Source organism: Hibiscus syriacus, unplaced genomic scaffold (assembly GCF_006381635.1).
Source record: "Hibiscus syriacus cultivar Baekdansim isolate YM2019G1 unplaced genomic scaffold, ASM638163v2 tig00111582_pilon, whole genome shotgun sequence".
NCBI lineage: Eukaryota > Viridiplantae > Streptophyta > Magnoliopsida > Malvales > Malvaceae > Hibiscus > Hibiscus syriacus.
The window spans coordinates 6,839,361-6,911,449 of NW_024063126.1; positions in this window are offsets into that span (position 1 = coordinate 6,839,361).

The following is a 72,089-nucleotide window of genomic DNA, read 5'->3' on the forward strand; positions in this document are numbered from 1 at the left end:
ACATTCTTTCATTTAACTTCTTAAAACATCTAACATCTTCCAAGAATAATCAATTCTAAGAATCACACCACTTTTCCTAATGTGTTATTAATCCAATCCAATGCTTCTAATCTCTTATTTACCTATTTGGCAAGTCAAATCTACCGGTAAACATCCATAAACACTCCTATTTTAACATATCACTCAAAAACCCATTTTCTTCAATCTCTAATATCTAATCCATAACTTAGTTTTAATCCCCTTAAATCCTTCCTTAAGCTTCTAGCATACTCAAAGCTTCAATAACCAACCAAAAATGAAAGAATAAACTAGCAATTTGAAATCTTACCTTTGAGCTTTGGGGAGAGCTTTTCCACGGCAAGAAAAAGAAGAAAATAGAGATATAGCTTGTATCTCATTTTCCCCTTTTTCTATTTTAAATACCTTATTAAAATAATTATTAAATTTATTTCCCCTTTAAAGGAATAAAATGCCCTCTCTATTCATCTTTGGTTGCAATCTAGTTTAAAACACTATTTCAATCATCTACCCATCTTTTATCATTTAATCACTTAAATCCTCCATTTTTAAATTTTTTCAATAAAGTCCTAATTTCGACATTTGGGGCATTACAATAATAACCTTTATCCATCACAGAATGAGTGGATCAACATTTTTAGAAGAGTTCATAATGAAAAGAACTCACCCCAAGGAAAAAGTTCGTAATGAGAAGAACTTATTTAATTCATTTCGAGTCCATCGCAAAAGGAGGTGGGTCAACATTTCCAGAAGAGTTCTTAATGAGAAGAACTCGTCCCGAAGAGAAAGTTCATAATGAGAATAACTTATCCCTTTCAAATCCATTGCAGAATGAGGTGGGTCGATGTTTCCAGAAGTGTTCATAATGAGAATAACTCGCCCCAAAGGAGAAAGTTCATAATGAGAAGAACTTATCCCTTTCAGATCCATCGCAGAAAGAGGTGGATCGACATTCCTGAAGAGTTCATATTGAGAAGAACTCGTCCTAAGAAGAGTGAAGAGTTTATAATGAGAAGAATTTGGAGATCGAAACCTGGTGACGGTCCGGTCGGATAAAAGTAGGTGATTTGTCTTTGCTCTATTCTTGTTCCACAATAACAGGCAAAGAGGGGCAGCTGTAATAACCATATTTTTTTACCCGATCTTATTAGTATTATTTAAATAACATTATTACCTATTATTAGTACTATTATTAATATAATATAAGTATTGTTTTACTATTATATTATTATTGCTATTAACTTTATTATTATGTAATATTACTATTATTACTATTATATTATTATTACTTACTATTAATATTATTACTGTCATTGATATATTACATATTGTTACCATACTGTTATTAGTTATCATTTATTATTATTAATTATTGTTACTATTATTATTAACATTATAATATTATTACCATTATCACAACCACTAACGTGTGCTACTATTATTATTGTTAATATTATTAATATCTTACCATTATTATATTATCATTACTATTATGCTACTATTACATTAATATTATTTAAATAAAACAAGTTTATATTATGTCCAAGCAATATATATATATATATATATATATATATATATATTACAGTTAATTTTTTGGAGCAGACCGGCCCATTGGAAGGAGCCCAAAAGCAGCTAGGTTTTTCCTATTTTGCTTATCCGCCGTTGCACATCTCCACCGTTATTTTTGTTTACTTATTTAACATAACTCTGAGCATTTAATCCTTATTAAACTAGTCAAAGTTACTATTTTATTGATTTATTCTTACATTCAAATTACATTTTAATTTCTTCCTTTATTTTAGTTTCATTTTTTCATTTATATATAATTACCTAATAAATTTACTTTCCATCCATCTTAAAATTATGTTAGCATTTACCTTCATTTCCTTTAATATTAGCCCGTTAAAAATTATTCTTCATATTTTCGTTTACATCTACTTCATTGCAATAGGTAAACATTAATTGCATATTATATATATATATATTGTGTGTTTATATTGTACATATACGTTTATATTAATTGCATAGGATTAAAGGTTATTTCCTTATGTTTACGTGTATATGCATATATATATATATATATATATATATATATATATATATATATATATATATATATATATGCATTTAAACTTTCTATTATTTTATTATAATATATAACATTAAATGTGGTGATTAAGTATATATGTTTCTACTATATTTGCGTTATATTTTATATTTATTAAATATATCCTATATCATTTACTTATATTATGTATATATTATATGTCTTTATTTATTTATATACATCGAACACATTTTCTTATTTTATAATAATACTTTACATTGAGAATATATTATAATATAATTATTTATTTTTAGCTTTTAGTATTTTTTTAATTTAATCCCTAACTTCTTAATTATTCAATTCACACTTGGTCTTTAAATTTAGGAGAGTTTTTAATTTGGTCCTCACTTTTTCTCAAGATTCCATTTTGATTATTCAAATCAAAAAATTGGTTAAAATTAATTAGGTTTTTAGAGCCTCTATTTTTGGTTTAATTTCATAATTAATCTTTTAATTTAGGAGAACTTTTGATTTGGTCCTCACTTATGCTCAAGGTTCCATTTCTACCATTCGACTAAATAATTCATTAAAAATGATTTGGATTAATATTTAGAGCCTCCATTTTTTAGGTTTAATTCCTTAGGTTCATTAATTTCCATAATTTGATACTTTAAGTTAAAGGGAAGCCCTTAATTAACTCAATTAATATAATTAGGTTCAATTACCGATTGTTTGATTGCATTTTGATTCCAAAATAATGCAATGTTCATTTATTAGGGGGTTAGTAGTGTATCTCCTGCTTTTGCCTGTGGGTGACAGCTATTGATTCTCGAAATAAATCAACATCATTTTAAAAACCTCACATCATGATTTCTAAATCATTAAGGCAATGTTTGTTTATTGTGATTGATAATGAAACTTATGCTTTTGCTTGGGGGTGGTCGTTGTTAGTCTTGGTAAATCGACATCATTTTTCAAAATATGCATACATAGTGAATTTTAAATTAAATAAAATTTCAAACTCAAAATTTCCAATTTTAAAATATAGGGTAATCCACTTGGTACCAATTTTGGATGTTGTGGGGTACTAATCCTTCCCCACACATAACTGACTCCCGAACCTAATTTCTGATTTTGTAGACCAAAGCTTGGTGTTTTCAGTAAAATAAAATGTTTTATTAAAACTACCTAATTTTAGTTGTTCCAATCTCATGTTAAAAATGATTGGTGGTGACTCCCATCTTTTCATAAAAAAATTTTATTTTCCAAAACATCAGACCGGTCTTACCACCGAAAATCGGTTACGACAATAGGCAATAAAGAACATATGCACAAACATTTAAAAAAATTAAGGTCAAGGAGAAGAAAAATAAAACATTTAAAACACAATTTGATCAAAAACAAACATTATAATGAATGACAATTTTATAAAATCATTTAACCAAAAGAAATGTTCATCATAAACTTTTCAACATATATGAGATGGCAAACAACAAATAATCATTCAAGCTCAACACTCAAGCATGCATAAAAATCAACAGGCAACCAATATACAAAATCAAAAAGCTTTAAGGTTAGAGATTACCCATCCTACTTTTGTGTGACTAGAGCATTTGAAACCATTAACCTTTATCATCATTGCTCCAACACACCTACAAGAGACATTCATTTGGATTTTGGTACCCAGATTGCTTTGGGTCCTAGAGGGTTAATATTAATGTCTCTAGTTCCCAAGGGAACCCATACTTGTTTAATTTTAAAAGATTTTGTTTTCTTTATATGACAAGTATGTATATTGTGATCATGAAAATGGCAATGTGAGCATTTTGTCATTTTTAACATGGATGAATTGTTTTTAGAAATGATTTCTTTTGTTAAGCATTTAAGCTTAACTTTCAAATCAAGATTTTATTTTTCCATATCTTTAATTTTGATTTTTGAAAGCTCAAAATCATTTTTCAAAATTTCATTTTTTTTTCCAAAATCTAATTTTACTTTTAAAAGAGAATCATTTTCAACTTTGAATTTTGAAATCAATTTCTTATGAATTTATGGTTTCAAATTCCAAAAACAATTAATCATAGGCAACTTGTAACTTATTAAAGGAATAAGAATTTAATTCACTAGAGTTAGAAGTTACCATTGAATCTTCTTCGATGGCCATGAGACATAGGTTGGTTATTTCATCTTCGTTATTGGAGTCATAGACATCACTCCAAGCTGCCATAAACACCTTCTTCTTACTCGATCCCCTCTTCTTTTGGAGGGGACAATCATACTTGACATGCCTCGTTCTTTGACATTCGAAGCACACCGGGGACCCTTCATTTGTTAGATTCATGTTTCATTTCCTTGAAAGTCATGAACCTTTTGAATCTTTTGAAGAGCTTGGCCATATTTTCTTCTTCATCCACATCTTCACTTGAGTCTTGATTACTCTCATTGGTGAACTTGAAGGCAATACCTACCTCATTCTTTTTATTTTTCTTTTCTTCATATTCTTCATATTCTTTTTCTTCCTCCTTTACCATTAACTCATGAGTGAAAAGAGAACCAATAAGCTCATCAAGAGTGGGAGACTTTAGGTTTTCAGCTTTGATTATCGATGTATTCTTCGATTTCCAACACTTTGGAAGATAATAAATCATCTTCCTCACAAGCTTTTCATTACGGATGACTTCTCCAAATCCCTTGAGACCGTTGACAATCACGGAAAAATCTATTCGTCATAGCTTTGATGTCTTTATCCGGTTTCATCTTGAAATTCTCATAGCTATGGTTGAGAAGACCGATTTTGGTTTCCCTCACTTAATTGGTTCCTTCATGAGTGACTTGGAGCTTATCCTATATCTCCTTGGCATTTAAACAAGATGAGACTCTTGCATATTCATCCGAGCCTAATGCACAAAATAGAATGTGCATTGCATTTGCATTGAGTTGGAACTTCTTGTTCTCTCCATCACTCCAATCATCCATCTCATTGGTTGGAGTATAGTAACCCTTTATGATAGAGTTCCAAGCTCCTAGATCGTTGGCTTGAACAAAGAGCATCATCTTATTCTTCCAATAGGCATAATTTGCACCATTGAAATAAGGTGGCTTGCTGACCGATTGAGAGTCTTCAATGTAGTAGGAGTCGGAGGTTGAAGCCATTATCTTGGTTTTGTCGAAAAAATGATAGAGCTTCTTCAAGGATCATCTCAAGGGTGTTAAACATTCTAATAAGTCAAGCTCTGATATTAATTGTTAGGATAATAAAAGCTCAAATGATCAACCAAAAAAGTTCTAAGAGGAGGTGAATTGGCTTTTTGAAAATTTTGGGAATGGAGTAAAATGAGATAGACAATTTGCACAAGGATTTATAGTGGTTCGACTTCTAAACCAAGTCTACATCCACTACCTTAGTTCCACACTAAGGATTTTCTAACAAATTCACTAATTTGTTCGTTCTTTTTCTAGGCTCAAGAGTAACATTTACAAATCTCTATCTTTTCAAATGCTAAGATAGAACCACTCTCCTTTTTACAAAAGGATAAAGATGTAAACAAGGAAAACCTTACAGGGTAGATGTTTACAAGAATTAAACTCACAATAAAACAAATAAAGATTTGCAATGAGCTCAAACACTTATGTACAAGAGAAAAAGGGAAACTAAAGAGTGAAAGAGATTTTCTCTTGATCTCTATTGCTTGGATAGGTGTTGTAATCTTCTTCAAGTATCCTCAACTTATTTTTATATGTTGGATTGAGTTTATGGTTGTTTCTAACCGTTGGGGATAGATTTTCTGCAAATATAAAATTGCCAAGAACAGGGAGTATCGGTACTACCTTTGTTATATTTAAATAAACTACCCGTTAAAGACCGTTGGGCACGACTATTATCGATACTACTATGTAAGGTAGTATCGGTACCCTTTGAGTATTAGTACCAATTTTGCATTATGGAATTTGAATAATTTAGAAAACATGTAGTATTCATACTACCAAGAGAGTATCGATACTTCTCTTATCTTCGGTATCGGTACAACATTAATAGTATCGATATTGTTCATGTAGTATCAACATTGTAAGAATAGTATTGGTACTACTCACCCATAAAATTGTTTTGTGTTTAAATTATAGTTTTAATGGACTTTAAATTATTTTTGAAAACTTTGAACAAATTCAATTAAGTCCAAAAACATTTTCCCCTAAAATTGTAATATCAAAATATAGGTTCAACAGAAACCTCGAGCAAAAGCGAGGACCAAATTAAAATTCCCCTAAATTAAAAGAGTAAAGCAATAGGAATCTAAATCTAAAGACCAAATATAAAGATAACGTAATTTAAATTGATAATTTAGAGCATAAATTAAAATAAAAGAAATTTGGAGGGCAAAATTATAAATAATAGAAATTAATCAATCGAAAAAATTAGAGGTTAATTTCAATTTTTACCCAGATTATAAATAATGTTAATCATACCCGGAGACGGATCATTGCGAAGTCATATATTAATCCGAATAAATTTTAGAAATTAGAAGTTAGAGGTTAGTAAATTATTACGTTAGCAGTTAATAAACGGTAATCGCGAAGTCGTGGATTCAACTCTGCGTTTCGACTGCTTCGATTTCTGTATTAATAAATGGGGTCCCTCGAAAAAAATTAACATTAGGGGAGGTCTGAGACAGGACTGTCCTCTCTCCCCGCTCCTTTTTAATCTGGCGGGTGAGGCATTAAGCGGGATATTTATCAGAGCTCCTGTAGAGGGGCTGATTAATGGCGTTCAAGTTGGAGCTAACGGATTGCGCATTTCTCACCTTCAATTCGCGGATGACCTTATCCTCCTCCATGAAGCGAGGGACGAATACGTTCGTAATTCTAAATGGATTCTTAGGCTCTTTGATTTAATGTCCGGGCTAAATCTTAACGTTAAGAAAACGCTGCTGTTTGGATGAATGTGGAAGAGTGCTTAGTACAAGATTGGGCTGGTGCAATCAATTGTTCGATTGGTCGGCTTCCAACATATTATTTGGGCCTTCCCCTCGGTTTTCAGCGCAATTCCCAGGCACTTTGGAAACCAGTCCTTGATATATTTCAGTCATCTAGAGGGATGGAAAGGCAAAATGTTTTCCATGGTGGGAGGATTGCTCTGGTCAAAGCGGTTCTTTCGGGCCTTCCTGTTTACTACCTATCGTTATTCCAGATGCCTTGTTCCGTGGCAAATTCCCTTAACAAACTGGTAGCAAGCTTCCTGTGGTGGTTCAGTAAGTGGCAGGCCTATCCATTGGATAAAGTGGGATCAAATCTGCAAACCCAAGTGCTACGGTGGTATTTGCTTTTTTGACTTAAAGCTGAGAAATAGAGCTCTGGTGAATAAGTGGTCTTGGAGATTCTGCAGAGAACCGAACAAACTGTGGCGAAAGGTTATTGCTGAAAAATACGGTTATGATCAATCTGCTTTACTTCCGGCCCAGCTCCATGGGAGGAAGAAATCGTGGGTGTGAAACAATATTATTAGTCCCTTATAATGTCCTGGCGATCCGTTGATGGAGAATTTCAGATTTGTTTTGGGTGATGGGCGCTCTATTATTTTTGGACCAACTATTGGAGTGAAGTGAAATCTCTGAAAACGGAATCCCCCCGTGTGTTTGCAGTGGCAGCTAAGTTGGAAAAGTGGGCCAAGTTTGGTTCTAAAATTTCCGGTGTGTAGCTGTGGAACATAGTGCTTAGGAGACCGTTATTTGATTGGGAAATCCCGGAGTGGGATAGGTTTATGGACACGATCAATAATGTTCCTCCTTACTCATCTCCATTGGATTCAATTAATTGGATTGGGGCTGGCAATGGTATTTACTATCCAAAGATTTATTGCGAGCTGGTCTCTTCTGGTGAATCGACGAGAAGCAAGTTATGGAAGTTCGTTTGGGCAAATCTTGCCCCGCTCAAAGTGGAGGTTTTTGTCTGGAAATTAGTGCACGGGAGAGTTCCAACGAACGTGGAGTTGGTGAAGCGGGGGGTTAATTTCCCTGACTCTCAGCTGTGTGCTGTTCAATTCTTTCCCTGAATCTGTTTCACATTTGTTTTGTCATTGCAATGTCTCGTGGTACATTTGGTCTCGTCGGTGGCAGGTTTGGAACATGTAGCTAGTCATTCCAGGGGACTTTGGCTCTTTTCTTGATCTATGGTCTCATGTTCCCCTTAGTAGTAATTAGACCAGACCGGTGTGGAAAATGGCCCTTTTCGGTTTCGTATGGACAGTTTGGTTGTGTAGAAATGAATGCCTCTTCAATGGTAAACGGTTCTCCCCCGTGCAGATCTTCGATCTAGCTGGGCTTCGAACAGGGGTTTGCTCTAAATTCAAGTGGCCAACGTTTAGCTGTCCCGTTTCTGACTTCGTTCGCTGCCCACAATTGGTCCGCGTTTAATAGTGTTCTTGGCACGATATTGTGTGGTGCGATGTTATCTGTTTTTTTCCCATACAAGTGGGTCGTTTTGGCGGTCCTTCTTCGTGTTTATCCCTCTTCTACTGAATATGCTACCTTGGATGATGCTCGTGCTCTTTCCCCTGCTGCTGATCTTGCTGCCAGCTGTTTTTTTTTTAACTTTGGTCGGCTGGTTTGGCTGTCGTTATTTTGTTTATTATTTTGTTGTAGTTTTGCTGCTTGTGTTCTCATTTAGCTGTAGAGCCGCTGTTAGTTGGTTTTCCCTTCTTGGGCAGCGTATTTCGTAGCCGTTGCTGAGCTAACGCTGATGCAGTTCTTGGCTTCTGGCTTTATGTTCTTTTCCAACGACCTAGTGTCATCCTTGTTGTTGGCCTAGTTGGGTCGTCTCCCCTCCCTTCACTACTGTAGAATGGGGACAATGTTGACGTGTGGGGGTTGTGGTCCCTTTATCGTGTATGTACTGTCCCTGACAAAAGTATGGGTACTCTTCTTCCCCCATCATTTAGGTGTAGGATTTTTTTTAACGACGCTTATTTTCTTGTCCAATGTTGTATGTGGCCAGGCTTATAACATACAATATCCACTTTTTTAAAAATAAATTAAAATTTTACTCAAATCATAATAATACGGATTATATCCAGAACGGATCACTACAAGAACATAAATTAATTTGAACATTTAGAGCAATAATAACTTAAAAACAGGATAAAATAAAAATAAAAATAAAATAAAATAGAGTGCCAAACTCGAATAAAAAAGAAAAAAAATAATGACCAATTTAAAATAGTATGAAAATACATCAAATTCGAATATAATATATAAAAAAAGAACAACAGACGACCGAAATGTAAATTAACAAGAAATTTAAGGGGACTAAAAGGTGATTTACCCTAAACACCAACATATAGTCCACATTTTTTTTGTCCATTTGAAACCCTAGCGTAAAAGAAAAAAGACTCTACCTTTCCCTTTCTCGATCGAATCCTCTCATGGGTCCAACCGCCGTAAATCAGTGTCGTTTCTCGCTCCGGCCACCATTCATGGTGGTCGAGCTCCATAAAATGAACACAAGCCAACCCCAAAGTTCCTCTTTTCTCTATTCTAGACCCAAAACCGAGCCCCCTGAAACCACATGCAAGTTAAAACGGCCATGGATCCGACTCCTCGACTATGTCGCGTACAACCCAACTTCGACAACGTTATGACTCCGATGAGAAACTGAATACAATAAGGTAAACTCACCACTCCTCTCTTACACACTATTTTTTTATTTTTTTAGCAAGGAACAAAAATTGCTGCCAAAAAGAATACCTTTTGAAAGGCTTTTGTTATATTGCTTCTTGAATGGGTTTCGAATAAAAGAAATGGAGAGCTTTTACACTGCCTTTCGAGAGAGAGAGAAAACTGAAATGGGAACCCCATTTTACATCCTTTTTATTGGGTTTTGTGATACCCTTTTTTGATTTGTGTTGTTGGTTTTCTTGCATGTGTCGATCTGGTGCTGACGGGGAACAATCGTGGCATGAGGGACCACCGGTTGTGTTGTCGTGGAGGCGCTGGGAGCTTCACACATGGACTGGGACCACTGAGTGATACTGAAAATGAGACGGGGGCGGGTTTTGCTCCCCGTCCCTGCCCCGTTTTTCGTCGGGCCCGTCGGGATTTTTTTTTGTCATGTCCCCGAAACCGATCTGATCCTGAGAATTTAAATCCAACCCGAATCTGAGAAAAACTGTTTTCATAAAATATTATATATATAATTAATATAAAAGTATAAATATTATATATATAATTAATATAATTAATATAAAATATTATATATATATATAATCGGAGAGGGGCGGGAATACCTTGCCCTGAACCCGAAAAATCCCCAAAATTTATCTCGATACCCGACCCGACTTAAATTTAACCGGGTTTTAAATTTTTTTGTCGGGTTCGGATCGTTCTGCCATTCCTATCGACAGAGACGACGACTGGGAAGCAGGGGAACCCTAGAGTTTCTCACAAGTGTTGATATGTTTCGGAACCGATTTAATTTGGGGTTTAGTTGTATGATGGATTGGGCTACGTGTAATGGTTTGATATTTGAGTATGGTAATTGTAAATGAACTTTACAAATAATTTGAGGAATTCATTCTATTTTATTCGAAATGAATAACAGAATGAAAGGCATTGGACCCCAAATATTAACGAATCCAACTAATTAACTTGCCCAAGTTATGAAGTCCATCCAATCTTTTTAGGTATTCAAATTGAACCCAAATTATTCTAATCCAATCTGCCCAAACAAATGTGAATTGACCTTCACTCAATCCTTTCAACCGCGATTGAAGTTTAGGGATAAAACTAAATTATTACAAATTAAAAAATTATTCACTCAAAATTTTGAAGAATATTCTTTTGTAATAAATAACTAAAAATATCGTAATTAAGTTATTTTGAACACTACTCCTTAATTATCTTAAATAACATTGTTTTAGTTTTAAAAAGAACAAAATACTCATGCATGTTTTTTTAAAAAAAAATTAAATAAATGAAACACAAAAGGATCATGTGTCAGTAACAATAATGATAATAAATAATATGTTAAGGGTTAAATTGGAAATAACAAAAATTAATTAGGTAGAAATATTATTAAATTATGATAAAAAAGGGAAAAATTAAAATTAAAAATTAAACAAAATAAATAAATAAAAATATTCTTACACGAGTTGAGTCCGCCCCAGGTCTAGTTGTGAATTTGCCCGGGTCAAACTCGACCTGGGTGGCCACCATAAAAATGGTTTCGATCAATTCTGGTTGTACCCGTGGCAGATGCACTAAGCTCCCATAGGGGTCAAGTGCATCTCATTATTTTAGAAATGTAGTTAAATTTAATTTAATGTGTTAAGGAAAAAAGAAAAAAATTACAATTTTTGCATACTCATTATTTTTAAGAAAAGAAAATTAAAATTTTGGATTTCATTCTTAAATTTCTAGATCCGCCACTGGTTGTACCAACCGCTGCTCATCGAAAACTTCCAAATTCTTCCTTTCAACCTACTGAATACTCTCCCTTCAAGAATTAAGATTTTTAGTGAAAATTTTCATCATAAAAAGTATGAATGTCATTTATAACGAAAATTATTTTTGTCACTTTTGAAATGAGTAATTGTGACTTATTTCTATTTGATCACTATTTAGATAATAATTGTGACAATTTTGAAGTTCATCACAAGTAATTTGTCACTAATAGTATTTTTTGTGACCAAAGCAAGTTGTCATTATCAATTAGTCACTAATAGAATGCTCAAATTGGCACCAACTTAATTTTTGCGGGAATAATTATAATAATGACAATATATTGAGTATCCACTATTATTATTCATAATTGTGACGAAAATATTTTTTCACTAGTCTTAGTTGGTGATTTGTAATAACAATATTTTTATCACTAGTCTTAGTTGGTGATTTACGACGACAACAATTTTTATCACTATTGAAGTGAATAGTTGTGTCATACTTCTATTTAGTCATTATTATTCATAATTGTGACAATAACATTTTTTCAATAGTAAGTTTACCATTTTATAATGGTAAACTTGTGACAGACTTAAATTATGTCACACATATCACTACAAGAATAAATATTTTTACTAACAAATTGATAATGACTTTTAGTAATTTTGTCACAAATATTAAACTTTTGGTAACAAAAATTTTGTATGACACTATTAATAAAAATAATTGTGATGTATTTTTATTTCGTCACTGTAATAGTAATAACTATGATGATTAATTTTTTCTCACAATTAAATTGTCACTATAAGTAAATAACTGTGACACAAATTTCACAGTTATAAAAATTTTAACACTATTAGAATACGCATATTGATGCCGATTATTTTCCTGGCGAGAAAATGATATTACAGTGATAACATATGAAGTGATCACTATTATTTGATATTTATTATGACAATAAAATTGTTTGTCACTTAAAGTTTTACTTTTTGTTGTGATAAATATTGACATCGATAATAATTAAAATTGTTGTTAAGATAAACAAGTCTGTAAAAAGGTAAAATTTTGTTATTAGTCTCTATATTATGTGTAAATTGTGGTTTTAGTTATTATGCTCTAATTTGATCAATTTTAGTTTGTATACATTTTAAAATTTTTAAATTTCAATAACAATCTAAATTGTACAATGACTATATTACTAGTAAAATTACCTTAACCTTTTAAATGTATCGTTTTATATTATTATAAATTTTATTTTTATTAACTACATAAATAATTGATGATACTACAAGCTTTGTCAGTGCCATTTAAACTTCGATGATGATTATTTTTTCCTTCAAAAAATGATTAGTTTTTATATGTAATTTATGATATTTATTGAGATTTATGTGAATTTTGTAAATACCAGTTAATTATTAGTACTTATTTTTTAATTTAGGACTTTCACCACAATGGGTTAATATATTATCAAATATTTTTATTTTGTTTTTTAAATATAATTTAAGGACATTTGGTAATATTTAATGTTTAAATCTTAATATTTATATGTTTATATTTTAAAATCAACGTAATTAATTTTTATATTTATCTTCTATGAATGTATTCCTCACGAGAAATCATATAAAATTTAATTAAATTATTATAACAATAAATAATATTATATATTAAAATAAATAAAATTAATTATATCAATAGTTTAACCTAAATATTATTGGTTTGTCAACAACAATTATTTCCTTCTTTGCATAGTGGTTAGGCATTGCACTATTTCCTTGAAGGTCCAAGTTTGATTATCTTAAAAGTCATCTATTGTATTAATTTATCAAAAAATAACATGTGAAATCAACAAACCACTTGGTCTAGTGGGATGAGCCACTGGATCCCTTAAGCAAATTGGGTTATCTGATATGAATTAGTCGATTAATTAAAAATCAAATACTCGTGGTTATACAAAAAAAAAAACATGTGGAGATGTTACTTCATCTATTGTTAACGAATAACTAACTGATGACAATGATTGCAATCCAAGTTCCTAAAGAATATGGATAAAACAAAAAATGTAATATCTACTATAATTGATTTCATAATGAATTTTTTAATTAATCAATTTAATTATAGTTGTGCTAAAATATTTGTAACTAATAAGGATAATCTTAGTGTCGAACATTTGGTTACTAAAAAACCTTAGTGTGACAACATTGATGGTCACGAAATATACTTTCAGTGTCAAACAAATTTATCACAATTTATATTGATAATAGTATCAAACATTAGCTCACTAAAAAATACTTAGTGTGATAATATTGATGGTCACAAAATATATTGTTAGTGTCAAATAAATTCATCACAATTTATCTTAGTGTCGAACATTTGGTTACTAAAAAAAATGAACCTTAGTGTGACAACATTGATGGTCACGAAATAGTGACTTTCAGTGTCAAACAAATTTATCACAATTTATATTGATAATAGTATCAAACATTAGCTCACTAAAAAATACTTAGTGTGATACTATTGATGGTCACAAAATATATTGTTAGTGTCAAATAAATTCATCACAATTTATGTTGATAATTGTGTCAAATAGATTGTTACAAAAAAATGAACATTTGTGACAATTTTTAGAATAATTATCACTGATATAATAGTGATGGAGTTATTAGTCACGACTTGAAAATTTTGTCACTATGCATTTTAGTGACTAAATTTAATGCTTTTAGTGACCATTTGCATTGTCACTAAAGGCGTATTTCCTTGTAGTATCTTATTCTTCCTTGAAAGGCCCAAAATCACATAAATCTTAAAAAAAGTTCTTGAAGTTTAGCCCTCCGATCTCTCGATTATGTTGGTCTATCGTCGTATTTTCAGGTATGCAGGGCCGTGGCTAGGTTGTTGGAGGCCCTGTGCAAATTCTTGTAAAGGGCCCTTAGATCTCGAACTTATTTTTCTGAAATAATAAATGATTAATTTCATTAACTTAAAAAACTAATAGATATACTCTATTTCGGGGTCCCTATGCAAATTTGAACTTGTTTTTCCCAAAAATAAATTTGCTTATTAACGAGATTCGAGTTTAAGATCAACAAAGTCATGGGCCCAATGATCTAACCACTGCTCTATATCTATTTTTCTGCTTCTTAATGGCAACAACTGATAGATATACTCTATTTTGGGGCCTCTGTTTTTTGAGGCCCAGTGCCGTCGCGCACTGTGCGCTTGCTCAACCACGCCCCTGAGGTATGTCACGTAAGGATCAGTGTAGGGTGGTGAAGGTAGTATAATGGTATGTGTTTATGGTCAAGAGATGGAATGTAAACTTGATTTTCTCGTTGAATGTAATAGGTGTTGGGCCTTAGGGTGGTGACCACTGGTCGTGACGATTGTAGGGTAAATTTGTGGAGATGAATGGCCAATAAAGGCTTGGGTATAGGCTAAACATGTTGAGGATTGCTTGCTCAAATGATGAATGGTTGTCGGGTTTAGGGTAGCAATTAGAGATAACTCAGGTTCAATGTGATCTACCTTTGTTGTGTCTGTGTTAGTACTTAGGTGTTTAGCCTCGAGCGTCCAACATGTACTCTCATTGAGTTCTGTGGTTAAATAAGGATTGAGGAATAGCAATTATGGCTTCATAGTGTTTGTTGATAATAGGGTGAGTAGACACCCATTTTTCGTCCAAATTTTAATGAGATCTCTCGTTTTTAAATATTAATCCTTATTTTATTTTATTTTCTTTCAATTTTAAATTTAGGTATAATATTAACATATATGTCTAGTAAATAAATTTAGTTTATTAACGAAAAACCTAAGGGTTTCTTCTCAGATCAGACATTGCCAGGAAGGTCAAGGGGCATTAATCCGTCCAGCCAAGCACCATCTAGCATCCAACGATTCATCCATACAACTGATACACACAAGGTGATGCCTTGGCTCCTCCGCACGTTGGGTTGATGTAATACCCAAAAATTGATTTAAATTTTTTTGGTGTCTGATGATCGATAATTCTTTTCGACATGTTATTTCAACATTTCAAATTTTGTGAATTTGATTAATTTTAATTTATATTATGGAAGAAAGAATAGTTGATTTTGAAAGAAGGTTTCAGGACTAAAATGTGATAAATGAAGAAACTGGTGACTTTAGTAAAAAGTTTAAACAAGAGAAAAGTATAGGGTAAACTACATGTTTAGTACCTAAACTATTATTTTTATTTCATTTTGGTATCTAAACTTTATTTTGTTTCAAAATCATATCTAACGTTTAGTTTAGGTTTCATTTTGCTACCTTGCCGATAAAAACTTAACGGTGATGTCGTCGTGTCACCATAAGATAATACCAAGTCATCATTGAAAAGAATAATAAAAGATGTCACGTTAGTTGTTCTATTAATTTTTTAACAGAGTGTACCAAATTGAAACATAAACTAAACATTAGGTATGGTTTTGAAAAAAATAACCAAAATGGAACAAAAGTATTAGTTTAAGAACTAAACATGTATTTTACCCAAAAGCTTAATGGCTAAAGATTAATTAAATCATGCAATAATTAACTTAAAAAAGATAAAAGATGGAAGGTTTTCTTTAGGATTTCACCATTTTCCAAAAATAACGAATTATGTCACTTTTTGCAAATTAGTCCAATTTTTGTTATTTAACTAAAGAAAATTAGCTTACCTTTGGGTGAAGGTTTCCTCAACCAGTTATAAGTTAAGCAAAGGTGTGGAATAAGCCAATTATGTCATCGTCTTCAACCTTTGAAAGCTCTTCAAACCCTAAATAAACTTAAACCCTATTTTCTCTTACTAAGGATTCAACCCTTTTCCCTCACCCAAATTAAAAACTAAACACATATTTGGAATCCTTGTGCTATAGAATTTCTAGTGGTAGTGTCAACTAAATGAATTAGATAAGTTAAATTTAAACCCTAAATAGGATCCAAATTAGAGTTTATGGCAAAATTGAAGGATTTTGCTTAAAGTTGTCATTTTAGATAATGGATTATTATTGATTAAGTGTTCTTATACCTTCTTAGAGCAAGTAGAATCAGTGGAGATCATCACTCCCATAGGAAAGTCAACGGTTTCCGGGATTGATTAAATTCAGTTAAACTGAGCAGCTTCGATTTAATTGGTCGACTTTACCATGTAAGTAATGTTCATACATATTATTGGCTCATTTAGAGTACAAGGGATGACAACCATTGTTATAGGTAAGTAATGTGATTTCATTGATTATGGCATGTATTGAAATTATTGCTGTGATATTGTGTATTGAAATGCTATAGAAAATCATTTACATATGTATATGATGTCCGGGATGTATTCCCAAAAAAATCGAGCCTATGTGGCCATATGTTCATCTTAAAGTTATTAGCTCAATCATGGTTATTAATAAGTTATGTTAATTGCTTAATGTTGCCCATTGTTATTTTGTCGATTTCGTGATATAGTTCACAAAGCTTGTATGAGTATCGTAAGACTGTCATAATGACCCTTAAGCCTGATGGGTTTTAAAACGAGTAAAAACGATAGTCTCTACCAATCATTTTTAAGGTGAAGTTGGACAATCTAAACTCGAGTTATTTTAATAAAACTTTTAAATTTTACTAACACAATAGAGTTTTAGTCTGCGAAATAAAAAAAGGTTTGGAAGTCGGTTTCGTATGGAAAAAATTAGCACTTTCGCAACGTTCAAAATTAATATCTTATTGATTATCCATTATTTTAAATTTGCAAATGAATGAGTTTGAGTTTTATTAATTTACTATTCATTATGTTTGTAATTTATTTTTAAAAAATGTTAACTTATTTCGGTATTGATCCTAAATTCTATTAAGGCTAATTTATTTTAATGAACATAAGAATATAACAATTTATTACGAATTAATAAAAAATTTAGCACAATAAATCTTTTAAGTGATCCGATAAATTGCACTTCGGAAAAGGTGAAGACAATTATGTTTCATACTGTTTATTATAATAAATTCTTCATGTTTCAAAATAAATTATAGAATTCTTATATTTTCTTATTATCTATATAATTAATCTAAAATTTTACTCAAAACATTAAGAAATAATATTCCGATAAAAATAGAAATTACCCTTAAATTATTCTTCTAGGGGACCAGCTTGTGTGAGTGCTATGAGGATTTTCTCCGATTTCATTTAGAATTGTGAGTGGGTAGATCTTCCGATGTCAGGCAATGCTTTCACTTGGTTTAGAGCTGGATTATATAGCTAAGCTAGTCGTCTTGACAGGTTTCTTATTTCGCCTGAGATCCTATTATGGTTCCCAAAAATGCAACAATTTTCTCACCCTCGGAATCTTTCGGATCACAATCATGTAATCATCAAAGTGGCCGGGGTTTCAAAACACAAGAGGTCGTTTAAGTGGTTTAATCACTGGGCGGATGATATTGGCTATTCGAATACTATCAAAGGGGTAGTCTCCAGATGTCATAACAAAGGTATGTCGGAGCTTCTAAAGGAGTTGAAAAGATCCGCTAAGAGTTGGGCTGAAGCAGCAGGTACGTGTGACAGTGTTTCTATTAAGTAGATTGAGTGTAAAATTGAAAGACTGTAAGCATCTCTTCTCTTGCAGAATGCCAACAGTGGTATTTCAGCTGAGATTAAAAAACTCAAAGCAACATTGTGGGGTATGTACAGAAGGGAAGAACGTGAATGGTTACAAAAATCCAGAGTTCGCTGGTTTCGTGATGGTGACAGGAATTCGAAATTCTTCCATTTGTCAGCTGTTAACCGTGGTCGAAGTAACACTATTCACTCCATCAGATGTGACAATGTTGTGCTGTCGGATGAGAAACTCATATCTAAAGCTTTTGAAAAGCATTTCCGGGGCTGCTATAATGAAGTGAAAACAGTGCTAGTGAAAAGAATTGGGGTTAGTTTTAAAAAGCTGGACGCTTCTACTAGGGATGGCATTGAAATCCCATTTTCAGAAGAAGTATGGTCAGTTATTAAGTTGGTAGATGGGCCTCGAGCGCCGGGGCCCGATGGATTTAATCTTTTATTTTACAAAAGATTTTGGTCATCTTTGAAAGGGGAGATCATGGTTTTTTTTTCTTCAAAGGGAAACTGAATCAGAAAGAGTTTAATCGCTCCTTCATCGCTTTGACTCCAAAGAAGGTGTTTCCAGAATCAATTGAGAACTTCAGACCGATTTTGTTCGTTAGCAGTATGTACAAGATTCTAGCTAAAGTCCTTGTGAGGAGGTTGGCTGGTTGCATCAGTGTGGTGGTGGGAGAAAACCAATTCGCTTTCACTACATGTATGCAAATTGTAGATTGCTCTCTTATAGCTAATGAAATAATTGATGATCTTAATCGTAGAAAGAGAAGAAATGTTGTTTTTAAGGAGGAATCCAGAAAAGCATATGACACAGTGGCCTGTGAATTTTTGGATTTCGTAATGAAGAAGATGGGGTTTGGGGTAAGGTGGAGAAGTTGGATTCGTTCTTGCGTTCCTTCTGCTTCAATTGCGGTATTGGTTAATGGTGTCCCGTCAAACTGGTTTAACATCAAACGTTGCCTTAGACAAGGATATCCGCTGTCGCCGTTCCTCTTTAATATCGTTGGTGAAGCACTGAGTAGATTGTTAGATAAAGCTATCAAAGTGGATCTATTTAAAGGTGTTCATATCGGTTCGAGTGATCTGTGCATCTCCCATATTCAGTTCGCGGATGACCTTGTTATTTTTTCGGAAGCAAATGAAGTTGTTGTTATCAACATGAAAAGAATTCTCCGCATTTTTGAGTTAGCGTCAGGTCTTAAGCTCAATTTGACGAAATCTAAGTTATATGGAATCAGTGTGGATGATAGTCATTTATTTGCTTGGGCTTCTAGTGTTGGTTGCGGGGTGGATCGTTTTCCATCGAAGTATCTTGGCCTGCCCTTATGGTCGCCCCGAAATTTAGGCGAGATTTGGAAGCTCGTGATTGAGAAAATTCAGAATAGGCTGAGTGGTTAGAAGGCCAGGTTGTTATCGTTTGGGGGTCGAATTACTTTAGCCAAGTCAGTTCTAGCCAATATGCCGGTTTATTTTCTTTCCATGTTTCAGATGCCTTCAGGGGTTGCATCTAAACTGAACAGGCTGGTCGCTAATTTCCTTTGGGGGTTCAGGTCAAGCAGGGCTATTCATTGGGTGAAATGGGAAATGGCATGCAAAATGAAGGAATTTGGCGATTTAGGGTTATGTGATTGAAGAATTAGAAATCGATCATTGCTCAACAAATGTATTTGGACGTATGGAAGCGAACACAATAGTATGCAGCGGAAATTCATTAATGCCAAGTATGGTTACGAAAGTAATTCTTTGGTTCTGAAAACTCTTCATCCGAGGAAATATTCATGGCGATATATTTAGCGAGAATTTACTGTGTGTGCTGGGAAATGAAAACCTTGTTGATTTTTGGGAGGACGGGTGGACTGAAGTCATATCACTTAAATCATCATTCCCTTGGATTTTTAGTTTTGCTGTGAAAAAGAGGGGAAAGTGTATGAGTTCGGCGACGTAATTAATGGCTGTTGGGTTTGTAATATTAGTGTAAGAAGAAGGTTGTTTGAATGGGAATCTGGAATTTGGCAGGATTTCATGAATGTCATTAATCGAGCAGTGCAGATCATCTATGGTCAAGACCGTTTGGTATGGCGTGGTGGGGCTTACATTCATAAGTTATATTGCTCGTCTGTTTCTTCCGTAGGAGCTTTTAAAGTTCCAGTATGTTCGATTGTTTGGAGCAATATTGCGCCTCCTAAGGTTGAAGTCTTCATTTGGAAGCTTATTCACCACATAATTCCAGTCGTCGAGGAGCTGATTAAACGCGGAGTTTCGTTTGGAGATAATGTAGTTTTTCCTTTGTGCAGGTTGGGTCCGGAATCGGTGATGCATATGCTTTGTCATTGCCATATTAGTTGGCGTGTGTGGCAAAAGTGGTGTGCGCAGTGGGGGCTAAATTTCATTGTTCCAGGCAATGCGAGGTCTTTTTTACTGATGTGGAATTGTGCTGGTGTCTGAAAACTTTTAAGCCATTGTGGAACATGGCTCTCTTTGGCATTGTTTGGTCCATTTGGCTATGCCATAATGAAGCCATATTTTATAGTAAAAGCTAGAGTTCCGCACAAATTTATGATCTGACTTTACTTGGGATTGGTTTTTGGGGGAAGTGTAAATGGCTTGAATTTGTTATACATGTAGATGATCTCCTCCTGTGTCCTCCAGGTGTGTCTATTAGACGTTGATGAAGAGGAGTTTAACATGTCTTGTGTTTTTGCAATGTTGTTGGTCGTGGCTTAATGGGATGGGTCGTTGTGATTTCATTATTGTTTCTCTCGATGCTGATTCGGTCTCGTCTAGTGATTGTTGGGATGATGGTTCTTGCTTGTATAATATTGAGTTTTGGTGGAATACGTTGATGTTAGTGGAGATTGCTGGTTTTTGTTTCTATTTATTGCAACTACGAGGTGAACTGAAGTGATAGATATTGGTCTCAGGTGCTGGGCTATTATATGTGTTATTTTTCATTGTAATCTTGTTAATGGTTTTGTTGGAGGGCTTCTGCCTGGAATTTATTTTTTCTTGTCCGAAATTAGCATGGGCACTCTTTTTCCTCCATTTAGGTGTAGGGAGGTTTTTAATGAGGCCATGTTCTTTGTCCAATTTTGTATGCTTATCCTTAATAACATACAAAATCCCTTTAAAAAATGACTTAATTAATTGAATTAAAAACTAGGTGAATTAATTAGAACCCTAAAGGTTTAATTTAGGTAAAGGGCAAATTATGAAATTAATTAAAAGATCTATCTGAACTAAATCTAAAATGAAGGCTCTAATATTTATTCTAATATTTGAAATTTTAGACTTTTATTCATTAATCGAATGATTAAAGTAACAGTCCAACAAAGGAGGAGTTATTTTAAATTAATCTCCTAATTAACCTAATATTGGGACTAAAATAAAAGTAATCTAAAATCTGATGCTCAATCTAGGAATTAAGTAACTAATCTATGACTAAATTTAATATCTGCAAAGTTACATGCTAAAACTAAAAGACTATTAATTCATGCATAGTGACTAAATTTAAATTATTTAAAATTAATAGTTGTAAATAAAAGAAAATAGGGATTGAATTAAAAGAAACTAAATTCGATTGTCATGACTATAATTCTCAGAAGAGTTAAGCGTGGGGATTTGCTAGCCTTAATATCTGAATATGTCGCCTATTTAAAGGCCAAGTTTCACTCATTTTAATCCTTTTGCTTTCATTTTCTCATTTTCTTCTCTCTCAAAATCGAGTTCTCCTAAAATACTATCCCTTCTCTCTAAAATCATATGAACAAACATTAAAATCTCAAAAACCTAGATCTTTTTCGATCAAAGTCCAAAAAAAAGTGTTCTTTACTAGTTATTCCCAAAACAAGATCTTCAATCCAAAAAAAAAAAAACAAAACTCCTCTCACTTCTTATTTTTTAACAAACCTTAAAAAATCAACAAGTTGTTCTCTTGTTCATCCTTATTTTCTCAGTTATATCCAAAAAAGACCAAACCTTCTTTCCCTTTATATTTTTCTAGATCAAACCTCCCCTAAATAAACCAAAAGCCATTCGATCCAAAAAAGACCAAACCTTCTTTCCCTTTATATTTTTCTAGATCAAACCTCCCCTAAATAAACCAAAAGCCATTCCCTATCTTCTCTTTTTCTATCAAACTCCTCCAAAACCCAAGTAGGGGTGTATTCGTGTTATGCTGTACTATAAATTTATATGCAAATTGTGCAAGTATACATGTCGAACAAGTAATAAAGTGATGAATGAGTATTGTCTCTACAGAGATTGGAGGTATATTAAGTTTAAGAATATGCACACAAAATGTAAACAAAAATATTGTATGTGAGTGTAATATGAACGAAGTAAATAAATGCTATGAAAAAAGAATGTTGAGAACTGGTTTATGACATAAGACAACAGAGTGAATCTCACACGTGTAAAAACTCTCAAGTAAGACAAATGGTTAGGTCTACTATGAAATTCCTATATCTCATCTCAGTGGATGTCTAATAACTTCCCTAAATACACATGCTCGACAGAGTATTCGAAGGTGATCTATACTATCTCTAGTTAGAATCTGACAGTGAAAAATGCTAAAGCAATATCTCTTAGCGTGAACCCTAGCAGTTTACTATCTATGAAGTTCAACTCTTTTTAGTCCTTAAAACTATATCTTTATCTCTAAGGTGAGTTAGGGTTTACCTCTCAGCACAATCCCATTATCCACATAGATCTAAGCTTAATTCTCTCAAATATTAAGCATCAAACAAGATTAAGTCTATCACTTGAAAGCTCTTACAAATCCATGTATTCAAAACAATGAACAAAACCCCATAAAAAGGATACGTTTTAGGCCTTTTTACTTAAGTTATTTTTTGTTCATTAGCTCATTTGTTGCATATTAGTTGCATGTAGCTGCAAATTTCATGCATGTTGTGGATTGGGCTTAAAGGTCTTTATTTATTTTTGATTAATGGTGTTGCTAATGCGTGGAAGGTAGTGTTCTAGTGTTGTACGTGCGCATGTTAAGGAACTGGGTGAAGATGAACTTTTGCTACAACATTTCGGGTAATTTTTTTGGGTGCACTACAGAACAAAAGTTGAAGATATTTTGAATTCTTGCACTTGAATCCCATGACAGTTATGCCCTACACGTGAAGGGAATCCTTTCCTAGGGTAGAAGGAATTAAAGGGCACAAAACCCTAGGAATCCCCTACTATATAATACTAAGGACACCCCACATTGAGAGAAGGCTGGAATTTATGAGATTAGAGAGAGAAAAGGAGGTTACTCTTTATTTTGCTCTTCTTCTTCTTCATGAGTGGTCTCCATTATTGAAGGCTCCAAGGACACAACAAGCTGGACCTTGAGAGGCAACTTGGCTAAGGTGGTTCAAGAGTTTTCTTTCTCTTTAATTTACTTATGCATTTTTAGCATTTCCATTGGGATGTTTATTTGAATGATTTTATGGATGTTATTAACCCAACCATGAACTAACTTAGCTTGGTTTGGGTTTATTGTGGATGTTGAAGCATTTCTAGATTTATATTTTCTTTGTTCATTGTTTTAAATGCATGGATTTGTAAGTGCTTTCAAGATATAACCTTAATCTTTTTGATGCTTAATATTCGAGAGAGTTAAGCTTATATTGACTTGGACAATGGGGTTGTGCTGAGAGGTAAACATTAACTCACATTAGAAATAAGGAAAGAGTTTCAACGACTAAAAAGAGTCGAACTTCATATATAGTAAACTGCTAGGGTTCATGCTGAGAGGTATTGTTGTAGCATTTTCATTGTCATATTCTTGCTAGAGATAGTGTAGAACACCTTCGAATACTCTGTCTAGCTTGCGTATGTAGGGAAGTTGTTAGACATTCATGAAGACAAGATATAGGATTCTATAGTAGACCTAGTCATTTGTCTTACTTGAGAGTTTTCACACGTGTGAGATTCACTCTGTTGTCTTATCTCGTAAACCAGTTCTCAATATTCTTTTCTCATAGCATTTATTTACTTTGTTCATATTACATCTTTCATACAATACTTTTGTTTATATTTTGTGTGCTTATTCTTTACTTAATTTACCTCTAATCCCTGTGGAGACGATATTCACTCATTACTTCATTATTTGTTCGACGTGTATACTTGCACCGTTTGCGTATCAAATTATAGTACATCAAAACACGCAACAACAAATATAAATATGGAATGCTTCAACATCCATTAAAAATATAATCATCCAAAATAAACCCAAACCAAGCTAAGTTAGTTCATGGTTGGGTTAATAACATCCATAAAAGCATTCGAATAAACAACCCAAAAAAAAAGCTAAAAATGGATAAGTAAACTAAAGAGGAAGAAAACTCTTGAGCTATCGTGAGCCACCTGAACCAAACTACCTCTCTCAAGGCCCAACTTCTTGTTTCCTTGGAGCCTTCAACAATATAGACCACCCAAGAAGAAAGAGAAGAGAAAAATGAAGAGTAACCATTTTCTCTCTCTTAGCTCATAAATTCAGCCTCGTTTAAATGTGGGGTGTCCTTAGCTTTATTTAGTAGGGGCTTATAGGGTTTGTCCCCTTTAATTGTTTATACCCTAAGGAAAATATTCCCTTGACATGTAGGGCACAATTGTCATGGGATTCACGTGCAAGTTGGAAAATATCTTCAACTTTTGTCCTTTAGTGCGCCAATTTCCTTAACCTGCACACACAACACTAGAACACTACCTTCCACGAATTAACAACACTATTAATCAATAAAATAAAGACCATTTAGCCCAATCCACCCATGCATGAAATAAGTATCTATATGCAACTAAATGAGCTAAAAACAAACAATAACCCAAGTCAAAAGGCCTAAAATCTACCCTTTTTACGGGGTTATCACACTTCCAAACTTGAGTTATTGCTTGTCCTCAAGCAATAAGTTGTATTCAAAAAAGGAAATGCTATGGAAAAGTTTAGTTTAGAGATATGTCAGCAGAAATTTCAGTCCTCTGAAAGTGTATAAGCTTCAACATATTAGACAAAATTGAGAAATTAAGAATTTCCCCCCTAAGACTAGGTTCCCTTTATGTGTGTGCATGGGTGCATCCAATCTATGTTTAATGGAGTTAGAAAATTTATAAGTTCTTTATTCTACCTTAGTATTTGTTAACAATTGAAGCAAAAAATTACTCCCATTTCATTAACAAAATACATTGTTTTAAAGGGGCTTCAACTAATCACACCTACTCTCACATACTTGAAGATGAAATGGAGTAAACACCTCATCCCCTAGCCATTTGAGTAGAGTCATCCTGTGAGGACTTCTATTAACTCATATGTGATTACTACCATTTATTTAAGAAAGTTTACTGTCAATGCAACATAAATAGGAGTGTCCCTAACAGTTATGCCTTTGGCATTTATTCACAGTTCAAGATTTTCAATTTACAGAAGTGAGTTTACTTAAGCCTTTACTGCTATCATTAAGCATTCAATTCATTTCATTTTCAATTTATACTAAGGCATGCAAGAGTTCTTCATAAAAAATTCCTAAAGCCTCTAAACATAGAAAATATACAATCGTGTAAAGTTCAAGCATAGAGAATTAGATCTTAGAGTAAATTCTACCAATCTCAATCAGTCATGTACATTTAATTCACAACAACCATAATTTTTTTATCATCATCGGACATCATCAATTCATTAAAAGTCTATCTCCAATCAAACAAATTTCATAGAAAAATTCTGTAAAATACTAAAAATGCAAGTAATGAACTTTAGACACCATCTCCCCCAAACTTGAGAGAAGCATTGTCCTTAATGCATGAAAATCTAAAATAAAATAATCTAAATGAAATGAACTAAACTAAATGTAATGCAAGGTACCTTGGTTGGGGTCTACTTGCCTGGTGGTGTGGACATGGTGGCCATGTGCTTTACACTCTTCTTGCGAAGGGCTACAATGGGTTGGTCGATCATGACAGTAGGCGTTGGTGTATCCTCCTCATAATCTTCAGTTGGGGAGTTCCAAATCCACCCAACTTTACAGTTAAGGCGAAGCCTTGTTAGTGGCATGGAAATTGGGGGAGGCAAAGGTGTAGGGGCTGGTGTAGGTGTAGGCTCATCATTATCAGCAAATTTATCAACATCACTCTCAACAGTGACGGGGTCATCTTCTTGGGATGCAACATGGGAGTCATCCATTGGGACCTTGCCTTTATCAGTTTGAGAGGGTGGATTGCTAACACCTACCCTAGCTTGGGCTGGTTCGGTAAGAGTGGACTGCGCAGGGGTAACTGCTTATCTAGTTTTTGCCGCTCGTTGTGGTGTTTCAATCAAGGACTTCAGAATGGTGGGAAATCGATTGATGTCTGTGGTAACATCTCTTTAAAGTGGGAGGCTATAACTTTATCGCGCTCATTTACATAGGAAAAGAATGTATCCATTTTTTTCCTCAACTCTTCAACCTCTCCCTTGGTGTGGCTTGTGTAATTCATGATAGACACCAATCTTCCAGCAATAATTATTTTTTCTCCTCCATCAATTGTTTCTTTAAGAGCATCTTCATCGAATCCCTTTAAACTGGGATTTTCTCTAGTGTGAAGCCTTGTGATAGGTGGTTTATTTAGTTATTATTTTGCCTTTAAATTGCTCCTTAGTCGTTGGTTTTTGTGTCTAATTTTTTCCATTTTGATTCATTTTCTATACAAGAAAATAGATTCTAGAAATTGCATTTAAACCACTTGATGTAAGGCTATCCAAGCTTCTTCAATGATGGAGAAGTTGGCAGCCTTGTTGTTTCTAGATCTAGGAGAGACACCAAATGCCACACTTAAATTATAAGTAATTTGCACAAATTTAGAAAGAAATGATTAATAAAATGATAAACTAAGAAAAGGAAATGGAAATGATAAAGAAATAAAAGTATAGAATTATTATCAAAGTGGGTTGCAGAAGTGATGAAAAAGTATCCTTCAATGGTTCATGAATTGGTCTCCAATGATGTTGTTGGATGTTGCCTCAATGACGAGTGAAGGACGACTTCAATGTGATGAAATGGTAATGGAATGGTGATGATGTTAGTGTGAAGAAGGTTGTGATGGTTTAGAATAATATCTTAAATAAGCCAAAGAGGAAGAAAAACTATAGAAAGTTTATCCCCATTCTTTATAAACTTAAGTAAGGGGTGGTAGATTAGGACTTGAACCCACTAGTTATGAAAACTAGGAACTTAAAGTATCAAGGAAAAGGATTGACGCCACAAAATTAGAAAGTTTACTTAATCGATAAAGTTCTTAAAAAACTTGCAAGAGAGAATTTCTCACAAAGAGTTTATATTAAAAAAAGGGGTTTTTTTTACAAATGAAATGCCAAAGCCTATTTATAGGCTTGCAAGGGTTTAGCCGAATAACTAGGTGGTGTTTCAGCAATGCTATGTGACTTTACAAGGGGTTACAATGCTTTGACTAAATAGGTAGGTGCTGGTTATTTTGTAGCCCATGCTTATTCACATTGTCGCCCATTTTGATATCTCCTGATTCTTGGCCGAATAGATATGTATCCTTTCACTTTGGAGCCTAATTGATCCATACGCATGGCACATGGGTGGGCTGGTCATGAGGCACTCACATGGGTTCATAGGATGCTTGTTGTGTGGGCTAGTCCATGGAATAAAGATAGGAAAAAATCTAGGTGTGACTTGGCTTCCAACATGCATCTAGGTGTCATGGTCTTCAATGGGCAGAAACTTTTCATAAAAGGTCACATTTGTGTAAGGTAACCTTTCATTATTTGAGCTACTTCCCATGTGTATGAGTTGAAGATGATCTGGTTATAGATGAATTATACGAAGATGAATCATTAAACAACTCCTTATAAAAAGGCACCTCTTGGAATGACAACTATTTGTGAAAAGGTATGATTCCACAAAAATTGACCTAGACCATATTTGAAGTACTCTGTGTGGTGATGATGATGATGCAACTCTCCAGCTGAAATGAGATGTCTAGCTAGCTCAAAAGTTCAGCTCAAGTCAGCTATGAGCTCGGGGGAAGGGGTAGCTGACAACTTTACCCCAAAAATATTCTTGAGCTGTCCCAGAGTTGTCCTAGTCACGTTTCCATAGCTCTTGGACTCTTGGACTCCAATTGATGTGATCCTGTCTAGAACCAACTTTCTTTATGACATACTTACATCAGTGAAGATCCATCAAACTCAATCTAAGGGAGTTTTACCTTACTTTAACTTATATTTACTCATTTATGTAGTACATAGGCGACCACATGATGGGAGCTAACTTAAGATAGCATTGGAGTCCAAGAGATATGGAAACATAACTAGGACAACTCCGGGATAACTCAAGAACATTTTTAGGGCGAATTTGTCAGGTACCCCCAAGCTCATATCTAACTTGAGTTGAACTTTTGAGCTAGCTAGACATCTCATTTCAGCTGGAGAGTTGCACCATCACCACCACCACACATAGTACTTTAAATATGGCCTGGGTTATTTTATGGAATCGTACCTTTTTGTGAATAGTTGTCATTCAAAGAGGTGCGTTTTCACAAGGAGTTGTTCAATGATTCATCTTCGTGTAATTCATCTATGACCGGATCATCTTCCTCTCATACACATGGGAAGTAGCTCAAATGATGAAAGGTTACCTTACACAAATGTGACCTTTCATGACAAGTTGATGCCTATTGAAGACCATGACACCTAGATGCATGTTGGAAGCTAAATCACGCCTAGATTGCTGCCTATCTTTATTCCATGGATGAGCCCACGCAATAAGCATCCTATGAACCCATATGAGTGCCTCATGACTAACCCACCCATGTGCCATGCATATGGATTAATTAGGTGCCAAAGTGAAGGGATGCATATCTATTCGGCCAAGCATGAGGAGACATCACAATGGACGGCAATGTGAACAAACATGGGTGACAAAATAACCAACACCTACCTATTTATTCAAAGCATTGTAACCCCTTGTGAAGTCACATAGCATTGCCAAAACACCACCTAGTTATTCGGCTAAACCTCTTGCAAGCCTATAAATAGGCTTTGGCATTTAATTTGTAAGAAAACCTTTTTTGAATATATTAAACTCTTTGTGAGACATCTCTCTTGCAAGTTCTTTAAGAACATTATCGATTAAGCAAACTTTCTAAGTTTGTGGTGTCAATCCCTTTCCTTGATACTTCGAGTTCCTAGTTTTTATAACTAGAGGGTTCAAGTCTTATCCTACCATCCCTTATTTAAGTTTATAAAGAACGAGGTTAAACTTTCTATAATTTTTCTTCCTCTTTAACTTATTTAAGATAATACCTTCATCATTCCATATTCCATCATCTTCACGCCTACACCATTTCCATTTCTATTACCATTTTTCAAACCATTGAAACATCCTTCATTATTCATCAAGGTCAACGTCCATCATCACCATTGGAGGCCGAATCAACTTCCATTTGAAGGATCTTCCTACACCACTTCCGCAGCCTACCTTTGATAACAACTCAATCCCTTTACTTTCTTATCATTTCATTTCTTTCTTAATTTCTTATTCCATTTTAATCATTTCTTTCATTTATTTGTGCAGATTACTTACTAATTCAAGTGTGGCATTTGGTGTCTCTCATAGATCGAGAAACAACAAGGTTGCCAACTTCTCCATAATTGAAGAAGCTTGGATATCCTTACATCACCAATGCTAGTTTAAGTTAGATCCCATCTTGTGGCCGCCTATGTACTACATAAATGAGTAAATATAAGATAGAGTCAGGTAGAACTCCCTTAGATTGAGTTTGTTGGATCTTCAATGATGTGAGTATGTCATGAAGAAAGTTGGTTCTAGACAGGATCACATCATCCCCTATTCTTTTAGGCAATTTGTCCTCAAATCGAAATGTGACTTATCCTTAGTTTCCTCCCATCCAATAGATACAACATGGATCTTTATGAAAAGATTTTTTTCATAAGTCATGTCTTTTGAATAAGTACTTTGAATGTACATGACCTGAAAAGAAAGATAACTCTCATAAGTAAAAATACGATTGAATACAAATAAATGAAAATTGTACTTCCTGTTGGTGTTTGATGGATGGATAAAAATCATGTCTGTTGAAGACATATTGCTTTGAATGATCATGTCCCTTGGCATCCCAAAAGTCATTTCCATTGGATCATGAAAATTCACAATTTTATGATCTTGAAGGGTCACATCCGTTAAGCCTTTATGAGTTACGTCTCTTGGCTCTTTCCCTTGAAAAATTTTGTCCTTTGAATCATCCTTGCCATCACAAATTGATAAGATAATACCATAGACATGAATCAAATTGCTGCAAAATAAATCAAAATAAATAAATGAAAAACTATTGACAAGATGAATAGAAATATCAAACCAGGGTGGATGTTTAATGGGCGTTGATTGCTTAATGATGGAGGACTCCATTGGTTGTTGAATTCCATTCAATATGTGCAATGTATTTGGAATGTCAATGCCTATAACTCTTGGTACTTTAAGTGACTATTCCTTTGAAATATCAAGAGACATGTTTTTGGAATCACCAGAAGTCACATCTTTTAGTTCTCCAAAAGTCATAATTCTTGAATCATCTCCTTGAAAAAATACATCTTTTGGATTATCTTGGAAATCAATAGGAAGAATAGATGAAAGAGTAAGGTTAGTTAAATTCTGTTCTTCATTCTCCTCTTTATCTTCAAATTTATCCTTTTCAACTCCAACGTCTTCTTCATCCACTATTTGATTCTCATCATTTTCAACGTTTTTGTATGATTCCATGTTTTTCTTTAAACGGTTCTGATATTCATTCACTTGACTAGGAGAAAATGGCGTCAAGGTGATTTTCTTACCATTATGGGTGATAAAATATATGTTTGTAAACCCATAATGGATTGCTCGTTTGTCGAATTGCCATGGTCTTCCCAAAAGTATATGTCCAACATCCATTGGTACAACATCACAAAGAACTTCATCTTCGTATTTTCCAATTGAAAATGGAATGACAACTTGCTTTGTGACTTTTACTTCTCCTCCATCATTTAACCATTGAAGTTTGTATGGATTCAGATGCTTAGAGGTCTTTAAGCCAAGCTTTTCTACCATAAGAGTACTAGCAACATTCATACAACTTCCTCTGTCGATGACCATGAAACAAACTTTGTTGTTTACATGATTACGAGTATGAAAGATGTTTTCTCTTTGGTCATCTTCTAAGATTTGAGTGCTTAAAGTCTTTTTAACAACAAGAACTTGTCTTGAAACTGTATGAAAATTAAGGAACTCTTGTGACATGGTTAGTGAAATAAATTAAATTAAAAACCTTACCAGCATGCTTATAAAGCCTCACTTGGTCACTCCAAAGAAAAATTTAGATTTCACTCCACTCACACTCGTGTTTGCACTCGAGATATGTTCTTGGCTTTTTCTAATCCCCTTTCTGATCTCACCCTCTCTGTTACCTTTTTCATCTCAATTATCTCATGTTGGGTCCTTTAGAGAACTAACTCAAGATTGAGCAAGTTTCTTTGTTTGTGTGTCGGCTAAAAGAAATGGTTATGGTATAGAAATGGATATGGTAAAGGTAAGATAAAATTGGTAGGAAGAGATAAAGTAATGAATAGGAAATGATGAAAGAAAAGGTAATGAAGATAACTTACAACCCAAGATATAACACTTACTATCTTCCTTCACAAGAAACAACAAGGATACCTCCTTCAAGTTTGATGTTGGGCAGATTGTAATATGCTTCCTTTTGAGTGTAATTGCAACTTTTCTTTTCTTTTGAATTTCTTATTTTTTTTTTGTACTCCAAAGTTGATGTAGGAGTTCTTTTCTTTTTCTTTTTCTTCTTTCTTTTTCTTTTTGTTGCAACACTTTGATTGTCAATTCAACTAAGCTCTGATACCACTTGATGTAAGGCTATCCAAGCTTCTTCAATGATGGAGAAGTTGGTAGCCTTGTCGTTTCCTGATATAGGAGAGACACCAAATACCACACTTAAATTATAAGTAATATGCACAAATTTAGAAAGAAATGATTAATAAAATGATAAAATAAGAAAATGAAATGGAAATGATAAAGAAATGAAAGTATAAAATTGTTATAAAGTGGGTTGCAAAAGTGGTGAAGAAGTATCCTTCAATGGTTCATGAATTGGCCTCAAATGATGTTGTTGGACGTTGCCTCAATGATGAGTGAATGACGGCTTCAATGGTGATGGTGTTGGCGTGAAGAAGGTGGTGATGGTTTAGAATAGTATCTTAAATAAGCCAAAGAGGAAGTAAAACTATAGAAAGTTAATCACTGTTCTTTATAAACTTAAGTAAGGGGTGGTAGATTAGGACTTAAACCCACTAGTTATTGAAACTAGGAACTCAAAGTATCAAGGAAATGGATTGACGCCACAAACTTAGAAAGTTTGCTTAATCGATAAAGTTCTTAAATAACTTGCAAGAGAGAATTTCTCACAAAGAGTTTATATTTAAAAAAGGGGTTTTTTACAAATGAAATGCCAAAGCCTATGTAAAGGTTTGCAAGGGGTTTAGCCGAATAACTAGGTGGTGTTTCAAAAATGCTATGTGACTTTACAAGGGGTTACAATGCTTTGAATAAATAGGTAGGTGCTGGTTCATTTTGCCACCCATGCTTGTTCATATTGCCGTCCATTTTGATGTCTCCTTATGCTTGGCCAAATAGATATGCATCCCTTCACTTTGGCACCTAATTGATCCATACGCATGGAACATGGGTGGGCTAGTCATGAGGCACTCACATGGGTTCATAGGATGCTTGCTGTGTGGGCTCGTCCATGGAATGAAGATAGGCAACAATCTAGGCGTGACTTGGCTTCCAATATGCATCTAGGTGTCATGGTCTTCAATGGGTAACAACTTGTCATGAAAGGCCACATTTGTGTAAGGTATCCTTTCATCATTTGAGCTACTTCCCATGTGTATGAGCTGAAGATGAGCTGGTCATAGATGAATTATACGAAGATGAATCATTAAACAACCCCTTGTGAAAAGACACCTCTTGGAATGGCAACTATTCGCAAAAAGGTACGATTCCACAAAAATTGATCTAGACCATATTTGAAGTACTCTGTGTGGTGGTGATGATGGTCCAACTCTCTAGAAGAAATGAGATGTCTAGCTAGCTCAAAAAATTCAGCTCAAGTCAGCTATGAGCTCGGGGATAACTGACAACTTTTCCCCAAAAATGTTGTTTAGTCATGTTTCCATAGCTCTTGGACTCCAATGCTAGTTTAAGTTAGCTCCCATCATATGGCCGCCTATGTACTACATAAATGAGTGAATATAAGATAAAGTAAGGTAGAACTCCCTTAGATTGAGTTTGATGGATCTTCAATGATGTGAGTATGTCATGAAGAAAGTTGGTTCTAGAAAGGATCACATCAGGACATAATTTTGCATTTTTTTATTTTCAAAATCAAGGCTGGATTAGTGGGCATGACGAATCTAACATGGCATTAAGTCAGCACCTTCCAGAAGGTCCAGTCAGTGCTTCTAGAAGGACGAATGAGTCTTACGAGTTTTTAAAATTCAAATTAAGTTAATCTCATGTTTTTAGGATTTTAGTTTAAATATTTTAAGACTAATCTTTAGGAATTATCACTTATTTTTAGGAATTATCTTTTCATTATTTTATGGATTTTGAAGGCTATAAATACCCTCTAAGGGTAAGCCTGAAAACATAATTCAAAATTCATTCTTTTTCCCTGCTTTGGGTTTTTAAAAGTTTTCTTTGTTTTTTAAATATGCTAAGTATGATTCTCATATTTAGCTAATTTCTCCATAAGCCAAGGGCTAAAGTGATAAATCAATTCCTATTGTGAGGATTGAAAAGCACTTAAAATACATTCAGGTTATTTTCTCCATTTTTTGGAGAGATAGGATAGGTAATTGATCTATCCTTTAAAATCAAAACACTTTTAAATCAAAAAGAGCTTTTTGGTTAGGATGTTGTTCTGGTTTAAAGTTGGGAGGAAGAATCGGTTGGTAGCAAGTTCAAATTCCTTTGAACACTTAGCTGTGGTCCGCTAAGGGAAATTGAGATTGGGCTCGATTCTCATTGAGACAACATAGTTCGAGTCGGGTTTTTCCAAATATTTTAAAACTGAGTTGGTGTTAATGACGATAGTCGTAGTTAGTCCACATAAAGACTGAATTCAATGATAGCTTTTGTATTTTCTATTTACAAGAGAGAAAAACATGTTACAGGGGTTGGGCCTTGTAGACTGTAACCAATATATATCTGAAGTAAAAATCTATTCCGATGATCAAATGGAATTGAGGCAAAGATGAAGCTTGAGGATGTTTTTACAATAAATTTTTATCTCAATTTATCTCAATTTATTTATTTATTTACTTTATCTTTATCCGCAATTATTTTTAAAACAATTTAAATCATTTTTCCTCCCATCCCTATCTTATCTTCCCTTTCACCCAAATCCCTATCATTTTTCATCTTTATCCAGATTTAAAATCGAAAAGTCCACAACTTTAGAAACTCCAAAGTCCCTGTGGACCGACCCTACTTCTTTTTACTACTCTTTCCTTTTATTTATTTATTTACTTTTGAGAAGATGAAATTATTTGATAATAATGCAACGCGTGTCAAATTGGTGTCTTTGTCGGGGACTTCAGCAAAAGTAACTGATAAAGTTGTTTCTTTTTTATTTATGATCAGAAGTAATCCAGGTGATTTGGTAGAATTTGATCTATAAATCCAAGCTCGAGCTAGGCAAATTCACATAAAAACACTTCGAGAAAAAAGAAGAAAATGATAACATAAACAACTAGAGCAATCAGATACAGAATTAAATCCAGAAGGAGCATCTTCCTTTAATACAAACGAAGAGCCGATAATAGAAGATACACTAGGCACGGACAACATTCCAGAACCAATGATAGATCAAACCATTCGCCGGTTAAATGGGCACCTGTCGTACAACAACCTCTCTACATCACTTTTCCTCAAGGCAAAACTCTGTTTACTTTGAATTCTTCCTATATTTCATGGACTTCCCAGTGAGAGTCAACACAAACATCTCACATAGTTTCATATGGTCTGTTCAAGCATGAAACCTCAAGGAGTATCTGAAGACCAAATAAAACTACGGGCTTTCACTTTTTCTTTATCTGGTTTAGCTAAAGAATGACTATTTTATTTATCTCCCAATTCTATAAATACTTGGGCTGATTTAACTCGGGCTTTTCTTGATAAGTTTTTCCCAGTAGCAAAAAAAAAAAATGAATTAAGGAGAAATATTATGGGAATAAGACGAAAACATGGATAATCGCTTTACAATTAATGGGAGCAATTTAAGAAGCTTTGTGCAAGTTGTCCCATAATTGATTATCCGAGAAAACACTCATCCAATATTTCTATGAAGGGATGCTTCCAATGGAGATGAAGACTATAAAAGCTGTTAGTGGAGGAGCTATTGTAAAAAAACACCAACTGGAGCAAGGGAATTAATTTCAACAATGGCTGCCAATTCTTAGCAGTTTGGCATTTCAAATGAACTTAGCCGATGGGTTCACGAGATAAGTATTATTTCCTTATAAACAAAATCAATAAGTTAACTGATAAGTGCTTTATTAAGCATTAATTTGCTTTTAAATTGCTCATTAATCATTGGTTTTGTGGCTTATTTGTTTGTTTTGATTCAATTTTCATGTAGGACGCTAGATTATGGAAATTGCACTAAAAGGAAAAAATTCTACAGTTTTTTTATTTTTGGAATCAAAATTGGATTAGTGGGCAAGACTTTGGGAATGAAATATCTGACGAGGCGGTGACGTCAACACCTTCTAGAAGGTCCAATCAGTGCTTCTAAAAGAATGAATAGACCAACCACACGTTTCTGTAATTCATATTTGAATTAAACTCATGTTTTAGGATATTATTTTAAATATTATATTTGTTTTATGAATTTTAGTTTAAATAGTTTTAAGTATTTTAATTAGGATTTAGTATAATATTTTATCTTATCTTTGTTTTAGATATTTTAGTTTAAATAGTTTTAAGTATTTTAATTAGGATTTATTTCTTTATTTTAGGAATTATCTCTAGCTTGTTTTTAGGATTTTGAAGGCTATAAATACCATCTCAGGGTAAGCCTAGAAACATATCTCTCACTTCTGATAATTTAATCTTCTTCATCTCTCTAACTTTATAAAATTCTCTCTTTTTTCTTTCAAGCTTTTCTTCTACTTCTTTATTTTATTTTAAAGTTTTGTTTTCAAATATGCTAAGTATGACTTTGCCATGCTTAGCTAATTTTATTTTAAGTCTAAGGCTAAAGCGAAGGCTTAATTCCAAACGTGAGAATTGTAAGACACTTAAATCGCTTCGGATTTTTCTTTCTATTTTCTGGGCTTATTTTCAAATCAAAACGATTTTCAAAACCAAAAGTCGACGTTGGTCTGGATGTTGTTATGGTTAACATGGGAAGGAGGATCGACTTATTGAAGAACATTCGACTTCCTGTGAACACAATTAACAAAATTGTTTACGAGAAAACTAAGATCGGAATAAGTTATTGTTGAAACAACATAATCCAAGTCGACAGCTTTTCGAACTTCAATATTTTAAGATCTACAACATTGTTGTTGGTTAGATCAACTAACAAACTGAAATTTAAGAGTGCACTTGGATATTCAGTATACAAAGCATAGTCACAAGGAATTGTCCTTGTAGACAAGTAGTCGACATGAATCTTGAAGTAAAGATCAATTTCGATGATCCGAGGAATTTGAGGCAAAGCTGAAGTTTGAGGCTTTTCTTACTATAAGTATTCTTTATCTCAATCTATTTTAATTATTTAATTGTTTATTTAATCTTATCTCATTTTATTTCTTTAAACAATTTAAAAACTCCCATTTTTATCTTTTAATTATATTTATTTTATTATTTTTATCTTTTCATCTTTATTTGAAATTCTATCTTCTTCTAAATCAAGAAAGAGTTTCACTAAATCAGAAACACCAAGTCCCTGTGGATCGACCTTGCCTCTCTATACTACTCTCCCTTTTTACTTATTAAGAAGCCAAAATTATTTTGATTATAAAACGACAGTTATCAAATTGGCACCATTGTCAGGGACTAACGACAAGTACTGATTTTTTTTTATTTATAACCAGAAGAAACCCAGGTGAATTAGCAGATCTAGATCCAGATATCGAAGCACGAGCACGAAGAGTCCACGCACAAACGCTTCGAGAAAATAAAGACAAGAAGAACAAGAACAGAGTTTAGAAACATAATCAAATCTGGAAACAAACTCTAAAATAGACGCATATAACGAAGATCAAATCCCGATGGTAGAAGAAGAAGAACAAACCGAGAGCTAGCCACAACTCTTGTCACTTAGAAGCTATTATGCATCAATTTTCCCAATGGTGGGAGTCCATTCAATTAAAGATGGTACTTATTCATCTTTTTTCCCACTTTCCACGACTTTCCCACTGAAGATCCGCACAAACACTTGTTGGATTTCCACGTGGTTTGCACTAGAATAAAACCATAGGGATTTATCGATGATCAAATTAAATTAAGAGTTTTCCCTTTCTCTTTAGCCGAATTGGCTAAAGATTGATTATTTTATTTACCTCCAAATTTAGTTAATTCATGGGTTGATATGAGTCGAATTTTTCTTGACAGGTTTTTTTCCAGCGACTAAAGCAAGCGAGTTACAAAGGAGCATTCTTTCCATTCGGCAAAAAACCGAATAAATTCTTTATGACTATTGGGAACGATTTAAAAAAACATTGCACACGTTGTCTACAACACAAATTAAGTGAAAAAAACCTTCAATACTTTTATGAGGGTTTTTTACCAATGTAAATGAAAATGGTAGATGCCGCCAGCGGAGGAGCATTAATCAACATAACCCCAACAAAAACGAGAGAATTGATTTCATCTTTGGCAGCCAACTCTCAACAGTTTTCAAGTGAACCCAGCCGACGAGTTCACAAGATAAGTATCACTTCCATTGAAAATAAATTAGATAAATTAACTGAAACAGTTAATTCACTTGTTGCAGGAAAATCTGGGGTAACAAGAGCATGTGGGATATGTACGAAGCTGAACCATCTGACGGACTACTGCCCGATGATACAAGAATGAGGCAATATAGAAATCAATGCCGTAGGAAATTTTCTAGGTCCTTCAAAGAGACCATAAAACCCATATAGTAATACTTATAATCCGGGATGGCGAGATCACCCAAATCTCAGCTATACGCCAAATCAAAGGCCATATTTTCAACCGAGATCTCCTCATCAACAACAAACGCAAAAGACATCATTGGAGGAAATAATGGAAAATTAGCAATTTCCCAAGAAAAGCTGGTTACATCCCAGGAAAATTTCCAAAGCCGAACCAAAATATATCTTTAAGAGTTGAATAACCAAGTGAGCCGACTAGCTCAAACTGTGGGGAAGTTGGAATCACAAGAAAGACTACCTTCTCAAACAGATTTAAATCCGAGAGAGAATGTTAGTGTCATCACACTCCAAAGTGGAACAATCATCTCACCCAAAGTTCCAGCAGAAAAAACCGTATCTCGGGAAGAATAAGAAGAAACGCCACCTCCAAAAACACAAGGTACATCTAACGGATATAATTCTCATTTTTCTCATGAAATCATGCCACCACCCTTTCCATCAAGGTTGATAAAGTGTGATAAAAGAGCTGAAGAAAGGAAGATTTTAGAGGTGTTCCAAAAAGTTCAAGTTAACATACCTCTTCTTGAAGTAATTCGACAAGTACCAAGGTATGCTCGATTTTTAAAAGAACTTTGCATTACAAAGAGGAAATTAATGGGACAGGAAAAGATAAATTTGGAAGAACATGTTTTCGCAATTTTTAAACGGAAGCTCTCACTAAAGATAAAGGATCAAGATATGTTCACTATACCTTGTAAAATAGGTAATTTTAAAATTAAACGAGCAATGTGTGACTTAGGGGCTTCAATAAACATTATGTCATTTTATATTTATAAAATGATTACTAACGAGATTTTGAAGGAAACATGAATAACCATATAGTTGCCCGATCTCTATATGTGATTTATCCAGTGGGAGTGATGGTCTTAGTAAAGGTTGATGTATTATTTTTTCCTGCAGATTTCTATGTCATTGACATAGAACATGATAGGTCGGATTTTTATTCCAAAGTACTCTTAGGCCGACCCTTCCTAAGAACCGCACATACAAATATCGATGTTAGAAGTGGTATACTGACAATAGAATTTGATGGTGAGATCGTTGAATTTGATGTTTACAAATCAATGAAATACCCATATCGTGTTGAAATAATTAATTCTATTGATGTTATAGATCCTTTAATTGATGAATATATTGAATATAATTTTTCTTATAATCTTTCCAAAGATCCTTAAATTTGCCACAAAGAGGAAGAAATAGAGTTTGAAAATATTCTTCATTCAATTCTAATTTATCTTTACCTTCATCTAAAACTAAAATTTTACCTTCTATTTCGTAGGCATCTGAGGTAGAATTAAAGCAGTTACCGGAATATTTGAAATATGTGTTTTTTAGGTGAAAATAGAACCTTACCGGTGATCATCTCAAGGAAGAGGAAGCTTTGGTAATGGTTTTGCATTCCCACAAAGAATCCATAGGATGAACCATTGCCGACATTAAAGAATTAAGTCCCTCGACATGCATGCACAAGATCAAAGTCAAAGAAGAAGCAAAACAATCACGAGAAGGACAATGTCGATTAGATCCACCAATGATGGAAGTAGTAAAGAAGGAAATTCAGAAACTCCTTGATGCTGACGTAATCTATCTGATATCAGATAGTAATTGGGTAAGTCCGATTCATGTGGTTCCCAAGAAAACGGGAGTCACAGTGGTCGAAAATCAAGAAGGGGAGTTAATGCCAACAAGAGTTCAAAATAGATGGCGAGTTTGTATTGATTACAGGAATTTAAACACTCTTACTCGAAAAGATCATTTTTTCTATTCCCTTTATAGAGCAAATGATTGAAATATTAGCTGGGAAAACTTATTACTGTTGTCTTGATGGTTTTTCAGGTTTTTTCCAAATTCTAGTAGCACCCGAGGATCAAGAAAAATGACTTTTACTTGTCCCTTCAGTACATTTGCATATAGACGAATGCTCTTTGGTCTTTGTAACGCATCGTCCACCTTCCAAAGATGCATGTTAAGTATATTTTCCGACTATGTGGAGATGGGAATCGAAGTCTTTATGAATGATTTCACGGTTTATGGTAATTCTTTTAGTGAATGTCTTGATAATTTAACTAATGTGCTTAAAAGATGATTAGAATATGATCTTGTTTTAATCTATGAAAAATTCAATTTTATGGTTGATAAAGGGTTAATTTTAGGTCATATTATTTCCCCAAAAGGGATTGCGGTTGATAAAGCTAAAACAAATATTATACACTCACTTCCTTACCCCACAACTGTGAGGGAAATTCGTTCTTTTCTTGGCCATGCAAGATTTTACCGCAGGTTTATTAAAGACTTTTCGAAGATAGCACAAACTTTATGCAATCTTCTCCAAAAGGATCCAGACTTTAATTTTGATTCAAAATGCAAGGAGTCTTTCGATTCATTAAAGGAAAAGTTTTTTTCAACTCCAATTGTTCAGTCGCCAGATTGGAATTACCCCTTTGAACTTATGTGTGACGCACTGGATACTAGCATTGAAGCCGTTCTCGGCCAAAAAATAGGGAAAAAGCCACATGCCATAGCCTATACATCCCGAATTTTGGACTCGACTCAGAAAAATTATTCAACTACGAAAAAAAGAACTTTTTGCTATAATTTTTGCTTTAGAAAAATTTAGATCTTATTTGCTTGGAACTAAAATTACTGTTTTTTTTATCATGCAACTTTAATGTATTTGATGAGGAAAAAGGAAGCAAAAATGAGAGAAGATTTTCTTGAAGAAAAACTGATGGTGGCGCAAAGCATAACTCCATGGTTTGCGGACATGGTCAATTATTTGGCCACAAGTAAGTTACCATTAGATTTGCCGAGAGCTGAAATTAATCGATTTAAGAGAGAATCCCAATATTATATTTAGGACGATCCTTATTTATGGAAACACTGCTCGGATCAGGTAATTCGGCGATGTATTACCAAAAATGAGGTAAATTCAATTTTACAATTTTGTCACTCTTACTCTTGTGGTGGTCATTTTGGGCCAAAACGTATAGCTCATAAAATTCTTGAATGCAGTTTCTTTTGGCCTAACATCTTTCGGGACTCATATCTATTTTGTAAAACTTATAAAAGATGTCAACGTACATGTAATTTAAGTCGTAGAAATGAAATTCCTCTTACTTCTGTACAAGTTTGTAAAATTTTTGATGTTTGGAGAATCGATTATATGGGTCCTTCTATTTCTTCATTTGGAAATACTTATAGTATTTTAGCTGTAGATTATGTTTCTAAATGGGTGGAAGCTAAAGCCGCTCGGAATAATGATGCTAAAACTACAGTTAATTTTTTGAAAAATATTATTTTTTCCAGGTTTAGCATGCCACGGGCTATAATAAGTGATAGAGGAACTCATTTCATCAACCGAGTAATCGAGTCGCTAATTGTTATTTTATTTAAGTTGATGTATGTTTTATTTTAAGTGAATTTAATGTTTTATAAACGAAACAAAATTTTTACGGGTTTCTGAATAAGGAACAATAATAATAAATGATGTGACATCTGTACCTCGTGTACGGAAGGTATACGGGAGATAGGTGTTACAATTATTGACTCTCTCCGAATTCCTATTGAAATATTCAAAACATCTTAATTAATATGAATAGGTGAGCATGCTCTTATTTATGGATACCTACTGATGTATGTATGATGTTGTTTTGACATTGTTAGCTCAATTGTATTGCGAATTTTCATTTCAAATATTTCATTTCAAATATTTCATTTGACATTCTCTGCAGGTTTTGGCTCCTTTCGTTCTCAAATGACCCCTTTGCTTGCTCCCTTTTGGTATATTCGTCCTTACAAAGTAAATAATTTCATGACAATACCTTGTCTTGGCATACATTGGAATATCAACGTTTTCATCGTGCTTTTTCGTGGATTCAGCTCACATGCATTTTCCTTGGTCATACTTTACCATATACTCTTCAACTATGAACACGAATATTAAGGTGCTGCTTTACTTTAGACTCCCTGCACTGGAAATATTAGTACAAAGTAATACCAAGACATCTTTTGTTTTCTTTTTAATGGTATGCCAATCTACTTATAAGATACGTATGTAAAAAAATGAACAAAATTGGGGCTTGAAATGATACTTGGAATTTATTGATGAAAATTTGAATTTACAAAGTTATGACAATTATGGGAATGGTAGAAATTTAGAAATGAAAGTCAGATGTTCACATGGATCACTAGCATGAGTGTTCTTGAACCAATCCACTTAATACAACTTGGAACACTGAGTTGAGCTTCTTGTCTGATGAACTTCAAGTGTTTCCAGAATGTATGTAGATGTGAAGCTTCTCTCAAACTATCATGCTCTTGAGAGGGTTTAACTTCCTGATGCCTAATATCAAAATGCCCTTGGGCTACCTTTTCAGGTTTTCAACTCAAATCCTTCATTTGGTTTCAAGATGTCCTTTTTGGATTTTCACCTTGAGCCCTCATTTTTCCTTCTTTTTTTTCATTTTTTCTTGATTTTTTTCCTTTCTCATATTCTCAAGCGTAGTACTTATTGACAGAGTCTGAGTTTATCCGATTTCTCAGTTATTTTCCATCCATCTCTTGAAAAATCAACGCTCATCCAGAGAAGACCTTTTTGACAATATATGACCCTTCCCAATTAGGCATCCATTTCCTACGGAAATATTTATGAATGGGTAGGATCTTTTTAAGCACTAGGTCACCTTCTCAGAATTCTATTGGATGAACCTTCTTATCATGAGCTCGTGTCATCCTTTTCTGGTACATCTGACTGTGGAAAATATCTTTTAATCTCTTTTATTCAATGATATTCAACTGGTTGAACCAAGCCTGAACACATTTAGCCTCATCCAACTTCAGCTCCTTCAAAATTCGAAGAAATCGGATTTCGACCTCTATCGATAAGATTACCTCCATCTTGCAGACTAAAGAAAAAGGCGTTACCCCTATTGAAGTTCACATTGTAGTTCGATATGAATACAAAGAAAAAGTTAATTTGTCGTGCCAATCTCTGTAGGTACCAGTGGTCTTTGTGGTGATCTTTTTAATGTTTTTATTTGTTGCTTCCACTATCCCATTCATCATTGAATGATAGGTCATTGAATTAGAATGTTTTATCTTGAATTGTGCACAAAGTTCTGCCATCATTTTGTTGTTCAGATTGGTAAAATTATTTGTAATGATTCTTTCCGGCAACCTATACCGACAAATTATCTCTTTCTTTATAAACTTACAAACTGTAGACCTCATGATATTGGCATATAAAGTGGCTTCAACCTACATAGTGAAGTAATCAATTGCCACCAATATGAAGCGATGTCCATTCAAGGCTTTCAGTATAATTACCCCAATGACATCCATGCCCCACATAGAGAACGGCCATGGTGCGGCCATCACATGCAAATGTGACAAAGGTGTATAGATCTTGTCCGCATATATTTGGCACTTGTGACATCTTCTTGAAAAATCAATATAGTCTTAATGCTTGGCGGCCTAATAGTATTCATATCTCATGATCTTCCTGGCCATAAAGAGCCCGTTTGTATGCGTTCCACATATTCCCCCATGTACCTCTTCAAGTATACTTTTTGCTTCTCGATCATCCACGCATCTGAACAAAACATGATTACTGCCCTTTTTGTACAAAACTTCCCCATCAAGGACATATCTAGCAACTATACTTCTTATTATTCTTTTATTAATCTCAAATGCCTGTTGCGGTAAATTTTATAGTTGATGTATTGCAGGATGTCATAGTACTATGGGTTACCATCTTCCTTTTCTTCTATACTATACAGTGTGTTCGGGTTTCATATACTTGCATTTTAATTGGCATCATGTCAACTCTCTTATTTACTTGAAACATTATAGCCAGTGCGGCCAAAACATCTGCCATTTGATTATCCTCTCAAAGGAGATAAGCGAATGTGATCTTTTCAAAATTTTTACCAATTCAAGGATCAATTTTCAATATTCTAATAATTTTGGATCCTTTTTCTCCTATTCTCCTCGTAGTTATACCACCACATGCGAGGAATCCCACATACTTTGAGCATTTTAACTTTTCTTTCCATGACTGCTCTTAACTCCATAGCACAAGCCTCGTATTCTACCATATTATTGGTGCAAAAGAACTTCAATCTACTAGTAAAAGGATAATAGACATTTTCTGGAGAAATTAACAATACGCCAATTCCTCGTCCTAAAGCATTGGATGCCCCATCAAAATAAAGCTTCCAAGATTTATCATATGAAATAATTTCTTGACCAGTTGCAATGCACACATGAACTTCATCTTGAAAATTAAAGTTTAGGGACTCATAATCGTTCGTGGCACAACTTGCAAGGAAATATGCTATAGCAGTCCTTTTGATAGCTTTTTGGCTTACATATACGATGTCAAATTCTGATAACAACATCTGTCACCTAGCCAACCTACCAATCAGAGCTGGTGATTCCCTTAAAAGTTCAATGGATTAAGCTTAGATATCAACCAAGTGGTATGGTATAACGGTCGATGAAGAAGTGGCCACCATTAGGGATAAAGTCTTATAGGGGCAGTGGTGACGACATCAGTGTGGAGACGTGTAACGAAGACATCAGTCTGATAGTGGCCACAATTAGCCAACCTACCCTAATTGGTGATGCATCCGGACCATAAATTGTCTTCAGATCTAACGGTGGAGATGTGTAACAACGGATAAGCAAAATGGAAAAAACCTAGCTGCTTTTGGGCTCTTTCCAATGGGCCTCTTACTTGCTGGGTTGCTCCAAAAAATTAATTGTAATATATATATATATATATATATATATATTAGCTTGAACATAATATAAACTTGTTTTATTTAAATAATATTAATGTAATAGTAGTATAATGATAATAAAAATAATAAGTGATGATAATAATAATAATAATAATAATAAATAATAATAATAATAATAATATGTTAGTAATAATAATATAATTACAATAATTAGTAAAGTATTGATAATATAATAATGGTAAGATTTAATAATATTAACAATAATAAAAGTAGTACACGTTAGTAGCAGTAATAATGGTAATAATATTATAATTTTAATAATAATATAAATATTAATTAATAATAATAAATGATAACTAATAACAGTATAGTAACCATATGTAATATAAAATAATAATAATGTTAATAGCAATAATAATATAATATAGTACTACTACTAATAATATAATAGTAAAACAATAAGTATATTATATTAGTAATAGTACTAATAATAGGTTATAATGTTATTTAAATAATACTAATAAGGTTGGGTAAAAAATATGGTGATTACACCAATGATATCTCTCTAACAATTGATATCTATGTTAAATGCATAACATTTTTGAATGCTTTATGCTTATGAGTAATAATGCCTTATTTGTTGATTTTGCATAAAATATGTTTGACTTGGATTTATTGAATTTCATGTGCTACTAATGTGTTTTTCTCTCTTATCTTATTGAAATTCAATATTCTTTTAAGTGTTAAACTTTTGTGTCAAAAGTTTTCATGGAATGCTTTTATTGAGGGGGAGCTATGATTTTTCAAATGATTTTATGTTAAAATTCTTAATTACTCTCCATTGTTGTTTTGAACCATTAAAGTTGAATTATTTTTGAAATAACAAAAAAGGGGAGACGTATAGGTTTGAAAAAAATCTCAAAGATGAAAAAGTGGGAACTTAAACCTTTTCCAAAATATTTCTCCTTTTTCATGAAATGTTTTATTAAGGGGGAGTTTTGCCAAAAATCATTTTTCAAATGTTTTGTTATATAAAAAAGGGAAGATTGTTGAACCTATATTTCGATATAACAATTTTAGGGAAAAATGGTTTTGGACTTAATTGAATTTGTTCAAAGTTTTCAAAAATATTCAAATCCATTAAAACTAGAATTTGAACACAAAACAATTTTTTGGGTAAGTAGTATCGATATTGTTCTTACAATATGGATACTACATGAATAATATCATCAATACTGTTCATGTGGTACCAATATCAAAGGTAAAAGAAGTATCAATACTCTCTTGGTAATATCAATACTACATGTTTTCCAAATTTTTCAAATTCCATAATTCAAAATTGGTGCCAATACTTAAGGGTTACCTATACTATCTTACACAGTAGTATCGATACCATGAAACCCTAGTATCGATACTGGTGGTGCCCAACGGTCTTTAATAGCTAGTTTATTTAAATATTACAATGGTAGTACAGATAGTCATTAAAGGAGTACTGATACTCTCTGTTCTGGGCAGTTTTAGTTTTGCAGAAAATTCATCTCCAACAGCTCCAAAACACCTCCAACGGCTAGAAACGACCACAAAGTCATTCCAATATATAAAAACAAGTTGAGGACACTTGAAGAAGGTTACAACACCTATCCAAACAATAGAGATCAAGAGAAAAGCTCTTTCACTGTTTATTTTTTTATTTTCTCTTTTACATAAGTGTTCGAGCTCATTGCAAATCTTTATTTGTTTTATTTTGAGCTTAATTCTTGTAAACATCTACATTGTGAGGTTTTTCTTGTTTACATCTTTATCCTTTTGTAAAAAGGGGAGTGGTTATATCTTAGCCTTTGAAAAGATAAGATTTGTAAAGGTTACACTTGAGCCTAGGAAAAAATGAACAAATTAGTGAATTTGTTAGAAAATCCTTAGTGTGCTACTAAGATAGTGGATGTAGACTTGGTTTAGAAGTCAAACCACAATAAACCCTTGTGCAAATTGTCTTATCTCTTTTTACTCCATACCCAAAATTTTCAAAATGCCAATTCACCCCCTCTTGGCACTTTTTCGGTTAATCATTTGAGCTTCAGTTGTCCAAACAATTTCATTTTAATTGTTCAATTCAATAATTGATCAAAATCTACTAGGTTAATACTTAGATCCTCTATCTTAGGTCTAATTTCATTTTAGTCTTTTAATTTAGGGGAATTTTAATTTGGCCATCGCTTTTACTCGAGGTTCCATTTTATTTGTTTGATCGATAATTGGTTAAAATTGGTTAGGTTAACTTTTAGAGCCTCCATTTTAAGCTTAATTTCTCTTTAGCCCTTTAATTTAGGAGAATTTTTGATTTGGTCCTCGCTTTTATGCTTGAGGTTCCATTTTGGTTATCCGACTCAATAATTTATTAAAAATGATTTAGATTAATATTAGAGCCTACATGTTTAGGTATAATGTGTTAGGCTCTTTAAAATTCGTAATTTGACGCTTTAAGTTAGAGGGAAGTCTTAATTAATTAATTTACTATAATTAGATTCAATAACCGATTGTTTGATTGCATTTTGTTTTTAGAATAAGACAATGTTCATTTATTAGGGGGTTAGTAGTGTATCTCCCGTTTTCCCCCAGGGGTGGCCACTATCGATTCCCGACGTAAATCAACATCCTTTTCAAAATCCCACATCATGATTTTAAAATTGACAAGGCAATGTTCATTATTAAGACTGATAACGAAGCTTCCTCTTTTGCTTGGGGTGGTCGTTATTGGTCTTGGTAACTCGACACCCTTTTTTAAAAATATGCATACAGAGTGGATTTTAAATTAGATAAATTTTTTAACTCAAAATTTTCAATTTTAAAATATAGGGTAATCGACTAGGTACCAATATTGAGCGATGTGGGGGTGTTAATACTTCGTCGTGCCTAACTGACTCTCGAACCCGGTTTTTGATTACGCATACCAAAACTTGATATTTTTTAATAAAATAAAATATTTTATTAAAATTGTCTGATTTTATGTGTTCCAATTTTACCTTAAAAAGATTGGTGGTGACTCTCATTTTTCATACAAAAACTTATTTATTTTCAAAAATGTCGGATCGGTCTTCCACCAAAAGCCAGTTACGACATAATTTAAAAAAATAATGGAAAAATATTTTATTTTTAAAAATACTTCATTTCATCTCTTTAATTTTCATTCTTAAAGATCACATTTTAAAATTAAAATTATACCTATAATTTTCACAAATCGATACAACATATATTTTAAAAAGGGCAATAACTCTGGGTGTCATAAATACTTTAACCTTTTTTTCTACGTAATTGACTCTCTAATTCAATTTTACTATTACTATGATCTTAAATGTTGACTTCTAATTGTTTTTTTAAGTATTTTAACTTTTTATTTAAAAGATAAATTTATGAGTATTCCAAAATAATGATAGACGACTGCTCAATTTAGGAATCACACATCATTTTAAGGATAAATCTATCTTCCAACTAAAAGTGATTCGGTCTCTCTTGTTATAAAGTGTAAACGTTCCATCGAGTTAAATCAAAAAAAATTCAAATTATTCGAGTTAATAAATCTTATTTTATAACTCAAATTTTATTTAAAAATTTGTCGAGTCACTACAGTAAAACTGTTCTGTAGCTGCGTTTTTTTTTTACCTATAGCGGTGTTTTTAAGCGCCGCTTAAAAATGTTTGGGGTGATATGAAAAACGCCACAAGAAGTACTGGGCAAAGTAGCGCCGCTAAAGTTCGCGACGTTTGATAACAAAAAACGCCGCTATAGGTCAAGATATTTAGTGGCGTTTTTTGGGAAAACACCGCAATAGGTGATTAGATTTAGCGGCGTTTGTCCCAAAAATGCCACAAAATGTCTATGTATATAGTGGCGCTTTCTATAAACGCCGCAAAATGTTAAGATAATTAGCGGCATTTTTTGGATACAAACGTTGCAAAAGGTCTTTTATATAGCGGTGTTTTTCAGATAAAAACGCTTCCAAAAGTGTGTTATATAGTGGCGTTTGTATCTAAAAAATGCCACAAAAATGTCTGGTATGTAGTAGCGTTTTTTGGATACAAACCCCGTAAAATATCTAAACATTTTGTGGCATTTTATTGAAACCCACTGGTATTGTTTGGTTATTTAGCGGCATGTTTTAACAAACGACGCTAATGAACACAAAATTGTTAATAATTTATTTATTTTCTTCGATTACCTCAAATCTGTTTTTCCAACCTGTTCCATTATCCAACAAACATGACATGAGTAACACCAAACTCTTACGATATAACAATCAACATCAAATCCATTATAATAAATAAAAGTTTACATTAATGTAATAGTAATGCAGTCAAACATTGTATGATAATAGTAACAAAACATATAGCATAAAAAAGACAAAGATGGGGGACGTTGAGGTTGCGTTTTCTATAACATATGCATCATATCTTTTAGTCATTTTTCAAATTCTTGACATTTCTGCTGATATGCTGCTTCTTTTTTTGCTTCCGCTGCTGCTCTCTCTGCTTCCCTTACTTCATTTTTGTCTTTCATGTTAGCTATTTTTTGATCTATTTCAACCAACTTTTGTTTAAACTGACTAACTTCTAATTGGGAAGAGTGTGACTGGTATGACATGTATTGAGATGAACTGGATCCAAAATATTTGGTGGGAGTAACGAATGATCCTTGATAGCGAAACCGACCATATCTTTCAGGACCCAAAACATCATTAATTGCTTGGTTTTCAATGTCATCCACATTCACAAGACATTGACTGGAAGCCGTAGCTTGATATTCCACCTTCTTCTCCCTCAATTTTTCCTAATAATAAAGTAAATAATTAATTCAAATAAATATGTCATACTACAGGTATAAATAAAACATAATTCAAATCCTATATCCAATAAATGTACCATAATTTCTGCACCTTCAACAGTCATCGGAGTGCCATCCTTCTTTGTAGGTGTCATGTCGAAGAGTTTGATTCGGCCAACTTTAGAACCAGATGTATTTTCCTACAATGTACCATAATATAATTAGTTTGAGTAAGTATGTACATGAAATACAAATAACTATGTGAATAATCTATAATACCTTCTCATTAGCTATACAAGCAAAGCTCTTTGATCCAGGCGTGTGCGTAAACTTTTGTTGTTACCTACTAGCAACACCAACATGCTCTCGGTCCTACAATTTCAAACAACCACTTTTAATGAGGATTTTTAATGCGTTTAAATTAATTATGAAAAATACATCATATTTGTCCTTTTTGTGAACTCCAAAATCTGACTGCATCTTTCCATTGGTACCCGAGCATTCCAGGTGGGACAGTTTGTAGCTTCTCTTCAAGTCTGAGATCATTCTTGAAGTATTTCTTTTTTAATGAGCTCTTGTGGTCTCTCTATGTCTTTCATAACGCTTGCTTCACATAATCGTCAGAGAACTCTAAAGAAAATTTTCTCCTATACAACAAATAAGTGTTCAACATAAGAATAAATTAGTATTGAATTGTTATAGAGTATCTATTATAATGACATTATTACCTTAACAAAATCCAATGCATGATTTTTGTTACTATTAGGCATTTCATGCCATGACTTGTAATTGATCGGTAAAAGATTAACATTACGTCCAACTATGCCTAAGTAACCGGATAGAAGACGTGCTTCTGGGCCAATAGGTTGTCCGTCGTCGTTTCTTGAAAATTTGACACGGTGCCTAGGAGGAAATTGATATAATTTCTTCAACATTGTACGTCCTCTACTCTTGCGTGTTCCAGCATTTTCAACTATATAAGAAATGATTAAATTTAAGTTTTAACCTATTAATAAACTATTAAATAAAGTTTCGAAGATTACCTTGAATTTTTACTTCTTCTTCAACAGTTATTGGAACTTTGAAAGAGTCAACAGCATTCGATTCATCATTATTTGTTTGTTCATGCTCTTCAGAAGCTCGAACAATCTGCAAATCACTTATTTTTCTCCTCGGCATGATATTTGTAATAAACAAACAACATTTGTAATAAGAAAACTATTTAATTAATGAATATATTGAAAGATAACATGTTAAAAGTTATAACATTATAAATAAATAAATAAACATATAAAATCTTACGACATTCTTATGTAATGTCAGTTGTCATAAAAATCTTCATCAACGTCCTCACGAATCCATTGAAATTGTGGTGTATTAGTGATAGTTTCATCTAAGTTTTGTGCTACTAGAGGTAAACATTCCGATCTTGTTTCATTGTCATCTCTACTTCCATCCCCGATGTCTATCAAGTCTCTAGGAGTATTACGGAGCACAATATACCAACCGTCATCCATTGGATCGTGATAGTAAAATACTTGTTTGACTTGAGAAGAAAAGACATATGGTTCGTCCATCAAGCGTTGACCAGTGTGAATTAATCGAGAGAAATTCACCATTCTAAACTCGAATTTATCTCTTTTTATGCATTGATTACTGTTTACATCAACCCAGTCATACCGAAACAGCATAACCTTTCGTTGTCCATAATAATCCAACTCAATAATGTCCGTAAGAATTCCATAATAATCAACATCTCCCTTCTGCGGATTTTTGTCCCTGACACTATCATAACTTGTAGTTGACGAAGTAACTACGATTCCACAATTTTGTTTCCTCCTTAATCTTTCACGAGATTTCGTGTGGAACCTGAACCCATTAATTAGGAAGGAATTATATCTTTTAACTATTCTATTCGGACCTTGAGAAAGCCATTTAGCATCTTCACTAACTTCTCTCCCACTCCAAACGTATTACACATGAATGGTAAATGAATTTGCATTGATTTCGATATAAAAAACAAGACATATATTATTTATAAGTATGTGGAATGATTTAGTTTCTTACCCCGTCTGGCCTAACCATTCATGAAAAGTTTATGTGAATAACTTATGTATTTCTCGATGATCTACTCTTCGGGAGCGTGCACGAGATCTCAAGACTTCTTTAAACTCACTATAAGTATATTATGTGGTTAAAGAATGATAAATATAAAAGATTAAGACATTTCATTAGTATTGGGTCCGAAAGACTTAAGTGCGAAAGGGATCTATTGAATCGTGATGGAAAAGAACATATCGGTGTGCTTGTACCCAAGACATGCCATCTAAGTGTGCAATTTCAACTTTCCCTAGTGGTTGACCATAACTTCCAAACAAATATTGTTGAGGTAAGTCATTAGTACTGAACACATCATTTCTATTTGGTCTATTCCATCTTGCTTAAACATCTCCCAAATATCTAGATCAAAATGTCATACATTCATCTGCTAAATACCCTTCAGCAATTGATCCTTCCGGATAACGCTTATTACGACAGTATCATAAAACAGCATACTATGTAAATACATTTTTTAAAAGGTATAATCAATAGTCATTTGAAACATATATTCAATTAACACCTCTCTATAGGGTACATTCATCGATAGAAAACTGGTCTACCAACTCTTGCTCCGTGAGGAAGATGAATTAGCAGATGCACCATAATTGTGAAGAATGAAGGCGGAAATATATTCTCCAAGTTTCATAAAGTCAAGTTGACTCAATCTTGTAGTTTATCAAGTTCTTCAACCATCAGAACTTTCCCATAAATACTCCTTTTTTTCCACAAATCTACCTCATTTGGATCATCCTCTTCATCAGACTCATCATCACTCTGTTCGTCAACTTGAAGCTCTTCATTGACATGCTTTATCTTTTTCTTTGATCATGTAGTAGTTGGTTGATTCATCTTTCCATAAGTAAAATTCATATTTTCAACATGAAGAATATATCATACCAGATTGTTTTTTTAGGAGCATTTCGAAATTCTTAATCACCATCAAACATATTCTTTTGACATCTAAATCTATTATTATCAGGTAACCACCGATGATGTCCCATATAAGAGAACTTATTTCCATTAAACAACCACTTCGAACATGTTTATGCAGCACAACAAGGACAAACATAACGACCTTTGGTACTCCAACCAGATAAATTAGCATACGCATGAATATCATTAATTGTCCATAATAAAGCCGCGTGTAAATTAAAGTTCTCCTCCTTCAACACATCATATGTTTCGACCCCTTTCTACAACCTTTTCAACTCTGCAATTAGCGGCTGCATATAAATATCAATATCATTTCCGGGGCCTTTCTCGCCAGGGATTATCATGGATAAGATGAAAGATGATTGTTTCATACAAATCCACGGAGGTAAATTGTATGGAACAAGTACAACATGCCAAGTACTATACGAAGTACTCATGATTTTGAATGGATTAAACCCATCAATTACAAGACTGAGCCTCACATTTTGAGGATCTCTCATAAAACTTGGATACTTGTTGTCAAATGACTTCCAAGAGAAAGAATCCTCAGGATGCCATAATAATCCATCATCGGTTCTACCATCATGATGCCACCTCATAGACTCAGCAGTCTTGGAGAACATAAACAATCTTTGTAACCTAGGTATGAGAGGAAAATATCGTATAATCTTGACCGGTTTCTTTCTTGATCGTGTTTGACCTTCATCCTCAGTAACATTTTCTGCGACCCTAGTCATCCATCGAGATTTTCCACATACATGACAAGACTCCTGATTTTTTCGATCACCCCAATACAACATACAATCATTCGGACAATTATGAATTTTGTCATATCCAAGACCCAAATCTTTTATCATTTTCTTCATATCTTTGCACGATTGAGGGATTTTTGCAAAAGGAAACACTTCTCCTAGTAACTCCAACAATTGCGTAAAAGAGTTACCAGTCCACCCTCCCAAACATTTTAAGTGGAAAAGACGAATGCAGAAAGAAAGCTTTGAAAAATTTGATCCCTCATAAAGTTGTTCATTCATTTCATTCAGCAAATTGTAAAACTTTGCTGCTTCTCCATTTGGCTCTTCATCACATCCAATTTTTTCTATATCAATGAAATCATTGACATCATTGTCACAATAATTTTCTGCAACAGACTGCTGATGATTGTGCATATTAAATGCATCTCGTAACATCTCTTCCATGTCATCTTCTCTAACAGTTGGATGGTGAGAAGGAGCAGGATAAGTCGAATAACTCGTTGAAGAAGATCTATCTGATATGAACTCTCCATGAAATATCCATTTTCTATACCCTCAAACAAATCCAAAAACAACTAGATGCTCGTACACAACTTCACGAATGTGCCAATTAATGTTAACACACTTCTTACAAGGGTAAAGAATCATATTCTCTTGGCTTGCATTCACAAAAGCTAAATTTAGAAAGTTTTCGATTTCATTTCGATATTCGACTCTTACCCTTGAGAAATCCATCCAACTCTCATCCATTTCGTATTTATGGAGTGTCAATTTAAAATGTTAAATGCTAATATTATAGAGAAAGTTAGAACCTAAACATAAGCATTAAACTATAAGATTTAGTGCATAATAATATTTGCATATATACAACTGCATACTATGGAACTAATTCACATATGTTTCATCGGAAGCTAGCATTTAGATCTAAACAAACTCATGTTTCATTCTTAAAGAGAGAGGCAGGAAGAACTTACAACAAAATAAGTGATAAGAGCCGAAACCCCAAAGTTGACAACAAATACTCTAAAATTTAGTAGAACTAAACACTCAAGTTGGGAAACATATGAAAATCGATTACTTGATCCACGTTCCAAATCCTGAATAAACAAGGAAAAACAATACGTTTCTTCTAACATTATGTCAAGCATGATTAGCCAACAAAATGAATCAACCTAACTTGTACTAATAACAACCTAACTTGGAAACTATGCAATCCGAGCAACCTAACTTTGATATGCGACCTAGCAAAATATATCCTTTCCCACAACTTTAGGTCGCCAGTTTTGAAACTACACCCCTGGGCTTCCAAATCGAGCAACCTAACTTTTACTAATAACAACCTAACTTGGAAACTATGCAATCCGAGCAACCTAACTTTGATATTCGACCTAGCAAAAAACATTCATTTTTCCCAACAAAAAGCTCAATGCTAAACAAACTCATTCCATAGGATTTGTTTCTTAGACATAAAAGCCATTTATCATAGGCATATATATGAGACGAAATGAGCTTTTTTCCTCTGTTATGTTATTGGGGTTATTTTGACGCATTTAATGCTTTTAAGGGTAGATATCAAGTCAACCTTTTACATTCATAAGCTTATGTCAACGACCATTACTCAAATAGTATATTAACAATATGATTAAAAGTATAATGACTAAAAAATTATAAAATTGGAGAAAAATAATTAAGGGTATATTTGGACATGATAGGTTGTAAGAATATGTACTTACTAGAGCAGTAATTATTGAGTGCAAAACCTAAATCCTCATTTTCTTAGTTTTTATAGTTTCTCAAATTCTATTATTAGTCCTTCTATAATGTGAATATTTCATATTTAGTCCTTATACACTAATTTGATTAATTTTTATCCCTATACTTTTTTAACTTTAAATTTCAATCATTACCCAAACGATATATTAACAATATGAATAAAAGTATGAGGACTAAAAAATTTAGTAGAAAAATAATTAAGGGTGTATTTGGACATGATAGGCTGTGAGGATGTGTACTTACTAGAACAGTAATTATCGTGTCTTGTAGGAATTCTAATTCCATAAACTTGTTCGTTTAGCAAACCGTAATTACGTACAATTCAATAGACCGACAAGGCCACAAATTAAAAATGAATTTAAAAAGTTTGAATGTAATTATAATTAATTATCACATAGTTTCATTTATTCTCAATCAACCCCTATAAAAAAATTGAGTTACTAAAATTACACTCAATTCAGCTGAACCCACTAGTTCCAATGATTACCGAGGCATGCCACACAAATATAATTGTACATGCAATTACATCTAAATCCAATTAACTGATGGCTTCGCAAACACATCCTAAATCAACAACTTACATCTAGCATAGTAACTAATAATAGAATTTGACTTATGCAATGACTTCAAATATTTAAGTAAAACTATAATGAAATGACTAAATATGCAACTTACGCGTAGTGCAGGGGAAGCTTAATTTGAATCGAAACAAATCAAAAAGGAAGCTTCTAGCATAAGTTGTCAGTCTCTATATTGTTTATTATGATTTGAAGTGTTTATAATGCGAAATTTCTCAATCAAACTAAATCTCTATATTTTAGTTGTATCAGTATAAATCTAAACAATTCTTCTTGTTTTTTTATTCATTTGAGCGTAAACAAATCACAAGGGAAGCTTTTTCTGCAATTATTCATTGTTCTCACTAGTGTATGCAGTGTTATTACTGTGCTAAATTACCACCAAATTCCATCAATAATGTTATTAAAAAAATAAAAATATCAACAATAACAGACAAAGGGCGGAAAACCAATAAAGAACAAAAATGGATAAAATGTTAAATCGGCGAAGAGCTTACAAAGAGAAGAATCTTGGAATATGTTATTGATTTGGAGATATGAATGAGAAAACTTATGCATATTTTGAGACGTGAAATGAAATAGATGACATAGCTTCTCACGAAAATCACGAGAGCAATCACATTTTCAGAAACTACAGAAAACCCAAAACAACCTGGGAGGGGGGTATTACAGTTAGAGATATTGTGTAAGTTTCATCGATACGATCGACACATACCTCTATAGGACTCGCCGGTGATGGCGCGACGCTGGGACCGACGGCATGAATGCTGGACGCTGGGACTGATTTGCGTGAGGGAGAGCGGATGAACTGATGGAGGGTTTAGAAAGAGAATAAGTCTCTGGACCAATCGGAAATTTAGGTATTTTATAGAAATTTGCGGAGTTCGTCATACGAATGCCTCTATAGTTGCACTCTATAGCAGCGTTTACTAAAAAACGCCACTACTGTTGAAATCATTCGCGGCGTTTATGTTTAAAAACGCCACTAACGTATGCCTCTTTAGCAGTGTTTTCATAAAAACGCCACTAATGTTCTATTATATTGCGGCGTTTGTTTAAAAAATGCCACTATAGATTAATTCTATTGCGGCGTTTGTATAAAAACACTGCTAAAGTACTATTCTATATCAGTGTTTGTTGTAAACGCCACTATAGATTAACCATATTGCGGCGTTTAAACGCCGCTAAAGCATTATCCTTGTAACGGCGTTTGTTGGAAAAACACCACTATGGATGAACCTATTGCGGCGGTTTTTGTTACAAACGCCGCAAAAAAAAAAACGCCGCAAAAAGTCAGGTCTATAGCGGCATTTTTGGATACAAACGCCGTTAATTACCTTTATTTATATAAGATTAATTGATTTTAAATATTTCATTTCTGTTTTACATAAACTTAATTTACTATCATATAGCTTTATGTAATTAACAACAACCATACATTTTAATTAAGACACACGTTATGCATACAAATACTTAACAAAAAATACATTAAAATTTTGAAACATTAAAGTTATGCATAAACAATCTTCACCATATTGTTCACTAAAATTTAGTCTTCATTGCTCCTTCGTGGGGAAAGGAAGTAAGAAAGTTGTTTTCCTTGTTTGACGACGCATCTTTAAGTTTTCCTTCCGTGTAAACTCTATATGGACAAACTCTTCATCCATTTCACCAAATAAATCCCTTACATCCGGTTCACCAAGAAGACTCCTTGCGCACTTCAGTGCTTCACTTGAAACAGATAATGACCTTCCACCTATAGTATGAAACTTGATTGAAGGTGGCTTCGGAACTGAATCAAACATTAAAAATTATTTAAATAGAAAATAAAAACGTTTACTTGGAGTAACAGTAGAGGCAACATCATCTTCATTGAGGATAGATAATGCTTTTGCAATTGAAGATTCTTTCAACGCCACAGAGTTCCCAAATTCAGTTCTAAACATCGGGTATTTATCCACTCCTCTATCATCGTTCTCAATAAGATTCGAACATCCTACATGCGTGCGATCTATGAAAATAGAGAGTACAAAATTAAAATATAGGGGCAGAAAGATTGAGAGATTATTACATTGAAGTATGAGATCGACCATGGAAGGGTTTGGAGCAATAGGAGTTCCTCTTGGGTCATCATAAAGTTTCGACGGTAACAACGGACCGATATCCTCCCAATGATAATTTGATCCATCGTTAGAGCAAATACGCCACGTGGACATTCCGACGTTAATTTCTCTTACTCAAGGCAACAAATTCTCTTTATACCACAACCATTTGTTCACGTTTTCAAAAGCTATTATTTTCCTATTCGAAAGCTATTATTTTTCCTTGAAAGCAGTAAAACACAGCTCCCAAGCATTAAATAACCAGTAAAACACTATGTATAGCTATTGTTTTCCTATTCGAAAGAAATTATTTTTTTTCAAATTCGTTAGCTTTATGGGTTTTCCCCATTTTCAGAATACCAACAAAAAGAAAAATGAAAATGTTCAGTAGTGAGAGAAGGGATCAAACCGTGCAATTGTGTTATAGTTCGCCGGTTTGGTCCCTGGGATAGACAGAAGACCACATCGCTTGGAATCGTCTGATGACTATTGTTTTACCAGAGAAGAAGCAATTAGGGAAGAAGAGTTTCAATGATTTTAGGGATCGGGTAGGAGAAAAGGGAGGAGCATATATTAAATCCTTTGGCGGTGTTTTTACAAATATACCACTATAGCAAATGTTTTTGCGACGTTTGTATAACAAACGCCACTATTGATGAACGCTACTGCGACGTTTATCTAAAAACGTCGCTAACATATTCTTTATTACGGCGTTTGTTGGAAAAATGCAACAATAAACAACACTATTACAACATTTGTGCTAAAAACGCTGCTAAATTACTACTCTATACCAGCGTTTTTAAAAACACACCACTATAGCACATGTTCTTACGGCATTTGTATAACAAACGCCACTATTTATGAACACTATTGTGGCGTTTGTCTAAAAACTACGCTAAAGTATTATTTATTACAGCGTTTGTTGGCAAAACGCCGCTAAATTACTCCTCTATAGCGGCGTTTGTGAAAGAAATGCCGCTAAAGTTTCATTTTGTGGCGTTTCGATTGTAAACGCCGCTATATGTTTAAATTTTGTGGCGTTTGCTCTCCAAATGCCGCTACATAATAGTTTTACTGTAGTGAGTTGAGTTGAGTTTATAAAAGTTAAGTCAAGTTGAGTTTATATTTAATTATAAATATTTATAATAATATGATTATATTTGATTCTAATTTAAATGATTATATATATATATATATATATATATATTTCTTCATATGTGATATACATATATAATATGTAGTTAAATGACTCGACTCAAACTTAAAAATCAATCTACTAATTATTAAATATTTTGAATTATTCAAGTTTTATTTTATAACTCCATTTGAATTTGAGATTTTTTTAGTATATTTGAATTTTTAAAATTACAAGTCAAGTCAATTTGAATCGAGTTTTTCGATTTGAGTACAAAAATTCAATTTTTCGAGTTGAATCGAGTAAAAAAAAAATTCGAGTCAAATTTCACTCAAATTTTAAATTAGCCTGTCTTAATTACAAAGCTAGACTAGACTTGATTTATTCACGCAAATTTATATCACAATTTAAACATCCAAAAAGACCGAAAACCATTGGGCTAACATAGAAAGATACACATGTTTTTCACCAAGATGATTCCCAGAGGTTTAAAGTAATTTTGTTTTTCTCCCCCAACTTATGGGCTTAAAGATAAAAGGTTTTCTCTAAAAAAAAGTCTATTCAACACATAGAGTAGGACAATTCCATGGCTAAAGTTAAAAAAAAAGAGGGAGACAAGTCATGAGAATTGATCCCACGAATAAATTATACGGTAAAGTATACAAATAGTCCCCCAATTATAAGATACTATTTTGTTGAGTGCTTCAACTATTAAAAACTATAAAATGATCTCTAACGATCGTTTGAGCTTGAAATTAACATGTTAACTAGAATATGGTAAAATCTAATCTTAGAACCGTCTGAATTGTATTTTTTATCGACTCTCCATTTACATTATGCAGTCGAGCTAGTGTTTGAAACATTATGTCGTTGAATCAGTGGTTGAAAGCAATGAAGGTTCCAGCTAGGACTGTAAACGATCCAATTCGAGCTTGAGTATTGTTGAGATCGACTCGACTCGAAAACTTTAAAATTGACATCGACATGACTCCAAAGCTCGCGAGCCTAAAATTTTTCAGCTTGACTTGAACTAGAAACCATGAATTAAAACTCAAAAAAGCTCAAAATAAAATAAAATTCTTAAACTTAACTCGGTTGAAGCTCAAACTAGAACTCGAACCTGAACTTTATGTTGAACTATGTTTTGATATAACAATTTAAGGCAAAATGTTTTTGGACTTGAATTGAATTTGCAAAATGTTTTTGGATTTGAATTGAATTTATTCAAAGTTTTAAAAGGTTTCAAAAATAATTCAAAGTCCATTAAAATCGGATTTGAGTAAAAATGATAAAGGGTGTCAAAGTGCATCCATGCATCCCTGCAGTGCATCCATGCATCCCTGCAGTACATCCATGCATCTGCACTAATGCATCGATGCATCAGGCAATGCATCCATGCATCCAAACATCGAATGCAATTAGTGCATCGATGCATCCTTTCCATGCATGGATGCATCCTTGCCATGCATCGATGCATCCTTTCCATGCATCGATGCATCCTTGCCATGCATCGATGCATCCTGCCATGCATCGATGCATCCTGCCATGCATCCATGCAAGGCTGCAAGGCTAGTAACAGCTAGTTTATTTGAATTTAATGAAGGGGTATCGATGCACCTTGATCATGCATCGATGCATCATGTTATGGGCAGCCTTTTTGAGTAGAAAAATCATCCCCAAACGACTTCAAAACACCCCCAACGGCTATATACAACATCAAACACATTCTAACCTATAAAATACAGTTAAGGACACTTGAAGAAGCAAGAGAACAACTATCCAAGCAATCAAACACAAAGAAGAGTTTTCATTATTTCATCTTTCTCTTGTAAATATTTGTTATTGAGAGCTCAATCTTGTAAACACCTACCTTAGAGAGGTTTTCTTGTTACTTATTTTATCCTTTTGTAAAGGGAAAGGTTCTAGCTTAGCCCGTGAAAAGCTAGGGAAAGGTTCTAGTTTAACCCGTGAAAAACCATGCATCGATGCATCCTTTCCATGCATCGATGCATCCTTGCCATGCATCGATGCATCCTGCCATGCATCGATGCATCCTGCCATGCATCCATGCATCAAGGCTGCAATGGCTAGTAACAGCTAGTTTATTTGAATTTAATGAAGGGGTATCGATGCACCTTGATCATGCATCGATGCATCATGTTATGGGCAGCCTTTTTGAGTAGAAAAATCATCCCCAAACGACTTCAAAACACCCCCAACGGCTATATACAACATCAAACACATTCTAACCTATAAATACAAGTTAAGGACACTTGAAGAAGCAAGAGAACAACTATCCAAGCAATCAAACACAAGAGAAGAGTTTTTCATTCTTATTTCATCTTTCTCTTGTAAATATTTTGTTATTGAGAGCTCAATCTTGTAAACACCTACCTTAGAGAGGTTTTCTTGTTTACTTATTTTATCCTTTTGTAAAGGGGAAAGGTTCTAGCTTAGCCCGTGTAAAAGCTAGGGAAAGGTTCTAGTTTAACCCGTGAAAAACTAGGGAGTTGTAAGGTTATCTCTTTGTCCTCAAAAGAAAGAACAAATTAGTGAATTTGTTGGAAAATCCTTAGTGAGGAGCTAAGGTAGTGGATGTAGACTTTGGTTGAGAAAGTCAAACCACTATAAATCGTTGTGCAATTCTTTAACTTTCAATCTCCTTACTCCCTAAACAAAAACCATTCTGACCCCTCTTTGCAAATCATTTCGGTTGTCGATTCGAGCGTCCGAAAATCCCAACACTTTAAGTATAAGAAAACCTTATATGATATTTTTTTTTAAAAATCAACACATAAATATGATTATTGAGTTGCTCTTGAGCTTTTTGAGTTGAGTATCAAATAACTTGTTTCGATTTATTAAGAACTCGAGTCGAGATCGATTAGCTCAGGATCTGTCTCGTCTAATTTACAACTTTAGTTTCAGTAGACATCATTAAAATATTATTCTCATAACCATTCTTTTGAAAAAATAATTTTAAAAACAATTATGACTTTATTTTGGAAAAATTGAGATTTATAAACTAATTTGAATTATTTTGAATCGCCATCAACATTTGGTGGTCGAATGCCTAAACCGTCTTTTAAAATATTTTTTAAGAAAAATCATTTAAAAGACAAAAATTGGTCCAAGTTTACCAAAGATTCATTTTAAAAGGGTTTGGGAGTCGATTATGGGTGGAGAAGGATAAATGACCCCACAACGCCCAAAATTGGTACCTAGTCGCTTATACGTTGTTGTAATAGTGAAAATTATAAGTTCGAGTCCATAATAAACTTATGATCATTTTCATTCAAACTTGATTAAATTATTTTGAATTATTTATCAATAATTGTATTAATATTTTACTTCTTTATTTTTCAGCTTTCGCAAATCTTTTTCAAGGGTATTTTTTCCTTTGCCTAGCCAAAGGTAGTATGTTCCTCCTCGACATATTACATGACATAAGCTCTATATTCGAGCTAAATCCTAAATAAGTAAAGGTGAACACTAGCTTTCATGGTAAATTTATTTCCCGTATGAGCTATAGCAATTTTGGATACACTCTTTGTACCTTCGTGAGAATTTATTCTTTGTACAAGTACAGGAAAGTGCTTAAGCCTGTAATGGGTGAGGATCGAGGGTTTAGCTACCCAAGGAGGCACCAACATCAAGGACAATTCGAAGACCCTTTCCCACAGAGCCAGAACCACGCATATAGTGAACCATATCTTATTTACCCTAGCTAAAGCCATGTCGAACATCTGCTCATTTATAGGTACCCTAAATTGGTGTATATCAAGGAGGGGCGTACTTTAACCTTTTCTTTTGTTTTGCTTTAAATCTATATCATGAGTTTTTTTTTTAAATAAAAGTTTGTGAACTAGATACAATGCGGTTAGGTTTTACTTGCACAAATAAATACAGTAAGGGTAGAAAGAATGTTTGGTTAGATTTTGATTGGGTTGATTGTATATATGTAAAATTAGTTTATTTATTTATTTATTTATTTATTTATTTATTTTATGCCCTTTTTATACTTCCACATACTGACTTATCTACTTGTTTTGGTTTTGTTTGTTTCATGTCGCATGTTCATAACATTAAAAGGGGTTATTATCCACAAGTTTCTATCATATTAAAAGACTTTCACAATGGAAAAAACTTTCATAAACACGGAGGTGAACCCCGCAGTTGTACGTGACTGATTTCCGGCAAAACAAAAAGCACAAGGAGACAATCTATCCGAGCAGTATGTGTCAGAATTGTTCGATAAAGCACCCTCCACTATCAAGCTAAATGATCTTCAAGGTATGAAAAAGATTTGGCAAGGTTGGAGCAATGATGAGAGACAAGCATTTCAACAAGACTATGGGGATATAGCATATTTGTTATACGTTGAGGTAGATCTGATCTTGATCAGGAGTATGATACAGTTTCGAGACTCTACATATAGTTGTTTCACTTTGAACCGTGAAGATATGACCCCAACTGTGCAAGAGTACAACATTTTGTTAAACCTACAACACGTTAAATTAGACAAGATTTATACCAGGTTAACAAATGGGCATCTCTTAAAGTAAAGCTGGCAAAAATTTCTGGTACAAGTGACGAACAGGTAATTGATCGGCTGCAGAAAAAGGGGAAAGTGAGGGTATCCCATGGTCACATCTATAAAAGATAGTCGAAGAGCACATGGACGAGATCATAAGGAAAGAATTTTTGCTCTAGGGACCTACGGTCTGGTGATTTTCCCTAAATGCATTGATTTTATTGAGTTAGTTATGGTCGATTTAGTCGAAAAGTTATACAAAAGATTGAATCATGTGCACGTGATACTGGCCGAGATATACAGGTCTTTGAGTGCTTGTTGAAGGATTAGAGGTGGTCACTTTATGGGGTATGTTCAGTTGCTTATTGTATGGATCTGAAGTCACTTTTGGAAAGAGGAAAAGGTTAATTATAATCGCTTCTCAAGGGATTATTCAACCCTGGCAGATTACCTTATAAGGGAATGTGTTGAATCAAAAAGAGTAAAAACTCTAATTGATCGAGAAGAAGAAAAACTCTCTTTAGAATAATCTCACAAAATTGCAAAAGGGAAGAACTCTTAAGAAAGCTTTCAAATGCTTATAATTAAGCTTTGATTGTTGGATGATAAAACTCAATTACAAGTAGGGTATTTATAGGTTACAAGAAACAATCTAAACCACTCATTAAAATAAGCACTAAATAATCTAAACCATTGAAATTAAAACATGAGAAAAATACTTAATTTTCACCTAACTAAATTGATGTAAGCAATGACATCAAAACTAAATTAATGTAAGGAATGACATCAAATTAATTTAGGTGTGAACTTATTTAGGGTAATATTTTATTTTCAACACTCCCCCTCAATGTTAGTCTCCATTCTTTGAATCACGCCATGCTGACGACGGAAATGTTCAAACTTTCCAACACTCAAGCTTTTTGTAAACAAGTCAACAATTTGCTCATCTGTCTTGATTTGCCTCATCTCAATCTCTTCTTGCAAAACTTTTTCCCTAACAAAGTGGTAATGTACTTCCACATGTTTAGTTCTTGCATGAAAAACAGGATTCTCTGCCAGCCGAATTGCCGATTGGTTGTCACGGTATAAAGGAATTGCATAATCTACTGGTACATGTAGATTATTCATCAACTATATCAACCATGTACTCTCTTGAGCTGCCATTGCTGCTGCTCAATACTCAGCTTCAGTGGTTGACAATGATACCGTTGGTTGTCTCTTGCTACACCAAGAAATTGTTCTGGAGCCAAGCTTAAACACATACCCAGTTGTTGATCTTCTGGTGTCATGATCTCCTGCATAATCAGCATCACAATAACCAACTAACTTGCAGTCTTCACCTTTCTTGTACAAAAGACCATAGTCAATTGTACTCTTCACATATCTCAGTATTCGTCGAACTGCTTCCAAATGAGACTTCTTTGGATTTTGCATATACTGACTCATCACACCAACTGCATAAGAAATGTTAGGTAGGGTCAAGGTTAAGTAGATCAGACTACCTACCAATTGTCGATACATTGTTGCATCTTCCAAATCTTTTCCTTTATGTGCACACATTTTGACATTTGGTTCCATTGGCGTTGAAATTGACTTGCATTCGAGCATTCCAAACCTCTTCAACAAATCTTTAGCATATTTCTGTTGACATAGAAATATTCCTTCGTGTGTGCGATCAACCTCTAGACCAAGGAAGTGCTTAAGTTGTCCAAGTTCCTTCATCTGGAAATGAACTGATAAATTCTCCTTCGTCTGAAGAATTTCGGTCTCATTATCACCGGTTATGATTAAGTCATCCACTTAGACTAGCACGATATCTAGCTTACCTTCATTGACTTTGACGAACAAACTAGAATCTGCAGGTGTTACTGAATAACCAATTTTCGTTAGAAATTCATCAATCTTACCATACCACGCCCTAGGTGCTTGTTTCAATCCGTAGAGTATTTTTCGCAGCTTACACACATATTCAGGATGATATTGACTTTGAGAACCCATTGGTTGGGTCATGTAGATCTCTCGATCTAGCTCTCCATGTAGAAAAGCATTCTTCACATCCATCTGCTACAAGTTCCAATCATTGTTGGCTGCAAGTGTAAGTAGGACTCGTACGGTTGTAAGTTTCGCCACTGGACTAAATGTTTCATCATAGTCTAGTCCATACTGTTGAGAGAAACCACGAGCTACCAATCGCACTTTGTACCTCTCGATTGACCCATCTGGACGACGCTTTATCTTGTAAACCCATTTGCAAGATATGGGTTTCACATCTTTTATCTTTGGCATAATATCCCAAGTCTGGTTTTGCTGAAGTGCATCGATCTCTTCTTTCATAGCTGTCATCCACTCAGAACTCTGTGATGCTTCTTTGAACGTCTCAGGCTCTGTTGCTTCTCCAATTATGACTGGATTGGTATATTTGGGATTTGGCCTTCATATTATTGTTGACCTTCGGAGTTGAGATTGTGGAATTGATTCTTCTATTTCACTAGGCCCACCTTCTTCGTTTGGTTGTTGATACACGCCAGTTTGCCAAGGATTCTGAGTCACTCTTTGTTCGACATCATTGCCATTTGGATCTTCTGATTCATCTGAACTTGTTTGGAGTTGAACAGCATGCTCCACCATCTTTTGTTATAGACTGTCTCCAAATTCTCTTGAATCTGGCAACACCTCCTTCTCTGAGGACCACCAAGAATATGCTTCATCAAATACCACATTTCGTGACGTGTAGCATCTTCCACTAATTGGATCACAATATTTCCACCCTTTTCTCTGGCTGTCGTATCCCATAAAGATACATCTAACAGCTTTCTTGTCAAACTTGCTCCGTAAATGATCAGGAACAAACACATAACATACACAGCCAACTACTCGAAAGTAGCTAACTGTAGGTTTTATGTTCCATAGTTTCTCAAAGGGTGAAACAAATCCTAACCTTGGTTGAAGAAGTCTGTTGATCACAAAGGTTGCAGTCCTCATTGCTTCATCCCAAAACCTTCCAGGTACATTCTTTGCATTTAGCATACTTCGAAAAATTTCTACAAGATGCCGGTTTTTCCTTTCTGCTACACCATTCTGTTGTGGCGTGTTGGCATAAGTGTACTGATGACATATTCGACATTCCCTTAGGTATTAAGAGAACTCGTTTGATCTATATTCTCCTCCATTATCTGTGCGCAAGCAACATATCTTCTTTCCCACTTTTCTTTTAGCTGAGTCTCTGAACTCTTTAAACTTTGAGAATGTGTTAGATTTTTCTTTCATAAAGAAAACCCATACATACCTGGACAAGTCATCAATGAATGTTACCATGTACCGCATACCGCTAATTGATTGTTGCATAACCGGTCCAAACACATCAGAGTGAACCAACTCCAACGGTTTTTTTTCTTTAAACTTTGACTCGTCATATGGTAATTGGTGTGCTTTACCATACTGGCATCCCGCATAGACCGTGTCTGTTCTCATATTTAGTTGAGGAAGCCCCTTAAGCATCGACTTCTTCACCATCACACTTAGCTTGGAATAGCTAACGTGACCTAACCGCATGTTCCATAGATCTGATGTCTCATTTTTTCTTGTCCTGTCTACATATGCAGACTCTGCTGACATCATGTAGATTGACTCCAAACGTCGTCCCTCCATTATTGGTGTTTCTGAGATTTTGATGTCACGATAAACCTTCACGTCTTGGGGACCAAATAAGACATAATGGCCTGATGATGTTAATTGAGCCATATATAGCAAATATTTCTTCATTCCTGGGACATGGTAAACATCTTGAAGTTTCACCTTGTTAGTATTATATCGAGGAGTAACTATCGTCTTACCGATTTGAGTTATCGGTAACCTTGAGTTGTCAGTGGTCACCACCACACGACCTCCATTATACTCAGACAGGTTTTGCAACTTCTGTTTGTCACTCTTCATATGATTTGAGCAGCCCGAATCTACGATCCAATCATTCTTGTAGTCAATCCGTTCTGGTGTTGTTACCGTGAGAGCTAATTCTTCTTCTTCCGTAGCAAATAACGCTTCAGCATCCCAATAATCTTCACTATTCTCCTTCAAACTGGAAGAAGTAATATTACTTTCAACATGCTTTTTATTGGTCCAACAGTCTTTTTCCATGTGACCCATCTTACCGCAGTTGTAACACTTGCCATCAAACTTTCTACTATTACCGCGATTCTTGGATGCTCCCCCTAAATGAGGGCCTCCCTTTCCTTGGTAATTTTTCACCTTGTCACCATCCTTTTTAGATCCACTGTCAGTATACCATTGAAAAGTGCCTCTACTTTTATTGGTGAGAGCGCTTCCTCTTCACCCTTCAGCGAGACTCCTCCCATTTGCTTGGCCAGGGCTTCTTGACCTGCAAGCAAATTTTCGAACTCAACAAGCGATGGTTGTGTCGGCCATCCTTGTACAGCGACAACAAACCCTCGATATTCGGATCTCAAACCATGGACAATTATTCCTTTTATCCTGGCTTCCCCAATAACAGCTGTCGGATCTAATTCTGAAATTTCGCGGCATATCGACTTCACCTTGTGAAAGTATTGGGCAACCACCATGTCGCGTTGCGCCATTGATAGAAGTTCATTCTCGAGAAGTTACAATTTTGTATCGTTCCTCTTCGAAAAGAGTGTAACAAAAATGTCACATGCTTCCTTTGGTATTTTAGCATCCTGGATGTGCTCCAACATTTCTTCTTCAATTGTGGTCTTTAAAGCAAACATTGCTTTGCCTGCTTTAATTTTCCATTTTCGCAAGATGCCATTGGCATCTTCTGCCGCCGGTTGTGTAACTTCACTACCACCGACAACCTCCCAAAGGTCTTGACCTTGTAAGTATGACTCGATACATGTTGCCCACGTGTTGTAGTTTTGGTTGTTGAGCTTCTTGATTCCTCCAACTACTTGAAGATCACCCATCTTAATGGCAAGGCTTTGACTACACCGAACAAGCTTGAGTAATAAACGTGCAGAGTACTAAATTACTCTAGACACAAATAAGCTTCACAAGGTTTGTAATAACCCCGACAATAATCTCAAAAAATCTTTTCTAATGTGGAAGATCAGTTAAAAACTGCTGCCACAGAGCATACTTGGAATTTCAAGAGACCTTAAAAACGTGGCTCGGATACCAATTGTTGAATCAAAAAGAGTAAAAACTCTAATTGATCGAGAAGAATAAAGACTCTCTTTAGAATAATCTCACAAAATTGCAAAAGGGAAGAACTCTTAAGAAAGCTTTCAAATGCTTATAATTAAGCTTTGATTGTTGGATGATAAAACTCAAATACAAGTAGGGTATTTATAGGTTACAAGAAACAATCTAAACCACTCATTAAAATAAGCACTAAATAATCTAAACCATTGAAATTAAAACATGAGAAAAATACTTAATTTTCACCTAACTAAATTGATGTAAGCAATGACATCAAAACTAAATTGATGTAAACAATGGCATTAAATTAATTTAGGTGTGAACTTATTTAGGCTAATATTGAATTTTCAACAGAATGGCCCGTGACATCACACAAAAATTAGTGGATCAATTTCTTCAGAAATCTCCAAGATGAAGAGATTGCATGGTGAGCCCTGTAGATGTTGCACACCCAAATTTTGATCAGATACGGTGATTATGACTGTTTTTGCTCCTTGGACTATGGAGAGGAGTGGGATATGGTCCACTACTAGTCTTGAGGTAATATGGTTCTTGACAATTTCTCCCAGTGGCCTTTGGACTTGTCAATGTTGAGTTTAAGTATAAAGCTGTCAATTATAAGAAAGGGGTCCAAGAAGTGGAAGATTCATGGACAAAGACATTTACAACAATAGTGGTGGGAACTGAGATTATGATAACCTCAAATTATGAGGCCTAGAGACATAAAAGGTCGAATGATAAAATCCCCATGATTACGGGGAAGAGATCAACCTCGATGGAGGAACACTTTAGAGTAATCCCGTTAAATTTTAAAATTCAAAAACAAGAATTTGAGGCAGAAAAAGCCAAAGATGCCAAAAGAATAGAGGAAATGGAAGAAAAAAATTCCCTTTTATCCCTCAATGTTGAGTTCCATGCCCGAAAATTCGAGATGATGAAAGAAACAAAAAAGGAAATCGAGTCTGAACTAGCAAGGTGGCAGAAAGACTATCAAGACTTGTACCAAAAGAGAAGGGCAGTTGGGTCAAGCAAAACACCTTAACAATGGGCTAAAGAGTTAGCAGACGAGAGGAATCGAATCAAAGCATTGGAAATTGAAAATAAACGTCAGCTTAAGTGGTTATAAGATGAGAAAAGAAATGTAGATGAGTTAGATGGGGATAAAAAATGGATCAGTGAAAGAAAAGTCAAAAGTCGAGAGATTGAAAAATTAAAGAAAGAGTTAGAGGATATCCTCAAAGAATTGGAAATTGAGAAAAATCGAGTTCAAGGGTTAGAGGCTGAAATGAGCAACATACTTGAAGACTTTGAGGCAATAAACCAAAGGAATCAAGATCTTAAAGAAGAGAGAAAACAAAGAAAGGACAAGATCTAGCATGAAAGACTGGGCTGGAACCATATCTTGGGCAAGAAGTAAGCTGAAATTGGATCTTGGATACAGATCAGGTATTCTAAAAAGAGTCAATGTGTGGAAGAGCTTACCTGAGAAAATGGAGAAATGCAATTAAGGTTCGAAAAGGAGCTAGGTCACTCCCGAACTGCAAATGATGAGCTCAAGAAACATATTTCACAACTTGAAGAAACCTTGCATCAAGAACAAATTCCACTTATTTCAATGAACTTGAGACTTTCTCGTGAGGAAAATAGGGTCATGTGAGAACAAGTTAGAGGATTGGAATGAGAACTTCAGCAATGCCAAATTCAAATCACCATATTGGAAACTAAGATCATAGGCATCACTGCTGGATGGAAAGATACTTCTGAAGAATACCAAGCAACAATTACAGAGCGAGAGCGCGTGATGTGTGAAGCAATAGCCCAGATGGGGGATGCCACTCGCTATATGAAAGAATTGGCAAACATGGCATAAGTTATTTTTGGTTTTACTAGTCCTGTTTCTAACTATGGTAAGAAGGTCACTTGGCTCCTGAATGAAATTATAAAACTAACTATGAGAGCCAAATCATATATGTAATCGAACTACTCTGTAATGGTTCAAACTTTTTGTCTAATGAAATTTATGTTATAATGTTCGCTATGGGGGATCAATAGTTTTTATTCTAGCTTTTTCATAAACATTCATTCGTTCATCATAAATAATATGCATTCATAAATAAAGATAATAAGAATTAATTTATGAAAGATTATGTGACAAAAAGGACACTGGCAAAAAACAAAACAAAACACTATCACAACACTCGAGGAAAAACAATGGAAGCAAGTTTGAACAATTGAGGAAATAAATGCAAGAGAACCTGCAAATGATGCAACAAGAATGTGAAATGAAGATGGAACATGCACATAAATCTATCATGGATCGTATCATGCAGAATCAGTTTAGCATAGTGGAACATATTGTCGCGAAGATGGTTGAGACAAATATTGGAATTGGAAAAGAACTGATTGTTGTGCCAGTTGAAACTTCTGAGTATATTAAGATCCCGTCTGCTCCAAGATTGATCATTACGCCAGAAAAATTTACAGGGTATCATGTTGGGTCATATTCCCCTAAAATCCAAGCTGCTACAACCAATCCCCAAAATAATCCAAGTGAGTACAATGTACGAAGAAAGTTAAGAATGAAGTACCAGAGCATCTAAAGGATTGGTGTAAGGATTTCTTCGAAGAAATGGGAGGGCACAATTCTCAAGAAGCATATGTAACTTAATTAAGTATAATGCCAGATTTGATATTACCCCATAAATTTAAGATGCCTGAATTTAAAAAGTATGAGGTAAGACTTGTCCTATTACACACTTGACGATGTTTATTAGGAGAATGACAGAATTTGTCAGAGATGATAAATTGTTAATTCATTGCTTTCAAGCAAGTCTGTCTGGATCTGTTGCGAGATGGTATAACCAATTAACCCGAGCACAAATAGGGTCCTAGAATGCTTTCAAGGACCAATATCAATATGTCACTGATATGATGCCTAATAGGGTCACCCTTCAAAATATGGAAATGAGGCACAATGAAAGCATCCGTTAGTATGTGCAACGTTGGAGGGATATGAATGCTCAGGTCTACTTTTCGCTAGTTGAAAGGGAGTTTATAAGTATGTTCATAGATACTCTGAAGTCTCCTTACATCGACCACATGTTAGGAGTGGCCACTAAGAG